The following is a 71,367-nucleotide window of genomic DNA, read 5'->3' on the forward strand; positions in this document are numbered from 1 at the left end:
ACAAATAATTTGCAAAAAGCATGAAGTGTGCTCTTTCAAAAAAATGCTTTTGTACTTAAGCATTCTCTTGATCATGGGAACACTGCTGTATCACAACAGCAAATGTGCTAAGATTTTTGAATAGAGCAGACTTCTGACATCTGTTAATTGGCAGTGCACTAATGTCATAACTACTGTCCAAAATATTTGAGAACATGATAAATAAGGCACTTTGTTTATTATTTATATGCTATGAAATAAGCATTTGAGCTGTAATCATTAACTGCTAGTCCTTGTGTCATATGCATCTTTTTAAACTGCTTGTTTGCCCAGTTATGGAGGCTCTTCATTTCTCTTCCCACCACCAGCCTGCTGTTGTACTGTACTCTTGTGGTGACCCCATTTCAGCAAGGAGGGAAAATGGAAGAACCTTGTAGATTTCAGCTAGACCATCAAGTTACCAGGTTGAACCAAAAAAAATTGAGGGGGAAAGGGGACCTGTGAATAATGGAGTAGTGGCAGCAGTAACATGTGGCTTAGTTGGGTGTTGGTGGGAGGGTTGGCTTTTTGACAAATAAATAAATCCGGCTATTGTAGAATGGCAACAGCAAATGAACTGAAATTGATGTTAAATTATTATAGTGAAATCATGGCTCAATGAATTAAGAAAAAACTTAGCTGTGTTCAGTGGATTAACAAATAAATAAGTATGTTTAGGTTGGTGATAATGGTCTGAGGGCACATGACGTACCTGGGTGACTGGGAAGCACGTGTATGATGCCTTGGGCTTCACATTGGAAGAAAGGCAGAGGGAGTAAATGCAAGAAAAAATATTTTTAATAATAATTTGAAACACTTCTAAAGCAGTTCTGAAACTGCACACTCTTCTGAAAGTAAAGGGTAAAATTTTGAAATTCAAAGTTATTGTGGCTTTTAGATTTTTGTGCTTATAGGTAAAGGTTTTTTTGTATACAAGTAGCTTCAAATGGTAAGTAAGGCTGTTCCTCAGGAAGGGAGATGATTTTGTAATTAATGCATTAAAAACCAAGATTTGGAATATTTAAGTTTACACCCTATGTTAATATGGATTCAGTGTCTTGTGTGACTGTCAGAGGCACATATAAAATAGAGGGGCTGAATCTGAAAACCTGTAGGAAGTAACTAGATGCATATTCCCATGCATTTAATGGAAGAACCTCTTTCATTCACAAAAGGGACTGAGATCCACTGGAGCCTCCAAACACCCCTTCCCACAGCCTCCCTCATACTGGTAGTTCCAGAGGATCTTGCAGCCCTCTGGAGCAGCTTTTCAGGGAGCTACAGAGGGAACCTCTACAGTAGAGGTTCTGCAGGAACCATCCATCCCTTCTTTCAGATGTCTTTTGAAAACTATTGTTTAGATAGACGTCTGCTATCTTAATTTTCTGTTTTTAAGCAGTGACATTGTTGTGGATACTTTTTGCTGATTTTATTTTTATAAGTTGTATACTACTTTGATACATTTTTATGAAAGTTTGGAAAATAAATTAAGGAGGAATGTTGCCTTTCCCCTCCTTCCTCTAGCAGAGGAGCATCTTGTGTGTAGAGTTCAATTCCCGAGCACTCTGGGTTCAACCCTTTGAGTCATGCTTGAACACATTTTTACATGAACTTTGAGTGTGGAATGTTTAGCTTTAGTGAAGGAAACTCAGGTGACTTGTTTTTTGCAATATATGGAAGGTTTTTTTTTTACATTAGTTCTTACATCATTGTCCATTTCCAACCTGGCTGGGGTATGTGTGCGCTGCTTATTGCAAGATATAAAATATTTCAAATTTTAAGGCACTTAAATCCGTTTCAGGCCCATGGTTTTAAGTAAGTTTCCTATATTAATGGACACATATTTCTGTAATGATTCCTTCACAAATGTCATTGCAAACTTCATGGAGTTCTCAGGAAGTCTGGTGGCAAATTTCCTTTCCAGGGCCAGTGCTGCTTGCTCTCATGAGAGAGTTATGCTGTGTGCCATCAACAATCTATGCCATTAGTTTTTTACAGTGTTCTTTTTCCTAAGCCATGCCACGTCCTCCCATTTTCATGCTAATTTTTTGTTATAGCAATTAAAGATGTGTTTTTTCGGGGGGGGGGACCCATCTGCATATCACTCCTCTTCACATATGAGTATCAAACTTCCAAAGAGATGAACAATCTGTTCATGCTGATAACTCATTTTACATTGGGCATTGATACAATAAAATGGGAGGGGGGTTGTTTTTAAAAAACAAAAACCTGTATTTATTAAGTGCACATATTGCCTGGTTGGCTTACAAACCATGTAAAAGGCAATCTGTAATAAATGAAATAACAAAAATAATGCAAAAGCTTTAATTGAAACAGGATAAAACAGTCCTGATTTTAAAAACAATTAAAAAGTCTCCATAAATGGGAGGCTAAGTACAAATGCTGAAAATGGAAAAAAGTGCAGTTGATACAAACATAAAAATAACTTCAGAAAACTAAAAACCAATATTAAGGACATAACAATAGCCTGCTGGATCAGGCCTATAGCCCATCTAGTCCAGCATAGATTTCTCCTTCCTCAACACTAAAGAATGTGTTTGTGTCTCATTTTGAACAAGAGGACTGTTGGGGCCAGTGGCAATGGTAATTTATGGATCACTTGTTATACTGTCACTTGGAGGGGGGAAACTTGTTTTTTTTTTTTAAAAAAAAAAGTGCAGTAAACTTCCTTTGAAGAATGGTGGAACATAAGGGTTGTATATAGATTATACCTTTTCAGAAATTTTGAAGCCATTCTGCAAAACTAGCATTGACAGAAGAAGAGTTCATCTCATTTGAGTGTTGTGGACAACTATTAGGTAGTGCAAGTAATCCTGCTGACATACTCTTGGTGCTATACTCTCATCCCATGCTTTAAGTCTATTTTAAAAGTTTGTTTTAAATGTGATATTTTGGCCTAAAAATAATTTTCTTATTTATACCCCACCCATCTGGCTGGGTTTCCCCAGCCACTCTGCCAATTGTAGAACATCAATTGTAGAACATCACCCCAGCCAATTGTAGAACATCAGACGTTAAAAATTTCCCAGGACAGAGCTGCCTTCAGATGTCTTCTAAAAGTCAGATAGTTGTTTATTGAGATCAAAGATCTGTTGATATGCGCACAAGTTTGTCCCAAATTATTCAAATTATTAAGTGACAGTAGTGTGTAATTCAGTGTATATTATACAGAAGAGTATTGGAGAACCAGAAGCAGGCCTTTCAACTGTAAACATAGCTTAAAATCTGCTGCTTGAGTGGCACAAGAGCTCCTTTTAACTGCCTTAAACTAGTTTTAACTAGTCTTGCTACTGCTGTTTTCTCCAGCTTCATATCCTGCACACTAAAGCATTTTAGAAAGTATGTAACAGCAGCAAAAGAGCCACAGACTTACACTCTAATCTGCAGCTATATACAGGTACTGCTTTAGGAAAGCATTTCATCTGAATAATTGGTGCTACATCTGTTTTTTAATTAAAAATTCAATTATTCAAATACAGCTTTAAGTGCAAGTCTAATTTATAGTACTTTGAATTCCATGGATTTACCATTTTAGCCTTAATTTCATGATAGCTAACATTCCTCCCCCTTCTCACAAATCAAAGGGAGACACACATTTTTTGCTTTCTCACCCTGCTCATCGGAGGTACTTGGAAGCAAAGATCAACTGCAAAGGCCATTGTGACTGTCATGACAAAACTCTTGCTAATGGTATGTCTCCACCACATTTTAAAGTACCGTACACTCTGTAGAGGAGAAGCTCAGTTCTAGGCCTGCATAGACAAGCCAGGACAAGCTGCCTCAGAGTGGCATAGAAGAGAACAGTTGTCAGGGCAACATGAGCACATTCTAGCATGCAGTGACTTTGGAAGAACATTGATTGGATGAGCTGCCTGAGGATCTTTTCAGAGTTCAGGGGTTAGGAAGAGAGCAAGTTTGACCTGCTTGGGAGATTGAAAGGGAGCAGGGAGAATAGACAAGGAGGATTTCCCCCATGATTCCTACACATGCAGGAACGGATTGTGGGAGGAATATAATAATGGTAGTTCAGAATTCCCTTTCCTGTAATCTGAAGCCACAGCAGGTAGCCTCAATAGTGGACTTAATCGTGACATAGATATTAAAAGAACCAGTCACCACTGGCAACCTCTTGAATGGACTGGTGATCCATTTCTGTTCAGGGAGAGCAGATTTTATCTGTCTGTTTAAAAGAAGTATTAAATTTGACCATTGGTTTTCATAAACAATACTGCTCTTCTAGCTACCTTTTAGTAGTAGCCTACATTTCCTGCCAACCTAGCAGTTCGAAAGCACGAAGTGCAAGTAGATAAATAGGTACTGCTCCGGCGGGAAGGTAAACGGCCTTTCCGTGCACTGCTCTGGTTCGCCAGAATCGGCTTAGTCATGCTAGCCACATGACCTGGAAGCTGTATGCCGGCTCCCTCGGCCAGTAAAGCGAGATGAGCACTGCAACCCTGGAGTTGTCCGCGACTGGACCTAATGGTCAGGGGTCCCTTTACCTTTACCTTTTTACATTTCTTAACTGTAATGTACAGGAACCTTCTGGAGTGCAGCAAAGTTAATTGCAGTCACATGTAATGTTAGGCCATATTTTAGTTTTATGTGAATGAACCTGAAAAGAGTGTTGGGCTCACAAGCTCCCTCTCTCATCGTTGGGAGGAGGACTATGGCAGAACTTAATGTTGCTTTAAAAGAAGCCAGCTTAGTATTGAAACCAAGAATCCAGGTTTGAAATAATCTCTGAGTAGTTAAATAAGCTATCTTCATAAACCATGGTTGAGCATTATGTGCAAGTAGATCACAGGAGCACAGAAGCTCTGGTAGAAAGGTGACATACATGTCTGTTTCACAGTGAAGGCATGGGTTTAGCATTCAACAGAGTACTGGAAGCCACTCCTAAATTGGGGTATAGGCCTTTTGGTTTTGCATATGATATTGGTAGTAAAGTAATGTTTGCAGCAGCCTTTGGTGCCAAGAGGAAAATCCTTTGTAACACATAAATTAATGTAAATTTCATTTTGTATTTGAATGGAAACCTTGGGGGCTGATACACAGAGTCTTTAAGCCAGCCTCCCCCAACCAGATGCTCTCCTGATGTTGTGGACTACAGTTTCTTTCAGTCTCAGCCACAGTGACCAGAAGTGTGGTCTGGGATGATGGGAGTTGTTGGCGCTGCCACAACCACTCCTAAAGAAGGGTATAGAGTGGGCCACAAGGTAGGGCTTATTGCTGCTCTAGCAGCTCTTTCTTTGGAGCTATGAGTCCAACTTTCTTATCCTACCACAGCACAAGCCCTCATCCAGAATAAATAACTTGGGACATTTTCATACATAATGAAGGAGAGTGGTGGTCCTCTCCTTCCCTAATTATGGCTGCTTTCCTTACTCTTGTATAAGGCTGTGGAGTGGTATCATTGATAGATCAGATTGGAAACAGCTTCACCCCTAGTCAATTTCGCCACCAGAGGAGCTTAAAAATAAGGAAACGTTCTTAAGGGTTTCCTTTAAACAGAAAGAAGGGGTTTGGCAGCGTATGCTTCTAGGGGCTTAGATTTGACTTTTCCAGAGTACAGGTTGAAGTACTGTAGTATTAAAAAACAGAAAAATTAGTTTGACCAGATGTCATTCTCCATGGATATGCAGTCATTTTTATGTTCAAAAGCATAAAATACTATGATACTATAATACTATGATACTATAATACTATGATTAAAATACACCCCATGAGCGTCTCATAACAATAGTCTGCATAACAGTTACAGACACAAATCATACTAATTGAGTTTTAATCACATACAAAAATATCTAAATATTACAGGTCCCTGGAAAAACATCAGTTTCAGTAGTCTTATTCAAGTTTCTCCAAATGAATTAAAACTTCTAATTTCTTGAAGATGGGGATGGGGGATATCTTACCAGATTTCAGTGCATGATGTGCACTAGTCTTTCTAAGATAGTTGTGTGTTGCAATTTTTCAAACTTGATCAATCTTCTGTATAGGAAAATTACTTCCTACAAGGTACACACAATTCTCTGCTCTATTATAGTCTGTATTATGTTCTATATGCTATCAAACTATCAAAGCAAAATTATACACACTTCCTGGTTTCCAGTTGTGCTTCAGTGTACAAAACAAGCTGTCTGAAATGTTATAACTCCTGACTGCCCCAAGGAAGAAATAAACTCTTCTACAGGATTCCTCTGCTGTGTGTTCAAGAATAACAGTTGCTTTGTGGAAGTAGCTAAATAACTTACTGATGCGGATTGCTTTCTATTTTAGGGATAAGGCGAATTGGCAGAAGGCCTGATCAACAGCAGCCTCAGGGAGAAGGCAAGCCTATTGAGAGGAGGCAAGAGAGACGGCCTCCTCGTGAACGCAGGTTTGACAAACCTGCTGAAGAAAAGGGTGAAGGAGGAGAATTTTCTGTTGATAAGTAAGAACTGAACATTTTAAGATTGATTGGCAGAGAAAATTGTATGCAGGATGTCCTCTGGTTATAGCAAGATGTTCTCTGATTAGTCCGTTAATGAGTTTTCATTAGGTAGTGTTTCATTAGTATATTTGTCTTAATGTGGCATGCTTTTGTATTCTAATATGAACCTGTTTTAGGATATTGTGCTCCCCCTAAAGGATCAAAGTTTTGGTATAAGCATTCTCCTGGATCATCTACTGTCTGGATCATCTACTGTCACTGGAGGCACAGACAGCCTTGGTTGCTCAGAATGCATTTTATCTATCAGCATTGTTAGAAACTCAAGATATGTAAGCTAATTGTCAAATGGCACTTTAAACCTAGGTTACGGTCGCCACAACGGGATGTCTAAGCACCAGGATTTTTTTCAAACAATGAACATTATTATTATTACTGTTATCATCATCATCATTTCTATACCACTTTATCTTTTAAAGAAAAGAAATCCAAGCAATTTGCAACAAAACATCAAATGAAACAACCCAGAATAAAACAAATTCAAGCTTCACAGAAAATATTTCAGATACTTCTCTATGCTTTCCCTGTATTTATTTGCCTTCTTAATTTTTTTAGCTGCCCCATAGCAGAAGTCCTCTAGGAAGGCAGTGTTATGTAGTGCTTAGAGTAGGCATCCCCAAATTCCGGCCCTCCAGATGCTTTGGACTACAATTCTCATCTTCCCCGACCACTGGTCCTGTTAGCTAGGGATCATGGGAGTTGTAGGCTAAAACATCTGGAGGGCCGCAGTTTGGGGGTGCCTGGCTTAGAGGGGACCTGGGAGATCAGGGTTCAAATCCCCACTCATTAAGCTCACACTGTGACCTTGGGCCAGTCACAGCCTCTGAACCTACCTCACAGGGTAGTTGTAGTGATTAACTGAGGAATGGGATGATGAACCATGTATTGCTTGGAGAAAAGGTGGGATATAAATGCAATAAGTAAGTTCTTCTGTTTAGCTGCTTAAGAAAGAGGTGTTAGTCGCCAACATAGCATCGAGAGACCTCAACGTGATATCTGTGCCTGGAGAATTTCTAACACTGTATTTCAACATATACCATATTTTTCACTCCATAAAAAGGAAGGGGAAATGTCTGTGCATCTTATGGAGCAAAGGCACTGGACGGCAGCGGGATCCCTCTGCTGCCGCTGCAGTCACAAGTGGAGGGGATGCCTCTGCCGCCAAAGCCATGGCTCCCGGCAGCGGCAATGGAACGAGCAGCCCAAAAGCAGCCCTTTCGGGCCGCTCGTCCCTCTGCTGCTCACAAGAGCTGGCATAGAAGCCGCGGTTGGGAGAGGCTCAGGGCAGCGCCTCTCCCAACTGCGCCTCCTGTGCCTGCTCCAGCGAGACATGGCGGCGGGACTAGCAGCCTGAAAGGGCTCCTTTCGGGCTGCTCGTCCCTCTGCCGCTTGCAAGATGGTTCTTAATGCTACTGTTGACTGCTGTTCACTTTACATGTTGAAATATTATGCTGGTTCTGGTTGTTTATTAAATAGTTTAGTACAACATTTAGCCACTCTTACTCATACTTGGGTAGTCTCTCATTTGGATTACAGTACTGCAATATTGTATACGTGCGGTTGCCTTTGAAAACATTATGGAAACTACAACTGGTCCAGAATAGGACTGAGATTATTGATAAGACCTGATGAATATATTCATACTGCACTTGTGCTTTGCCATCTACACTGATTTCCATTTTGTTTCTGGGGCCAATTCAGAATGTCTGTATAAAGCATAAAAGCCATAAGTGACTTGGGGCCAGGGTACCTGAGGAATTGCCTTTTCATACACCCCCCCCCCCCGCATGAAGCATATGATAAATCTTCTGGCTTTATGCAGAAGTCAAGTCTGAGAGGACTTCACTTGAAAATTAGTATACAATTTATTAAATAAATAAAACAAAATCTTCTCATGCCTTCTATGTACCCTGCAAAGTGAGATGGGGTGGGTGGCTTCTTGAGAGAGGACCTTTTTATTGTTGATACCACAGTTATATGTGATGCGTTCACCAGAGATACTTGCCTGATACCTACTTTATGATCTTTTCAGTGTCAGGTGAAAATGTTACTTTCCTAGGCTTTTTAAATCAGCTGTACTTAAAATATTCTCTGCTTCTTATTTTATTCCATTGCTTTGTACTGGTTCATGTTTTCATGCTGTATTTTATCTATGGTTTTAATTATTACTGTTAAATTGACCAGAGATCCTTTATTGTTGGGCAGTATATGAATACAGTACTGAAATGGGAAAAGATACAAATAACATTATTAGCTCTCAAGTAGTTGCAGCATAATTTTAGAACTTGATATAATAGTAAGAAAGATGATTAGCACTGCCATGGTAGAAGTATACAGTGGTGCCTCGCTAGACGAATTTAATTCGTTCCACGGGTCTTATAACGAAAAAATTCGTCTAGCGAGTCCCATAGGAATGCATTGATTTTTTTCCGAATTGTTTTTTGCCCATAGGAACGCATTAATTGAATTTCAATGCATTCCTATGGGAAACCGCGATTCGCTAGACGAAAACGCATTCGTCTAGCGAGGCAACCTCCGCTCGAAAAATCCTTTCGTTAAGCGGAAATTTCGTTAAGCAGGGCATACGTTAAGCGAGGCACCACTGTATTTTCAATGTCATTCCTAATTTCACTTTATTTTACAATAGACCCATTATTGATCGTCCTATGCGTGGCCGTGGTGGACCAGGTGGAAGAGGGGGCCGTGGTGGCAGAGGACGTGGAATGGGCAGAGGAGATGGTTTTGACTCCCGAGGCAAACGTGAATTTGATAGGCATAGTGGAAGCGACAGATCGTAAGTCTTAAACTTGTTCTTTTTTAAAGTGCATTCATATCAGAATAATACTTTGAAAATTTGCTTTTGAAAATCTGTATTGCAACACTATTATGTTAACTCAGTTTTGTTAGTTCTCTTTCACATTCACATTTCAGTGGTCTAAAGCATGAGGACAAGCGTGGTGGAAGTGGATCGCACAACTGGGGAACTGTCAAAGATGAGCTAACGTTAGTATTTTGTATTGAAATACATTTTTCAGAATAAACTAAATTATAAGAAAAGACCATGGGTATTTTAAGCTTGCAAGATCACATCATAAGTGAAAAAATTCAGGGGAGGTAGTGAAAAGTAGCAGGATTTCCCATTTCATTGTCCTGAGTAGCTCTTTACTGTTCCCCAAGAAGAACAGATTTACAAGAAACATACTTCAAACATTATTGGTGCTACCTAATAGTCATAGACTGCATAGCCCCTTTAAAATAAATGGAGTTAAGGAATGCAAGTCCATTGATTTCAGTAGGTGGTCTAGTGAGTATGATTAATGTTGCATATCCCTAACGTATGCATTACCAATTTTTCTTGGGTGTAGTTTATGGCATGGCTTAGTGCAGGATCATTCCCTTTATCAGTGTATATATATGCATCCTGCCTATGTGCTTTCCTGAAGGGGCATCATAATGCAGCAGTAGAGCAAATAGCAAGCATTTTTCTAAATTTGGAATTATAATTCCCAAATTTGCCTTTGTTATGTTGGCATAGAAAATCACCCATGCTTTTGCCAGCAGTGTAGCAGTCTTGACTTGGGGTTTGATGGTGGGGCAATGTTTATATTGGGGAGTGAATATTATTTGAAGTTCCACTGTAAGCTTTGGTATAATTTTGAGGTCATTGAATATCAGGTATCAGGTGGGTAGGCAGTGCTCCTATGAAGCTTCAGATATTTTTAAACTCTTTAATTGCAGTGATTTGGATCAATCAAATGCGACAGAGGAAACACCAGAGGGGGAGGAGCATCCACCTGCAGACTCAGAGAATAAGTAAGTATTACATTGCCAGAATCCTTGTTTGATCATTTCTGAGGTTGTTAGGTTCCTTTCATGTCAAAAGGAGGTGGTTGGGTTTTTTTGTATAAAGGTTTTCTTTTAAAAACAGGAAAATATGTTTACTTATTTAAGTTTCCTTTGTTAAATCTGTTTACTTAAGTTTCCTTTGTTACATGATTGGCAGACTCAGGTTGAGATGCTCAAGTGGAATTTTAGCTTAAAACCCTCATCTAGCTTAAAATCCTCATCTAAACTTGTGAAATGGTGAGGAGTCTAGTTGAGAAGCTCTGGTCTTGAATTGTCAGTGATAAAACTGTCAAATCCAACGTTGGTACTAGCTAAAAAGTAGCTACTTCTACAGGATTGTGTGTATAAATAAGGTTGTAGGATGGAATCCGATGGTGTCCATGAACAACAGTAAAGGACCCTCCAGAGCAGGTTTGTGGAACTGCATGATGAAAGGGTGAGGAAGCCCTGTTGTGCATGCAATCCACAAAGTGTTGGATTTCAGCCTTTCTATTTGAGCCTTTGTACTTGCACGATGGTGCTGAATAACCTACTGGGATTTTGAGCTAGCTAAAAATGTCTTTCTTGCATAGTGGCTTGGCATGCATTTGCCACTTCATTTTGACACGTCACAGAAGTGCTGTGTAAAATTGGATGAGAAACGGGAAGTGGAAGTAGTACTTAGGTGCAGGACTATCATAGACCCATGGGCATTGATGCAGATAGCTCTACTTACTGACTTGAACTTTTAGAATGGGAAAGCTCTTTCAGTGGCATAGGAAGCCTACATGCCTTGGTTAAGTGGCTGTTGTACTGTAAATAACTCCACACAATCATGCAATGCCATTATTTGGATCTCCTACATGTGAACCTGGCCCATGCATGCGCTTGGGGAGCTTTCAGGCAATACTTACTTTGGGAATCGGTCTTTTATTCTTGGTTGTTAAGTATAAACTGGGATTTCATTTAACATTCTCACTTTAATTGTGAGCCCTTACCAGAGGTCATGAATGAAACAACTTGATTCATTTTTTTAAGTCAGGATGTTCGCAGCTGATCATTGATGTAACCACCACACAGGTTTCCATTTTGTTTTGCACATAGCAAGTTGCACATTGTTGTTGCTGGTAAAGTTTTGAAGCCATTTTCCTTATTTTTTCCCTCCCAAAATAGATATGGCAATGAAATTGGTATACTGATATATCAGTTAAGTCATAATGCCTCTGGGACAATAAGCATTTGAAGCTGTTGTGCAAAATCTTGCTTTGGGGAAGTGCCTTAGGGCTGTTGTACATAAGACATACAGTCCATGCTTTAACTTGTTTTCCTCCATATGGCAAGCTCTCATGACACGATTGGAGTGGGTGGGAGGCAAACTATTGAAAACCGTTAAGGTATTGTATCTGTTGGGAGAAACAATTGCTTTGTAATTGCTGAAGAAGGACTGGTAAGGAGGAATTAAGCAGAGCTGTCCTATTTCTGTGGTCTGCTAAAATATATATAATGTGACTTTCTTTAGCTGCCAGCTATTAGTTATCAACAATGTGTTGCACACTTGGATTAAAGCAACTTGTCATGGAGCCAGAGTTTTATGTGGTCAAGTTTCAAATAGCACAGTATTTTGTCTGAATTGAAAATAACATGCATTAAAGTACAGCTTTTTGTGTGAACAATAAATTCTAGAAGTGTGGCCTTCCTGGTTGCTTCCAGCATTCTGGTATTGAGACTTCACCATTCTGAGTGTGACAAAGACTATGAAATGAGTTTCCATCATTGTAAACTTATTTCAGAGAGAATGAAGTAGAAGAAGTCAAGGAAGAAGGTCCTAAGGAAATGACTCTGGATGAATGGAAAGCTATTCAAAATAAAGATCGTGCAAAAGTTGAATTCAACATCCGTAAACCAAATGAAGGTGCTGATGGACAATGGAAAAAAGGTTTTGTTCTTCATAAGTCAAAGAGTGAGGAGGTGGGTTTTTCTGGATTATCTTGTCTTCATGGAATCATTGAATTGCAGAGTTGGAAGGAACCACAAAGGTTATCCAGTCCAACCCTCCGCAGTACAGGAATCTTGCCCAACGTAGGGCTTGAACTCACAACCCTGAGATTAAGAGTCTCATACTCTATAACTGTGCTATCTGATGTTTTCTTTTACTCACACCTTTAAGAGTAAGTAGTTTAAGGTATCCTATCAATAGTTACATTCTCCATAGCAGATGTTTTGCTTTTACCATGTGCAGAAACCAGTCCTGTTTTAATCACTTTGAAATAAACGTTTCTAGCCTTTGCTGTTGGAGAGAAAACCATGGAGACACAGCTGCTATCTGGTGAAGTCTCCGACATAGGTCAAGCTTAGTAAAGCTTTCAGTTTTGGGTGTGTGGGCCTTCATATCTAGATGAAAATACCCATTCCAGCTCTGCTGAATTCAATGGGAGGTTTACCACTGGGATATGAATTGTGTCCATAATTTATTGAATCCTGAATCCTAGGGCACACTCAAAAATGTCATATATGATGTCAGGTGTGAGGCTGCTAAAAATCCGGCTTGTAGGTACTGCATATCAGCTGATTGTCTGGTACTGTGGAGTACTTTGAAAGGTGCTTTGTTAGCTGCATCTGCTGTGCAGTTTGATTACACAAACTGGTCAGAAAAGGTCATTGACATCATTCTGGCGATTGAGTCACCTGTCTTTCAAACTTGTTCCACAGAGGAGATAACATCAGCCCCATTTGCCAGATTCATTTATTCACCCCATTGTATTCTAATGTGATACATTATTCAGCTCCACCCCACCCCCCCAGCAGCTAATGGTTTCTCAACATTTAATTGGTGTTGATGTTGCAAAAAACAAAAAAAAAACCTCATGACCCTTAGGGTAATGTGCAAGCCAGAAATTAATAACAGGCTTCTATGTGCCCCCCCAAATATACTCCGGAGGGTTGGGGGACCCCTGGAACAGATTGGCGGGGTACAGCAGGAGATGTGATGTTGGATTTTGCCCAAATTTTCTAGTTGCGTAATATAATCTGCTTACTGCTTTTGCTCCAGGGGTCCCCAGACAACGGCCCGGGGGCCGGATGCGGCCCAATTGGCCTGCCAATCCGGCCTGCGGCGACGCCCCGCCACCTCTTACGGCGCGCAGCGCGGCAGCGCTCTTCCGGGTCGGGAAAAAAGCGCCGAAAATCCTTTGTGCGCATTTCGTATGGGCTTCTCCCGACCCGGAAGAGGTCATTTTTGGTGCACTTCCGGGTCGGGGGAGGCACATACGCATGCGCACAACGGATTTTCGGTGCTTTTTCATCCCTGGAAGCGCGCCGCCGCGCTAGTAAGCGTGCGCACGGGCGCGCACTCCCCCGCCCGCACAGGCGCGCGCTCCCCCGTCCTCCGGCCTGCTGCGCGATCGGCGCAGTGGGAACCGGCCCAAACGCCGGTAAGTCTAGGGACCCCTGTTTTGCTCTGTCCACTTGTTTAGTCACTTGTATCCTACTAGGTTCACCTACCTTGAACCATAGAGCATGTTATTTTAATATGCAAATTCTCATTTACTTTTTCTCTCCTTGTGTATCAACATACAATTTGCATCAGACAAAGGGGGTGACAGAGATGCAAGGGAGTCAGATGGAATCCAATGAGGTACGAACACTTTATATGTGGTAGTGTTGATGTTGTTCTTAAAAAAGTTTGTGTGAGTGAGTGAATATATGAATATATTTCCTACATGGTGAAGAGCAGTCTGTAAATGCCAACAAATAAAATAAAAGGTAGGACAGGGAACCTGTGGACAGGTTCCTAATGTAATAGCTGTGTTATGAAAGGAGCAAGGAATGAAGAGGAAAGGGCTTTGGAGCAGCTGCTCTTTGGCTGCCTGATGGATGGGGCCAGGCCGGTCTGCCTCTTGCCATGAAGTTCTTCCTGGGAGTCAGGTGGTGCAGCCTGCCAGTGGCACTTGATGCTCTCCACAGTGGCAAGAGGCCAGCCTATGCCACACTGTGGTTCCGTAGGTCTAGGGAAGCACCTTTTTATTAGACCATCCCCAGTCATGGCCATGGGAAGCAGGTTCCATGCCTGAGACATCATGCAGCTGTTGGCTGTGTTGTAAGTGAGGAGCCAACATAAAGGAGAAAGTCTCATTGTGTTCACTGCTTTTACTGTCCAGTCAAGTAAGTTTTGTCTTTCGGTTGATCTCTGTTCTGTGATCTGTTTACTAAAGTTGATTCCTGGTAGTTTGGATGCAGTAATACACTAGCAGGTATATGCAATCTTATTTTAGGGATTAAATTAAAAGAGCCAAGCATTCTCCACCTCTGTCATAGGAGGAAAGCCTAACTGATAAGCAGAAGCTGAGAGCAGCAAGGTCAGTATAGGTCTGGTTGAGGCTAAACAGATGTTAGCAGGATATGGGGCACTCCAGGAGACAGTGACTTTAAAAAGTACATACTGCCTGTCACCTGATGGTTGGCACCCAGAAGCCTGTTCTAGCTAGTAGAAGCCTTTCCAGTTAATAAAGATGCTTTGAATAGAAAATTTTAATTAAGTGGCAGGCAATATTTTGACTTTGAGAGCAATTTTTTTCTGCATCACTTCTGAAATTCAAGGTGGTTTGCAGAGGATAAGGCAGGCTTGGGTACGATTTACCTAATATGGCGGCTTCTACTGGATTCCACCATCCCAGCTCTGCAATTTTTTTCTGCATGTTTTGGATATAGTCATATCTCTATTAGATACTGAATGCTAAAATAGAGATGAATAAGTAGCAATACCTGGAATTTGGTAAATATTTACTGTATATTGATTCAGCTAAATAAGCAACAATAAATGAAAGCACCCTGTGCTCAGGTGTACATGTGCTACATTCTGCTTTTGCTCTTGGCTGTAGTCAAAAAGGCTGGGGGAATTTGTGGCAGTTTTCATGCAAGTGATGTTTGAGTGCTGTAATTCCCCCCGCACCCAGTGTTGCATTCTGGGTTGTATCTGGTATTTAGTGAAAATACGTTTTCAGTGGTGGTCCTGAATTTCTTATTTTCATTTTAGTCTCATGCTGAAGACTCTGCAATGGATCATCACTTCCGCAAGCCAGCAAATGATATCACATCTCAGCTGGAAATCAATTTTGGAGATCTTGGTCGTCCTGGGCGTGGTGGCAGAGGTGGAAGAGGAGGACGTGGACGCGGGGGGAGAGCTAATCGTGGAAGCAGAACTGACAAGGTAACAGTTCTTTCTATTTACCGTACTTTTCGCTCCATTGGACGCACCTAGTTTTTAGAGGAGGAAAACAAGGAAAAAAAGTCCTTTGCTTTCTTGAATTCTCTTAGGCATAGCAGCCAACTCCTAGAGGTCTAGGTGCCTTTGCCCCCCATTAAATATTTGAGGAAGCTTCTTTTGCAAAGGGGGAAAGCTCCAATTTTTTTTGAGGATCAGCGCAAAGTTGTGCAGCTTTTTTGCAAATGGGAAAAGCCCCATGGGGGGGGGGGTCAGCTCACAGTTGTGCATCTTTTTTGCAAAGGGGGAAAGCTCCATTTTTGAGGATCAGCTCAAAGTTGCTGAGCTTACCTTGCAAAGGGAAAAATCCTGTTTTTATGGGGTTCAACTCACAGTTTTGCAGCTTCTCTAGGAAAGGAAAGGGACCCATTTCTACAGTTTCCAGACAGATAATCTAATCAGCCAGTCTCATGTCGCTGGGGAAACAAGCGCCTCCCTCTGCAGACAACAATTGAGGCCTGGGCAAGGGGCCTGGGTGGGGCAGGAAGGGAGCTAGCTCCCTTATCTCCCTCCCAGATCTCTTGCATTCAGCTGCTGAGCGGGTCCTTTCAACATTCTCTTTCCCTCTTGTTAGCCTTTAGCTCTTTTTTAAAAAAAGTGTGATCTGACTTTCACCCCTGGGCAATTTGGCTCCAGGGGCCACGCATTTGCTCCATAAGACGCACAGACAGCTCCTCTTACTTTTTAGGAGGGAAAAAGTGTGTCTTATGGAGCGAAAAATACGGTAAACGAAACAGGTTTTTGTATACTTATTGATGGTACTTAAAAACAACATGGGCAGGTTTTCAGTGACTAAGCTGCTGCCGGGCATGTTACCATAATATTACGCATAGATTTACCCTTCCAATCTATCCTAGTCGTTCCCTTTAGTCTAGCCTTCACACCTGTGCCCTAATTAATGGTCCTTTGTAGTGGAGCAAACAGTTAGTTTAAGAGGTGGTACTTATTTTAATATTAGTGGTGTTAATCCATGTGTGTGCACGCAGAATACATTAGTTTGCCACCATGAATTTGAAAGTTGACATAGGCTTGAATCCAAATCCCCTGTCTGAACAGTAGACACTTCTGCAAGTACTTTGGGTGTTACTTAAGCTTTCCCCCACATGTGCATGACTGAAAACTATTTCATGGGATCTTTAATCTTTGTGAAATACTAAGGGGTATTGCCAGAAGGAAGGGACTGAAATGCCCTCTTGACTGAGCTGAAACGCCCTCATACAAATTTGGATTTAAGACATTGTTTTCTTGACAAAATGTAGACATGCTCATGATGTTACCATGTATATTGCATGTGTTGTCTTTGCACACTTGGATGCAACTTAATTATGCCTATTTCTCATGCAAAACATGAAGTCCCCAAATATGCTGGGTACCACAGCTTGCAAACAGCAATTGATACTCCAATGAATTCTCAATCACAAACAGGAATATTTTTCTTTATTGGCTTTAATGTGCTTAAAAAGAGTGTGTAGTCTATTTTCACTATGAATTCAGTTGCTGGATTTCTCTTTGAAAGGCTTTTCCAGTAGAACTAATTGAGAATCCAGCATTTCTGTTTTGTGATTTTGCTCATAATGAATGTGCAGATCCACACTAATACTTGTGTCTTGACTGTGTCTCCTTCTAGTTGGTTAAGGAGTTTGATGTGATCCACACACCCAGCCAGGTTGGTGACTTGTTTATAAATCTCTCAGGATGTGTATACAATTGTAGCCTTAATCCTGGTCAGACATGGTCAGGATGAATTAAATCATGTAACGCTTATCAGAAATTCTGGTTAAAGTATTTGCAGGCATTTTGATACTCTTAATTTGTGTTTGTTGTTTGATTAAAAACGACAACCTGCTTTCACATTTTTATTTGCTTGCCCAAAGCATTTATAGATGACAGCCATTTTTTAATCCTCCTGGACTCCCCCCCCCCCCAGCTTTGACATGTCTTCATTTCTGTAATGCTTGCATGTCAGGGCTGTTTGAGGTTGTATTGGGTATAAAATAGAAACACTGTAACCATTATGTTATTAAGGTATTGTTTTTAAAGTTTAGACAGATCACAACAACCACAGTAACAGTTTCTCTCCATTCTGGAAATTGTTCTTGGTATCTAGGCTGTTGGGATTTCTTAATGTCATCTAAAATGAAGATACCCGTTTACCATCAGCATACAACATAACATAGCATTTACATATGTAGGTTGACTTAGAAGTAACATCCGGATGAAACTCTGTCCTTATGTGGAAGTAGGCAAGACTTTACCATAGTTACATGGGTTCTAAGAATCCATTTTTCAGTACACTATCTCCAGAAATTGATTTGGCTTAATAAATGGAGTGTTGCAGTGTTATAATGGACTTGTGTATGAGTGCACATAATTGTCTACAAAGTATCTGAAGTAAGTTCAGAGAAGGCACCAAGAAGATCAGGGTCTGGTAGGTTTGTATTGGGAGGGGTGTTCCAAAATATTTTGAGGTTCTGGGCCATATAAGGATTTATAGGTCAAAACCAGAACTTTGAATGGGGCCTGGAAACTTATACATAGCCAATGCAGCTGTGCCAAGTTCAGTGTTATATGATCAGTTTGTCATGAGCCTATCAGCAATCGGCTAGCCACATTCTGCACTAGCAGCCGTTTCCAAACAGTGTTCAACGGCAGCCCCATGTAAAGCGATAAAAAACTGAGGTTAACAGAGCATAGATTATTGTAGCTGGGTTATTCCAGGCCAGATAGGGTCATAGTTGGGCCACCAACCTAAACTGATGGAAGGCACTCCACGCCACCAAGGCCACCTGTGATGGCAGTGGATCCAGGAGGACCCCCAGACTGCAGACTTGCTCTTTCTGAGAGTGTGTGTCCATATCTAGAGCAGGCTGCACACCACTCAGCCAGACAAGACAACCACCCACTAGCAGTGTCCGAGCCTTGTCTAAATTAAGCTTCAGTTTGTTGACCCTCATCCAGTTCATCATTACAGCCAGGCCCTGATTTAGTGCATTAATTCAATGTGAACATTCTGTTACTTATAGAATGCCGCAAACTAAAATGGTTACATGGACTCTCCAGATAAAGTACATTCTGTTTTTCTTTCAGTCAAGTGCTTCTGCTCCTGATGTTGATGACCCAGAAGCTTTCCCAGCTCTGTCCTAAACTGGATGCCCTAAGCCAACCCTGCCCCTTGTTGGGCCCTCCTCTACAAGGCTTGCATGCTTAAGGATCCTAAAAACAACTTAAGAAATTAAAAAGGGGACTTTCATTCATACCATTCACACCTGAAGACTGAATTTTACCTGTTTTGAAAATGAACTTCTCTTGCTACACAGAAGCAACAATATGGTAGTCAGTTTTGTATTTAGAAATGTAATGGTAGCAGGGATGTTTTCATAATTTTTTTCAGAAATTATGCATTCTTCATGGATACTTTTTTGTATTGCTGCTTGAAAATATGCGTTTCCAAACTTGAAATATAGGTGTGAACAGTGTGTACCAGTTAAAGCTTTCACTTCATTTGTTTTTATTTTTTTAAGTTAGGTTTTTAGATGTTTCCCCCCGAACTACAAACAATTTAACTCTTGCACACTCTTTTAATACTGCTTAGCAGATTGTTTTCAGTCCACAGTCAGCTGGGATATGTACAAAAATAATTTGGAAAATTGTTAGTACTGTGTGGAATACTAACTTCTGAAGTATTTTAAGTTTTTAATACTTAAATTCAAACTTGGAAAAGTCAATTTTCTTCTATCTTTGGTAGTTTGTGTATTCAAAGTCTTTATACAAAATTGATATCAGATACTTGAAAAATAGTCAAAGCACATTGGTTTTTACTCAAATACCTTCTTATGAATCCAGCAGCTCTGTTTGGATAATTGGTCTAAGCCATTTAAAAAAACCTCGGTGTTACACCTCTCATATACATCTCTTTAATCTTACTCCCTTTTTTTCTTCAACAAAGCTAGTTGTTTGTTTGGTAAACTTTGTTTAAACTTGTTAATATTGTTGCTACCAAAAATACTTTGTAGACTGGAGCAACTTTTTTTTTCAAAACATGGGAGGTTGGGGAGCGGCATCTGTTTCTAATACAGTTCGTTTAAACTACATTTGGTATTTGTCTGGCAGTGCAGTATATCTACACAAAAAATGCACATATACTGGATGCATTCAGACACTTCCATTAGATGCAACCCTGGGCCTAAAGAAGAAACCAAAGGGCACTGTGTGCTACTTGGGAGGAGGATTGCTTGACTTGTGTAAGTTGGAGAACAAAGAGCATCAAAGTGGGACGGCTGTGGTCTCCGTGGGACAGAAACCAAAACCTCTCCACCTAATTGAAATGTGGATTTTTGCTCTTACTGCTTCAGCTCCTGGTCTTCTGCTAGCTGACAAGTAAATGTTTTATTTTCAGAGGGCGATTGTAAGAAGTTCTCCTTCCACTGTAGAATTTTCTTAATAGTTTAACATAATCCATGTGAACAGGAATGTTACCACTTTCAAAACACAAAAGGACTTGAACAGCAAATAATAAAAAGGACTACTTAGGCTTTTTGTCTGCAACTTTTGTTAGGAGGCTAGAGCAGGAAATAACCCATCTTTTTAAGGTTTCGACACTTTGAGGAGTGTGTAGCATTCATGGGTTTCTTAGATAGAAAGCTTAATGGTGATGCCCTTTTTTTTTAAAGCTACAGGATGGGCAACAGTATTGGGCAGCTGAATATAAACTCAACGATTGCAGTGATCAGTTGGCTTGCATTATCTGAATGATTTTTTAATGAACATTTGTTTACATAAGCAAAGGTTACTGTATTTTATTGGACTTCTGGTACACTCAAATTCAGTATTGCAGCCAGGAAGAAGAGGAAAGATCACATTTTTAACTGTATGAAATCAATTTTGCCCCTAGGAGGGTGGTGTTAAAAATGCTAAGCATTCTTTCAAAGTTTTCTAGGTGCTTAGCATGGAAATATACCATTTTGGAGGTAGTCAAATTTCTTGCGTCAACAGGTACATAGGTTTTCAGTAGTTCTTTGTTCCCTGCCCCTCCTCATCTCATTGTTCAGAATATGTTGGAAAATAGTGGATGTTGTCTGTATCCTTAAAGAGCATTTTCATATAACCACTGTGCAAGTATTATGGTCCCCAAAGACATGCTAACTGAATAGGTTTTTTTGCTGTTCTTTATATTCCCCCCTTCCCTTTTCCAGGCTAATAATGACTTCCCACCCCCAAACCATAGCCCTTTTATACCTGTTATTCCTGAAAGCCACTCATGCCAGGCCATGCCAATTTGATACTCGACACATGCTTTCTTCATCTTATAGCATATATGTAATATAGAACAGGCATAGGAAGGCTTCTTAAAGACAACCGATTTGCTGTTCTTTTAATAGCTGTATTCTTAATTTGTGTCAAGCTGTGAAATTTTTTCTCTTAATATTGGTGTGTGTTAAATACAGGTTTATTTTCATGCTCTTTTATAAAAACTTAAGGGAAGGTAGACATTCTGAATGCCTCTAATGTCAGGCATCTTACCTGATTTCTGCCCTACAAGCCCCTAAATCTTTTCCCCACAGGATGGTGCCCTTGTAGCAGGTTTGGCAAAATACCTACCTGTATGTTCTAGTATTAGCTATTAACGAATTTGACCTCATTTTCTCCTGCTTGCTTATCCTGCTGTTGCACCACTGCATTTAGGGGTGATGCCTCTCTTAAAAAATATGGGTCAGTTGAATATCAATTGATTGGCTTATTTTAATGTTTGAGCATGAAAGTTCATCTTGCTTCAACTGACAGGCAGAAAAGTTAACCAAATTAGTAAAAGGGAAAAAGAAAAAGAGCACAAGACCTAAGGTGACCCTAAGGATCAAAACTATGTCTGTTGTGAATATACATCGTCTTTCTGTTGGATGGGTGCAACATCTAATGGTTGATTACATCTTGCCCGATGAGATTCACTTGCATACCATACCTGTTGACTTAATAAAAGCAGGACTGATGCTTCTGGCTGTCTTGAGTGCTCAGAGTATAGATATGCATTCACCTTCAGCTGAATACTAGTTGGGGTGTGAACTGAAATAATAAAATAAATTGTAGTAAGGCAGCTGCCTTTTTGCAGGTTTGTGTGATCTTGGAAAATGCACAGATCACAGTATGGTGACTGTTTATTGTTGCTTTTCAGCAGACATGAGCAGGACATCTATCCTAATTCACAGAAGGTTTGCGGTGCACTGAAGAGAAATGTTGGCTACCCAGGGTCCTGCACTTCCTCTCTACGCAATCCAGTTGAAGCTTTAGAAAAGACACTAAGGGCTATGTAGATTTGGGGAGGGGGGAGCAGCTCCAAAAGGGGATGCATTGGTTGTCTTCACTCTTAGAATAAGCATTATTTCACTACTTGCCTGTGATTTCAGGTTCATTGCGTTTGCCACTGCTTCCACCAGTTTAGGCTTTTATATCGTAATTGTATCTGTAAACACTTGGCCTTGGATCAGTTTTGCAATTTGTTGTAAGCTTTGGGGGGGGGGTGTCTTGAGACTTGGCAATACATAAGGGAAGGCGTAAACAGAAACAAGTTAAAGAATACTGGATAACTTTTGAGCTCTGTTTACATCTCAAACACACAGAGTGCAGAAGGGGTCAAAGAACCGTTTAGAAATACAATCTGTCAGCTCTTGCTGCCTTCTGGAGAGCTGTTAAATATGCAAAACTTGTTTTTTGGATTAAAAAACTAAAGTTGGGAGGATGCAAATAAGAGTTAAAAGTCAAGCTTTTTTTTCCTTTTTAGCGAGCTAACTCATAATAAGTTCCTTGGTTGAAAATCAGAAGTGGAGCTAGTATAATATTGCAGCCGCCACCTGTTTGATTCTTAAGTGTGTGGGAACAGGCTCTGGTTGCTTGGCAAGCAGAAGGAAAGAGTACTTTGCAGATGCTTAGAGGTGTTTTTTCCCCTAGTTCCATATATTAGAACTCAAGTCCTGGTTAAGAAAAACAAACTTGTTTGTTTCTAAAGCCTTAAATTTTTCGAGCACTTGTGCATTAAACACTAACGAGTGACGACCTCTCTCTCTTTTTTTGTAAATTGTGCATTGCTGTATATTGTTACATTTGGTTGTATGAACTATATTTCAGCTTGTCTTTAAAATTTTCTGTACTTGGACAGTGCTTTATGTTCTAGGCTGATAGGGGTGGACGAGACTTAAATGAATAGCTGTGTGCAGAAATATTCCGCATTTTCTGGAATTTGCAGGCTGAGCCTGTGCATATCTGTTTATAAGCAATTTCCTACTGATTTGAATGGGACTTTTTGTAAGTACTTTGAATTGCATGCAGCTTTAGTTGGGTTGGTTAATTTTTGGAGTGGCATGTTTTGACTTCTCATACCTATCTTCGATCATGGTCCACATTGAGAGCAGGCCTCATTAACATTGGGTTATATCCAACACTCCACATTGGGAGTTGCACTTGCACAATGGACTTCTCCATTTGCCCCTCACTGTGTGCCTTCAAAGTCTGCCCTGGAGGGTCCTCCAACCCTCTGGAGCAGATGCTGAGCTATGCAGGAACCTGGAGAAGAGGGGAAGGTTCCATTGTGGTAGCTGAACAGTGTTGGATATGACCCATAGCTAGGATGTGGCTACTCATGTTGGAATGTGTTCTGTGATGGAGGATACAGTATTCCAGCTCTGTTCAGTGGAGGTTCGTTACAAATGTCCACCACCACTATTCTCATGAACTCAAATGACTGACTTTGGGGTTGCCAGTTTTGTCACTCATTTTTATCTTCCTCACCTGTCTTCGACCAAGTTATGCAGCTCCCCTGGTATATTTTTGATTGGAATCATTGATCCACCAGTAGCTCCAGATGTGAATTGATTCCTGTAGGTGTGGTCACACAAGTGTACACTTTGAAGGATGAAGCATACTGTCACTGGCTCTGCCCCCTGAGCCACCAGTTTGGCTCTTAATTGGCTGATCCCAGAATTCTAGTAAAAACAAACAGAAGCCTGAAGTTTGCCTGCCTCTGCTATGAAAATGCATACAGTGAAGCTTCTGAGGTTTTGAAATAATTTTCACTTGTGTGCACAGTAAGGTAGACAAGCTGTACAGTAAGCTATAGCATATTAAAATAATGGGACAATTATGAGCAAATAACTTTTTAGAAGAATATAGTCTGCAGAGCCCCATAAAGTCTTAGTGTTTGGAAATTAATGAACATGTATTTCTACAAAAAAAAGAGAGGATGTGTAGATCAAATTCTGCTGTTAGCAATTTGCATACATTGCAGTAGAGATTTTGGGTTGCTTGACTCCACATATTTTTATTCTTGTAATCATATTACAAGAATAATATGATCCATGGTCCATGGGGTCATGAAGACTCGGACACGACTAAACGACTAAACAACAACAATCATATTTCAACATTCCTTGGTATGAACATAATACTCTGGAAGTTAGGATCCCTCAACCTGCCACGATTAGCCATTAGAAAACAATCCCCATTTATTTTGTGTGGTAAATGCACAGACTACATTTCTCGTTCATCATACAGTCATTTGGGTTGCTGGTCACAATGACTTGACTTCAATGTTGTAGGTTTTGAAGCAGTGTTCAAAACGGGTAGAAAAGGTAGCAGCCATGTGGGACCTGGGTTGGCACCAAAAAAGAATGTCTAGTCACCATTTTAATTCAATTATTTCTTCACACTGGCTTTCTTTTCAAGCACATGCAGTAGATTGTTTGGTTTTCTGTATATAGAATGTCTTTTCTGAATACTTTAGGGGCTGTAGAGGCGGTCTCTTCAAGAATGGATAGGATCATAACATATTGGACTTTGTGGGTATAAAAGTGATGAGGAAAGCTGAAATACAGCTCTTGTGGGAATCCTCATAGTATGTAGCCACTTCTTTGGAAAAGCACTGTCTGAAAGTATATGGTTCCAGCTCGTCTTTCCTCTTATGTTCCATGCTACTTGAGGTGATCTTGTACCAAGTTGAGAGAATGGGTGTTTTTAAAACAAACAAACAAACAAACATCATGCTACTTGCACATCATCTGATTGTGTCATACATCACCAGGACCCACCAGGCAAATCACTTGTATACTTTAATAATAACTACTACTACTTGTACTCTGCCCATCTGACTGGGTTGGCCCAGTCACTGGGCATCTTCCAATGAGAGTATAACAAAACTGAAACAACAGATATTAAAAACATCCTGATACAGGGCTACCTTTCAGATGTCTATGGAAAGTTGCATAATCGTTTTATCTCTTCAACATCTGATGGGAAGGCATTCCACAGGCGGGGTGCCACTACAAAGAAGGCCCTCTGCCTGGTTCCCTGTAACTTCTTGCAATGAAGGAACCACCAGAAGGCCCTCAGAACTGGACCTCCATGTCCTGGCTGGATGATGAGGGTGGAGATGCTCCTTCAGGTATACTGGGCAGAGGCCATTTAGAGCTTTAAAGGTCACAGGCAATGCACTGAATTGCTCTCTGAAATGTACTGTGAGCCAGTTTTTTTAGGATCGGTGTTCTACAGTCCCAGTGGCTGCTCCCAGTCACCAGCCTGGCAGCTACATTCTGGATTAATTGTAGTTTCCAAATCATTTCAAAGGCGGCCCCATGCAGAGTTTATTGCAGTAGTCCCAAGTGGGAAGTAATGAAAGCATGCACCACTCTGGTGAGACACTATGTAGGCAGGTAGGATCTCAGATGGAGTTGGTAATCTCCCTCGACACAGAACCATCTTCTGAATTTTTAAAGAAGCTGGGATTGCTTCCTCTGAAAAAGAGAGATAATCTGAGCTATATTTAGTGAGACACAAAGGGTAATGAAAAGGGGCTGATCCATGGTGCTCTTAACAGTAGGTGCCCAGCCAGAGAGTGAATCTTCACCAGGCTTTTCATTTTTCAAAAGAGCATAAAACATCTTACAAGTCAGTGTGCCCTCTGAACATCATTTTCTCGTTGTTGGCAGCTCCAAAACCCTTCTGTAAGGGGAAATTGACCACAAAGAAGGCTAGCGTTCCCATCATACTGGTGGGATTGATGTTGCATGTCAAAAATAGGCATTTGGGGCCTCTGTTAGATCAGCGTTGAAACATTGCAAATCTAAGCTACTTTCAGACACAAGCTTCTGTCAAGTGTGGCACTATGCATGGTGGAATGCTCCCAACACATGGGAAATGGCAGTTATTAGATTGGGTCTATACAACCTTAGATCAATACAAATTTCTTTGGGAAAGTGGTGAGAGCCATCACTCTAGGATAACACAATTGCATTTTGGGTGCATTTACGCTTTGCGTAAATCGATAGCAGCAAGGGTCTGTGTGCAAATGCTCAGAAGTACTGCAGTACGTGTGCTGGAGAAGCGCTCACAAGGCTACCTAAGAAGTGTATCTAAATGAACAAGGTGTGCATGTAAAGGTGGTGAAAGAACAGTCTTCTAAGGTTACTTCTGATGCAACTGATAACTGCAAATTATGGAGGGGTTTAGACCTTGTTGATGTAAATATTTGTGTCCTGTTGCAATATATCTTTGCTGTCTTGGAATTGTGTGGTACAAAATCCAGAATGTTGGGTCCAGTCTGCCCAGTTCCATGAATGGAAGGGCTCCACTCTAGTTGTAACTCCCCAGTGGAGCAATGTGTGGTTTTTGCAGATTCCCCCTTCTGCAGGTCCCACCAATACCACCTGTTTTCACACTCGCAGGACTCCATGCCCTCTTAGGTCCTCATTGGGCTGCTTCTGGGCGGGTCCCCCTCTTAGGATTTTTCTAGTTATTTCCCCCCTATTCCTGCAAACCTCTGGGTTTCTCTCTCTCTCTCTCTCTCTCTCTCTCTCTCTCTCTCTCTCTCTCTCTCTCTCTGTGTGTGTGTGTGTGTGTGTGTGTGTGTGTTCGTGCATACGGTAGTTTTGGAGACATCTGGACAACTGGGAAAGATGTAAATTGGAAATCGAGGGAGTGATAATGGAACAAAGTGTAACAAAAAGTGTAAATCCTTCAACAAGTTCTGTGTTTTAAAGACCTGCTCTTACGATCAGTTATTGGAGAACAACCCATGATCTCACTTCAAGGAATTTAAAGGCTCAAAGAAAACCACAGTATTTGTTTTAATCTCCTACCCTAGAAAGAACAAGAGGAAAGCTAAGTGGTGATGAAACTATTGTTATCCTTAAGTAATGTTTAAAACTCTCAGCCCAAAGCAGCGTGGCCAATGGGTCAAGGATGGTGAGTTTTCATCTGAAACCTCTGGAGGGCACCATGTTGGCTACTCCTGCTCTAGAGAAATGCAATGACGAAGGTATGTCTTGGGAGTAGGCATCAGTATCACAATAAACTGACCTCTGTTGGAACAAGCTTTTCAGGTTTGGCACCTCAAGCCACCTATATAGTACTGTCTTGTTCTTTTAATAAAGAAAAATAGGCATTGCAGACAACCTGGAATGGCTGCTTTGTCAAAATGGCATTTTTAATATCAAACAAGGCAAAGTAGAAATCTCAGAATTTTGCTGCCATAACAGGTGAAACCTGCCTTAAGTTACTACTCATTACTGCTACAAGAGACCTGCCTTATCTGAGGCTGGCACCCAATAACTGGAATTTTCATTCAAGGAATTGGTAACAGTGATACTCTCTGTTAACAGGAGTCAGCTGAAGTTGTGCAAAAGTTGCCAGGTGCCTATGATTAAATAGCTGCAGAACTCATTTCATGGCTGCAAGAAAAACGAAGGTTTCTGCTCCACTGTCACAGAGACTGAGTTGTTCCATTGAGATCTTGGCCAAATGGCATTTCATACAAGCATTTAGAAATGGCAAATTAGGAATAGCAAATGTTAAAGAAGGCGGGAAATTGTGAGAGCATGCTATAAAGGTAAGATTGTTTTAGTAAACACATTTTACTGTGGAAGATTTTATAAGCTAGGCAATGATGGTGTCTATTGGAAAGGATGGGGTTGTGTTTCAGGTTTCCTACATTGAAAATGTATGGGGAATCGCTTGAAAATGCATGCATAGGATTTGAAAATTAAACCATGTTTTTAGCTCTTCTCTACTTTTTAATTAATGCAATGAACTCTGAATCTGCATTGGTTTATTTATTTTTGGCAGTGCTGATTCATTTTCCCTGTTTCTTTGTTCCTGCTGCTACTGTTGGGGAAAATATGGTTTATTACGCAGAAAACATTGTTTGGGATAGATTTTTATTATTGGGACGATGGAAACTGCAAATAATCACTACACTTTAGTGTCTAGAGCTACCTTGCCATGTATGAGATGAGGAAGAGATGATGGCAGTCTTAATAACCTGTAGAAGATGAGAGGCAAGTATTATGGTGGTATTATGTTACTACCATAATAGCAGCTGGCTATAAAGTGGCGCTTTTCTGAGGATATTCAGTGGATATCTGTTAATATTTGTATCTTTTGCCACTTTAGTATCCTATCCTGGTAGTGTGTTATTCTTACCACAACCCTTTTAGAAATTGGGGCCCTATTTTTCCTGCATCTAAACCCAATAATCTAGACCAGGGGTTGCCAAACTAAGGCGCGGGGGCCAGATGCGACCCAGTCGCCTTCTAAATCCGGCCTGTGGATGGTCCGGGAATCAGCATGTTTTTACATGAGTAGAATGTGTCCTTTTATTTAAAATGCATCTCTGGGTTATTTGTGGGGTCTGCCTGGTGTTTTTTTACATGAGTAGAATGTGTCCTTTTATTTAAAATGCATCTCTGGGTTATTTGTGGGGCATAGCAATTCGTTCATATTTTTTTCCAAAATATAGTCCGGCCCCCCACAAGGTCTGAGGGACAGTGGACCGGCCCCCTGCTGGAAAAGTTTGCTGACCCCTGATCTAGACTGTGTAGGGAAATTATTACACAATATCATGATGTTGATTTAGATCAGGCATCCCCAAACTGCGGCCCTCCAGATGTTTTGGCCTACAACTCCCATGATCCCTAGCTAACAGGGCCAGTTTTGGGGAAGACGGGAATTGTAGTCCAAAACATCTGGAGGGCCGAAGTTTGGGGATGCCTGATTTAGATACATACTCAGGCAATGAACTGTGTCTGTAAGATGGTGGACCTGAATGCCTGGACTTCAGGTTTTCCGGTTTCAAAATATTACTTCTTTAGGCTTGAGAGGCAAGGGCAATGCATCACATCCACATTGTTCATGGACTGTGGACAATGGATGCTTGCTATGCAATGGAGTAGAAGAGAAGGGGGCTTCTACTTGAGAGAGCAAACAGCCAGAAAGTCCCACTGGGCTCAAACATCTCCCTCACACTCCTCTGCATTGCAACCTGTTTGGCTTTTTAATTGGGAGCTTCATACACATTCAGGATTGTATCCAAAGAAGACATCCTGTTAGAACAATGGCTTTGACCTGCACAACAGGATTTCCTTTCCACATGTCCCCACATCTAAGGATTCCCTCAACCCTTTGGAGCAGATGGGCACACAGGGAGAAGTCTGGCTGCCTAGGCAGAATTCCTTGCCTAAATGGGCTAACTTGGCTACAACCCGCAGTTCTCTGAAACCACTTTTGAGATACATTCTCACTATTCTAGATGCGGCAACGTTTTAACTTTCATTTCTTGTGTGGCTGAGCTAGTGCAGCAATTACTACCTCATATTTATGCTGGGACCTAAATGAGGGACTTTGTCCTCATGAACTTCCTCATGCTAGGTTTCACATGAAGGGGTGAGGGGATTAAGGGAGGCCTGTTGTGCTATATCCTATCATGTCTACTCCCATTAAGTTTAAAGCATTCCTGGATAAGATGTTACACAAATGTGGCCTTACTCTGTGAAAGAATCACAGTCCATTTGTATAGCGTCTAGAGTAAGCTTTCCACCAAAGGGGAATGCCTGTGGTAGAAAAGAGGTTCTTTGGAAAATAAATAGCGGGTTTAGTTCAGATTCGCCGTTGTCTTCACCAGTGTCCATAATGGCAGGTGAAATAGTCGGCAAGTAGTCCACTGTTACATTTCCATGTGGACTGGCAAGGTACACTGAAAATTCCTGGCCTTGAATTGGTTCTTCGGGTCCAACCTTTCTGTACAAAGGCAGCAGCTGGTGCTGGCTGGCATCCTCTGTCCTGCTGGTGATCAAAGGGTCATAGTCCAAGTTTTTCACAATTGGATCCTCTCCCTGGAAACTGACAGCAGTTGGCCAGTTGTGGCTCTCTCCTTCCTCTGTGGGTTTGAAGAGGGACACATCCACAAATGGCATCTGTTGCCTCTTCATGAAGACCTCCTCTATTTGTAGAGTTTCGGGCTCTTCAGCGCTGTTCAGGTTCTTTAGGAACTGTGTAGAATAGAAGCTGCGTTCATCCTTTTTGAGGAGATAGGGGATGAATTTCAGTTCATGCACAATTGTCTACTACCTTTCCCTAAATGCAAACTGCTTTTCCATAAAAGCAAATGATTCTGCACAGGTATAGCAAATTGCAGAAACTAGCTCATCAGCAAAGAGATTTCTACAGGTGACACCAGTGACAGGCAAGCTTACCTCTACAGATGCGAACTCTCTAGCACATGAAGAGTTGGCTGGATCTGGAACAGCTTTCCCATGCCACCCACAAAGCAGAACAGAAAGCAATGAGGAAAGCCTAGAAGGAAACAGTACAAAACAATACTTTCAAATCTATTTGTGAAATACTAATCCAGATAGTTATGCAAGGAGACATGTTTCTAGCACAATATGCTGGGATTTTATACATGATGCTGTTTTCCTTATGTTAATGGGGTCTTTGCAGGGCCAAATGAAGTTGTCTGCCTTAAATGGCTTGGCCTCTATGTCTCTGTTTTATGATTATCATATATTCAAGTTAAAAATTGTAATTCTGGTTAGTATTCGGCTATGGTCCATTATCTTAGGGACTTGATGCTCCTAAACCTAAGAACCCCACACCAAAATGTCCCTATTATCTATATATGCAACATACACTACCCCTGCCACTAATTCTGCTTCCTCAACCACATTGTGGCCGCTCACTTCTATTTCTCCTTTTCTCTTACTTTCCTTCGCACTCAAGCCATTCTCTGTGCTGTTTCTTTTTGCTCCAAGAAACTGCTGTACCCATGGAGCCCCTTAGGTTGGACCTTCTACCTCCTAGTACCAGGCATCCCCAAACTGTGACCCTCCAGGTGTTTTAGCCTACAACACGGGTGTCAAACACAAGGCCCGGGGGCCTAATCCGGCCCGCCAGACCTCATCATGTGGCCCGCGTAGCTGCCGCCGACAATAACCGCTGACAGTATTTCTGGAGCCTGCGATTGGCCGAGGGTCAAAACCGGGGGCGGGGCTGAGGGAGGCGGTGGCACAGCGGCCAGACGGGGAAGTGAGATGCAGGAGGAGGAGGAGGAAGCCCGCCGAGGAGGTAGGAAAGCCCTACAGGCGCCGCCGGCAAAGTTGGTGCCGGGACGGAGCAGCACTGGATTTTTTTTTGGCGGGCTTTGCTGTTGTCTCAGAGAGCGAGTGAGGCGACACTGGGGAGCCGCCACCCGCCGCTTCCCTTCCTCTCCTCGGCTGCATCCGGGAGGTGGGCGAGTGAGCGACGCGGAGTGAGCCTGAGGGGGAAGTAGGCGAAGCGCAACAGCCGCTCTCTTGATGGAGCCGGGTTTCTCTTCCCTCTTCCGTTTTCTCCTCATAGACACTCGGGAGGGTGCCTGGCTTTTGCTCTGCCCCCCACCCCCGAGCCGCCCTTTGGCTTCTCAGTTCCGGTGGAGCTGCTCCCCGGGGGTGGCCGGGAGGGAGGCGGCGACGATGGCACGGGTTCCTGCTCTTCCCGCTCTGCCGCTGCCTCCTCTCAGTCCCTCGTGATGTAGGGCTCTAGATGGAGTCGCCTCGCGGTTTGAGTAGGTGGGAGGGGAATTTGGGGGGGGGAGGTTTTCAAGCCTCCTCTGCCTACAGTCCTGGTAGGGAGAGGCGGCGGCGAAGACGACAACAGCGCAGGTGGGGGGGAAGAGCAGCTCTGAGGTGAAGATGCACGTCCGCTGGGGCTGCCGCCACCTTCCTACTCGGGAAATCCGCTGCCCTCCCTCAGCGCGAGGGGAAGGGACTCTGGCGCTGAGGAGGGAGGATGCAAAAGCAAAGCAGGGAGTTGGCGCTGCACCGCATGTTCCTGCCCCTCTCCAAAGCATGGGGTGGGTTGCAGCGTGTGGCATCCTGCCTAGCGGGGTTTGGGTGTGCGCAGGGCGGGAGAGGGAAGCCCTCTTTCCTTCTGCAGGTTTTTAATCCCAGCAGTGGCTTTCTCCTTCCTGCCGAAGGTTTAGTTGAGCCCCCCCCCCCCCCCGGAAGCCGTCGATCCCCACCTTTTGTTCAAATTTCCCTCGTTTACATCCCCTCCCACACACACGCCACGACGCAGGAATGTAATCCGCGTGGGGGCGGGAATGAGCTTACATTATTACAAAAAACAGTAATAATTGAATGCAGTGACAATAATTTATGATAATAAAGAGTGGACACATAGTCCTACAGACGCAACCGGCCCTTTGAGGGTGACCAAACTGCTGATGCGGCCCCCGATGAATTTGAGTTTGACACCCCTGGCCTACAACTACCGTGATCCCTAGCTAACAGGACCAGTGGTCAGGGATGATGGGAATTGTAGTCCAAAACATTTGGAGGGCCGAAGTCTGGGGATGCCTGTCCTAGTACAGTACTCTTGGCTGGGGAAGGGTCGCATCATGAAACTGTGTTTCCTCTTTTAATTCTCCTGACATAAGCTGCCTATGAGCCACTATTGGCTCACAAGCTCTCCTGTAGCATAGATGTCCAGAGTATTCCTCAGCACTGAAATTGTCAAAATCGGATTTGTTGATAACTTGTGAAAGTCACAACTTTTTTTATTCTCTTTGGAGCTTTTCGTTTAAAACCTATTGAGAAGCCAACAGGAGATTTGGAGTTTGGCTTTAATGAGTGTAGGGCCTGACCGTGTAACCTGAACACCTTTTTCCTATGTATGCATTTTTTTAAATCATTACTGTTCTTCAGTATACCATTTGCATGCTGTTAAATGTTTAGAAAGAAAGCATTCACTTACACTTGCCTAATGGATGGCACAAAGCAGAGGCAGATGGAAAGACCCACAATAATGCAGATAGATAGAGCAGGACCCCAGCTGGGTGCATCTGTAAGAGCAAGATATCTGTTACTTTAGAAAGACTTATTTATCATAATTATGCCAACTTCTTCTAATGGGAAGAGAGCTTTAAAACATTCTCCAACCTATTGCTAAAAATCTGAGATGCACTCCTCTGATGCCTTCAGCAATTCTTGCAATTCTTACGCAGAACTAGTATTATTTCAGATTTATGATGCTGTTCACTGTGTTGAGGAAATGTCACAACTTTGTGGCATAACAAATTATTTGCATGCAGAAGATTCAATCTTCAGGTAAGGCTGGGAGAGACCCTTGCCTGAAGTCCTGGCGAGCCATTGTCATTACAGACAGTACTGAGTTAGAAAAATGGTTTGATTCAGTATAGGTCAGCGTTTGCATTCCTAATGATGCTTGAAAGAGCTGTTCGGCAGTGGAATTTGCTACCAAGGAGTGTGGTGGAGTCTCCTCCTTTGGAGGTCTTTAAGCAGAGGCTTGACAGGCATATGTCAAGAATGCTTTGATTGTGTTTCTTGCTTGGCAGGGGGTTGGACTGGATGGCCCTTGTGGTCTCTTCCAACTCTATGATTCTATGATAGGCAGAATTACATCTGAATCAAGCTGATAAATCCACCAACACTGGTGACCAAACTCTTCCCCAAACCTGTCTTCAATGCCAGTAGCTCATCCTGTGGTGTGCAAAGTTGGAAGTGCCTTCAGTGTATGAAGCCAAAACCTCCCCCCCCCCCAATAATGACCTTTTATGTAAACCTCTTGTTTGTTTCCTTTAGGGCTCTCTCCAGCTTTTGTGGAAGCTGTCATCCATAAAACATATGTAGCACCAGGCTCTAGACTTCTTACAGAGAACGGCTGTGTGGCTGTATTAGGTATATCTGCGGGGGGGGGGGGGGTGAAAAGGAAGAGAATGAGGGAAATATGAGTATCAGCTAGCATCAAGTCACAAGGACTTTCTCCCATCCACACCCATCTTCCACCAAGCATTTGCAATAGTCTTGCAACTTCAATAAGCCCTTCTGAGCTTCCCCATCTGCTGCCAACCATTTCAGCTTAGGGTCTCACAAGTTAATTTGTTTCTGAAGTGAAACCCAGTGTAGCTCCTGCTTGTGCAGCAGAGATTGTCCTTCCTCCCATCCCCTCTGCAGCTCCTCCTTGCATATCCCTGAAATCTGCTCCAGAGGATTGGGATCTTCTCCAGAGCGTATTTTGAGGGAGCATCAAGGGAAAAGAAACTGGAAGTCCCTTTACGCAAGCAGGCACCTCCACTGGATGTCTCCCAATATATTTTTGGCCAAAATTTGCTTTCACTGTGATTTCACAGTAAAATGCCCAGCATTAATTAACAAAATCAAAAGAATAACAACAGTGCCTCGAAGTGATTTGTGCATCTGTTGTCATGTTGTGGGATGGGAGCCAGGGCACCCCTCCCCTCTGTTGAGAAACTTTGCTCCCATTTTTTCCATAGAGGGACAGCTCCAGATGTTGCAAGGCTCCCACACCTATCACCTTTGACCGTGATGGCTGGAGCCAATGGGAGTTGGAAGTTTCAACAGCATCTGTATGGTCACAGATTTGCCACCTCTGCAAAGCCCTAATTTTTAACAGATACCTACCATAGACTTTAGGGGGCACCATGGCAAATTGCTTTTGCAAGTATAACCTGAAGTGAACGATGCAGCCCACTCGATCGTCCGGAATTTCCTGCCAGGAGACCAAAATGCTTCTTTCTTTTACTGTTGTGTTAATTTGAGGTCCTGTTAATGGGGCTGCAAAACATGAAATCTTCTTGAGAAATCTGAATTGACCATGTTGGGTCTCAAAGGTATATTTAGGTCTGGAGTGCCTTTGCCCTTACCTTTTGCTGATGCATCTTCTGTTGTGGAAGCAGCTCTTCCTGCTCTGCTCTGGTAGAGGGCAAACACACTGATTCGATAACAGGTGTTAGGCTTTAGGTTCTCTAGAAAGGACAATAATGGTATTTGGTGTAAATTTGTCTATTGTGAGACCAAGCCTAGTTTGAGAGAAAGCATGGGCTGGACAACACCTGATATTAGTCATAGATTGAACAGAGGTGTAAATCATGATTTTTAGAGCACTGCATTTACAAAGCTGCTGTTCCTGTGAGTCAAATGGAATGACCCAAATAAACAGGGAACAAAGGAAAATAATAAATAATAATGCTCTAGTGGTGGATTTGTTCTGTTTTGCCAGTTCTCTGAGGCTTCCCCAATGCTACCACATTATTGCTGTCTGGAGAGGCTACAGCACTTCACAAGCGAAAGAAAAATAAACCACAACTTTTGTGATATAAAAAGTTAGGGGTTTTTGGCTGGAAGCAATGGCTATGCACTGACTGGAAATGAAGCTTTTCCAAACCCCTAAACTTTTCCAGTTGCAAACAGTATTGAATGTGGGATCATGTATGCCCACCCTGAGAGCATCATTAGCACAAATCATCCTGAATGCGCAATTAAAAAAAAGGACATGGAGGGAACTGAAAGCTAGCATTGAGTTTGATAGTAATAAGGTGTTGAGCAGCTTGCTTTTATTAGATGAGTTCAGCTCATTGAGACTGACAACACAAATTCCTCTTTTGCCTCCAGTGACTCTGATGAGAGCTGCAGCTCAAAAGAGATCATCTCGTGCCATCTGGAAAAATTGGAAGGCAGAATGAACTATTGTGCAGTGCAAAGCTGCAGCCGTGTGTGTGTGTGTGTTTGTGTGTGTGTGTGTGTGTGTGTGTGTGTGTGAAGTGCTATCCAAAAAGCTGTAATTGACCATCCTTTGCCAGGTGCACAGAGCCAACCTTCCCCCTAATAAAGCCCACAGCGATGTCCAACGCTCTCCTCCTGTGCAACTTACCTGTTGTTGCTGTGAGATTGGAGACTGGGATTTTGAGCCAGGTTATGGGAGTTCTCAAGTGACTGCTGTGATGGAGCTCTGCCCACTGTAGAACATATCCATTGATAAAAGGGAAAGGTGCAATTGGGGCTTCCCATGCAACAGCGATTCTTCCATTCCCCAGTGATACAGTAGAAAGATGGTTTGGGGGTGGCAGATCTTTTGAAAAGTTTTTTGGGGGGCGGGAGGGAGAGAGAGAGGGACACCAGGAAAAATATTAAATCCTTAGCTGAACACAGGAGTACAACATCAGAAACCAAAATTATCCAAGAGTAAAAGTAACGAGATGGAATAAGAACTGGAACTAAGCAATATGGATTAAGTCTAGACTATAATAAATCATGCTTTAGTTCTGTTGATCATGGACAACTTGTCCCATTGATTTCAAGTGAGACTAAGTCAGAACTTGCTTCTAAGTCATCTGTGTGCCATTGATAACAAATACAGTAGCAACAATAATACATTATTTATAAAGCACCTAAAATTGCTAGGCATTATACAGGAACATAATTGTTACCATAATTAATGCCACGGTCCTTGCCAGCTAAGGGTTTTCTCTTTCCACTAGGAAATTATGGGAGGGCTACCTGTGATCGAATACTAAACACAAAACGAAACTAAGCTGTGTGTGTACCTCCCTCCTCGGGACAATGCTGATTTATTACAACTGAAGTCTGGAGTCAAAAAATCTAATAAACTTAAAATGATGGTTTGCCATGTATAAAAATAAACATTCCAGTGTAGTTTTGTAATAGACAGAATCATATTGAAATCAAATGAATTGGAGGAAAGGGTCTTACCTGTAATTCCTAGTTTAGTAGTGATATAAATGGGTTGGGATATTCCCCGTGAATTGTGAGAACAAATTGTAATGCTATAGTCTGTCTTAGGTATGATTTGTGAGAATATCGTTTGCACTGTAGAATTTTTTTTCGTAGCTCTTTGATGCATCTGGTTTAGGGCTGAAAACATCACTCTATAATCATGACTTTTCCTTCTCACTTCTAATTTGCTCGTCTATTTAAAAAAAGGGGGGGATAGCATATGTTTTTATTTGCATGTTTCACCAACGCCCACACACAAAACAAGTTTTAGCAGCAGTTTGAAGCCAGCGTTCATTCAGTTGCCATTAGAGACTCTGGTTCAAATTACCTCCCTCCCCCCCCCCCCGCCATGAAGCTCTCTGGGTGAACTTGGGCCAGCAACGTACACCCCTTCCAAGCATAACTGGCCTTCCTTGCAGGGGGATTGTGAGGATAAAATGGTAGCGGAGGGGCATCATGGAAGCCTCCTTAAGAAACTCCTAAGGTTACCATTTGTTATATTTTAAAAGGAATTTCAACTGCATTTTCTAACACACATGTCACTTAGTCTAAGAAACCTCCAAGGGAAGCCAGGCTGAGAGATGGAGATGTGTTCAAATAATCCTCGTTAGTATTTATGGGTGAGTGCAGATGTGGTACTTGGCTTCCCATATTGAAGCAAGCTGCTGTCCCTCAGTATCAGTGCAGCCTTTTAAAATGCAGGGTTCTTTCAGACTGCCCTCACAAAAGCCCTCTGATATTGTTCCAATTTGACAGATGGGGAGTTGGAGCTGAGAGAGAATGAATTTGGCTGCCGCGGCAAAAGGAAACATCTCTTCTTCCCTCAGACTCCCTTCATTGTTTATATTACTACAATTTGATGAGAAGCTTGCTTGAGGGAAGTGGCTGAGTGGGTGTAAGTACCTTCACCTCCCACAATGCATTGCATGGAAGGTGAAGTGGGCCCATGGCTGGGTCCAATTGTAGCAAGTATATTCTCCCCCCCCCAAAAAAACCCTCTCAAAGTGCTCTTGACAAAAAAAAACAGTCAAGAGTATACTTCACTAGCTTGGCACAGACTACTGGTACTTTCATTTTGAGAGCAGACTTGGGCACATGAATTACAAACTCTCCTTATTAATTCCCCTTATATTGAGACTCCATGTCCCTTCACATTTAAAGCAGTTTCAGACCACTTTAAACCATCATGGCGTCCCCTAAAGAACCCTAGAAACTGGTGTTTGTGAAGGGTACTGAGAGATGTTAGGAGACCCCAACTCCCCTCAGAGAGTGACAATTCCCAGCGTTCCATGGGAAGAGGGATTGATTGTTAAACTACTTAGAATTCCAGGATTATTTGGGGAAGCCGGGGGGGGGGGATGTGGATGCTAGTATTATGAAACAAAGCATTGCCATTATTGAACTTCTTAGAGGGAATGTGAGGGAAAGACATCATAGTCCAGGGGTCAGCAACCTTTTTCAGTCGTGGGCCGGTCCACCGTCCCTCACACCATGTGGTGGGCTGGACTATATTTGGGGGGGGGGGGATTGAATGAATTCCTATCCCCCACAAATACCCCAGAGATGCATTTTAAATAATGTAAAAACATGCTGATTCTCGGACCATCCATCCGCAGGCCGGATTGAGAAGGCAATTGGGCTGCATCCGGCCCCTGGGCCTTAGATTGCCTACCCTTGTCATAGTCTACTAGCCTACTATTGTAGGGTGTGCCTCATTAAGGATTCTTAACTCTCAGAGGCAAAGGTGACAAATGGGTGGAACCAAGAATACCACAAGCTGAAGAAAGCACAGGTGAAACTGCAGCATGGCTTTCCTCTCTTCTAAGAAGCAGCCAGTATGAATGAGAATCTGCTTTCAGTGTGAATAACAAAAAAAGGTAAGAAACTGCTTGTTTTAACAAAGCTGTACCAAGAATTGAGTAGCAGAGGGGAATGAGGGGGAGGCAGTGGTATAGTGGAACAGGAAGTGGGTATGTGGGGAGAGAAACTTTGCTCGTGGCCTTTTCCCATGGCACGAATGGTGTTATCTAGCAGAGCAACTGATACACCTTCATTGGTCTGGCATATGCATGGTTTCTAAGTTTGCTTTGTGGAGAGATTGGCATAGTGCAGGCATGGCCAAACTTGGCCCTCCAGCTGTTTTGGGACTACAACTCCCATTATCCCTAGCTAACAGTGGTCAGGGATGAAGGGAATTGTAGTCCCAAAACAGCTGGAGAGCCAAGTTTGGTCATGCCTGACATAAAGGAAGGGTGCCTGTATTTTGAGTCGGGGATTTAAGCACATTCTAGAATTTTAAGTTTGCACATTTAAAGTGGATTCAAGTGCTCCGTTACCCTAGTGCAAAACCACATACTGTACATGAAAAGACTCCTTGCTGTTTGGAAAGTGACAGGGAAATGCATTGAAAATGTGGGATAAATGAATTATCAACAAGATGATGTGTAACACTTTGTAAAGCAATCAGAATGAATGCTTCATGAAGATCAGACCTAGTCTAACCAACATGTAAACTTTGTGCAAGTAAGTAAGGATGAATGCCTAAGTACCGTAATTAAATGGTGCTCATCTGGAGGCACCTAGAGTTGGAACCTCATCAAAGGAAATCAGTCCCTAGCCCTTGATTATTTCCCTCATTCTCTTACTACATGTTAGTACTTTACAGGTAGGTAGCCGTGTTGGTCTGATGTAGTCGAAACAAAAAAAATAAAAAAATCCTTCCAGTAGCACCATAGAGACCAACTAAGTTTGTCATTGGTATGGGCTTTTGTGTGCATGCACACTTCTTCAGATACCTGAAGAAGTGTGCATGCACACAAAAGCTCACACCAATGACAAACTTAGTTGGTCTCTAAGGTGCTACTGGAAGGAATTTTGACTACATGTTAGTAGTTTAAATGGTAGCACTTCTTTGTACTTCTATGTACTTCTTTCTTCTGTGCATTTGCAATGAAAAGCCAATTGTTGCATTTCTGCTAGGAAAAGGTTTTTTTTGGAGTTGTAGGCCATGTTAGTCAAACTCAAAGTAGGCCCGTTGAAATTAATGGACATGACTAACTTAGGCCCATCAATTTTAATGGGCCTGTTGTGGGTACAACTTCCTTGAATTCAACCTGATGTGTTTTACAAGTTACACCTAGGCCACCAAAAGCACCACTGAATTCAATGGGGCAGGCTATTCATAGAATTGCAGTCATGCCATATGGCTGATCAGGGATGCAATCCAGCCAAGTTCTAACAGGCCAACTATTACACCACCCTTTGGCAGCTCACTATTCTATGGAATGTCAGCTGATCCAAAGAAATTCGGAACTATGCTATGTACTTTTGCTCTTTGAAGAGGAGTTGTTTTTCTAATGCAGTAATGGGGAACTTGTCAATTACCCAAACTCCCATCAACCCCAGCCAGCTTGGCAGTTGGAGTCCCAACAAAACCTGGGCAGCCACAGGTTTCTCACCCCTAAATTAGGGTAAGGAACTATTACACTTTTGGTTTACAGCAACACCCTCAAAATGGCGTAGGTGCGTAGATATTCTTACCTTCCAAAAAAGTGTAATATTCTGCATTTCAGAAGACACATCTTCCATTAAATACCAGACATCAATTGGCTGAAATGGTACTGGATGAAGGGAGAAAGAAGAGCTTTATAACACATTGCATAGTTGATTTGGGTGTGGTTTTTGCAAAGTATTGGACAGCACATAGAAAACAAATGGGAAGGAATAGTTGCTTTATCTAGTGGCAGGTCCTCACTGAAGAATGAGGTAGGTTGGTGTAGTTGGAGCAAGCGAGGTGTGTGTGTGTAGGTGGGGGGGGGGTAGTGGAAAGGTGATGTGCCTGAATGGCATCATCATCATCATGATGTGTTGTTGCTTCCTCCCCTTACTTAGCCATCTTTGCTCTGTTTTCTTTGGTAACTGTATTATTACTTCCTCTACAACCAAAGTAGTAGCTTGGCTAGTTCTCCACGCTGACCTATGGCATTGTTTAACACAGAAACCAACCAGATCTTTCTGGGAAGCCCCTAAACCGAGATGATGAGGGCAATAGCCCTCCCTCACTGTTCACAAATGCATGCTGTTTCTGATTCCAGAGGCAGCAATAGCTATCATGGCTAGGAGCTATTGATACCCTTATCCTCCATTTATTCCAAGCCCTTTTAAAAGGTTTGCAGGTATTACTATAAAATGTCAGTTGCCGCAAACGGGCGAGAGGGTGACGTTCACACCTCTTGCTGCATCTGTCAGTGACAGGAACTGATTATGTCACTAGTGGTCAGTGATGCAAGGGTGACAATTTATAGTAACGTCTTTCTGTGCTCGACAGAAACCCACAAAGACATCAAAGACCATAGCTACAAATTGTTGCTGAAAGTTTTCTAAGTGACAGAGGAAATGAAAGCTTTGTGGCATGGTTCTGTGCGATGGTCCAGTTTGAAGGAAAGTGGACTGTGTTTTTTATAAGTATGAAGCAGGTCTTGCATGTTAGAATTTGAATACCTTTCAACTGGCCAAAGGCTGTCATGCTCATGCATCAGACTTACTCCTGCAGTGGAACCTTCTCCTCTTTAGCTCCTTCCTGCAGCCTTCCGTATACAGTACCCTCAAAATCTGCTCTAGAGGCTTGGAGGACCCTCCAGGGCAGATATTGGAGCCTGCAGGGAGAGGACAAGGCAGGGAAGTTCTGTTGTGCAGGCCACACAACATTGGTTCCGCATCCTTGCTGTGTTAGTGGGTATTCTGCATGTATACCTTGTTGCCGATTTGTGATGACTGCTATGAGAGCTTTTCACTATAGACCCTTGATTCCTCTGAACTAGTCTTGTGTATCTGTTTCACCGAACAGAGAAAAATATTTCTTTCTTATGTCTTGTTTTGTTGCTTGGGTCTCCAGGCCGTATGAATATTATTTCTATTCCTCACCAAATTCCTATGAGATGATAGTCTGGCTGCGAGCATGAATGTGTTATCCGTAGCTGATTTCCACATAGGTACAAAAATAAGTGCTAGGCATTTCAAAATTGTATCACCTGCTTCTGTTTGAAACAACATACTCCAGTCACTCCATAAGCCTTTGTTGGGCAGGAACTTGCAAGAAACCTGGAATTTGTATGCTATATCTGGCTTCAGGTCATGTAGAGAATATCTTCTACTGTTTATATTTGCAAGCTTGAATGAAAAGGAAAATACAGTGAACATCAAAATAACATAGGAAGCTACTTTGTGCTGAGTATTGGTCTATTCTAGCTCAACTTTCTCTACTTCAGCCTAACCTGGTGCCCTCCAGAAATTTTGGGTGACACTTGGCTGGGGCTGAAGACTGGTTTTTTTCTTAATTTTTTAAAATATAAACTTTATTGAAAGTCCAATCAAAATTATACAAATAAAATACATACAAATAATATAAAATATATATAAACAAAACACAACATACTTATTATGTAACGTATATAAATTAAAAACCTACTAGTGAATAGCTAAATCATAGCCTAATTCGGATAAATCGTATATTAATATTTATCAAACAGCATAATTTATTTTATCTTCACAAAAACTCTTCCATAAATCGACTTCCACTTGTCATCGTCCCGGGCTGGTAAATTCACATACTTTTGTACTGCTTTCCTTTACTTTCCCTCTTGGGATCTCTACGGAGTATTAAAAATAAATCCAAGTCTTTATTAAGGGGCACTGCTTTTTCAAATAGTCTCCAAATTTCCCCCAATTCTGATTGAATTTCTGATTGCTGCCTCCTCTGATTGAATTTGTCAATTTGGCCAATTGTATATAGCTAATTACTTTTTCCTGCCATTCTCTGATACTGTTTTTCCCAATAACTGGCAATTAGAATTCTCGCTGCTACCACTGCATACAAAAAAAACCTTTTCGTCTTGTTTATTTATATCTTCATTTACCATTCCTAATAAGAAAGACTCCGGGTTTTTTTTTTAATGTTATATATTTTTTTTAAAAAATAAATCAATTCCTCAAATATTTCGTTCCAAAAGGGTTTTATTTTATCGCAGTGCCACCATGTATGTATAAAGGTCCCCTGACTGTTGCAGGGCACCAGGTTGCCCAAGACTGACTGGCCAGCAGCTCTACAAAGCTTCAGGTAGGAGGTCTTTCCCAGCCCTACCTGGAGATGATGAGGACTGAACTAGGATAGCTCAGTTGGTTACAGCATGGTGCTGATAATGCCAAGGTTGCAAGCTTGATCCCCGTATGGGACTCCTGTATATTCCTGCATTGCAGGTGGGTGGACTGCTGTGCCACTGAGCGCCAGCCTTCCATAGACACAGAAGGGTTCTTTGCACAGGCATAGAAAGAAACCCCAGCCATCCTGCGGATGCAATTAGTTTATGGCTCAGATATACATCGCAGGGGAGCTGCACTGTTTTCTAAACCAAATGCTAGGCTGATGTTTCCCAAACGTGGGTCTCCAGCTGTTTTTGGACTACAATTCCCATCATCCCTGACCACTGGTCCTGCTAGCTAGGGATGGTGGGAGTTGTAGTCCAAAAACAGCTGGAGACCCAAATTTGGGAAACACTGTGCTAGGGCCAAGCCAGGATCACAAGTACAGTGGTACCTCTGGTTACAGACACCTCTGTAAGACGCTTCAGGTTACAGACTCCGCTAACCCAGAAGTAGTACCTCAGGTTGAGAACTTTACCTCAGGATGAGAACAGAAATTGTGCAGCGGCTGTGCAGTGGCAGCGGGAGGCCCCATTAGCTAAAGTGGTACCTCAGGTTAAGAACGGACCTCTGGAACGAATTAAGTTCTTAACCCGAGGTACCAGTGTACTATATACTAGGTAAAGGTAAAGGGACCCCTGACCATTAGGTCCAGTCGTGACCGACTCTGGGGTTGCGCGCTCATCTCGCATTATTGGCCGAGGGAGCCGGCGTATAGCTTCCAGGTCATGTGGCCAGCATGACAAAGCCGCTTCTGGAAAACCAGAGCAGCACATGGAAACGCCGTTTACCTTCCCGCTGTAGCGGTTCCTATTTATCTACTTGCATTTTGACGTGCTTTCGAACTGCTAGGTTGGCAGGACTATATACTATACTATATACTACTAATTGCTGAATGGAATGAATGCTGCATCTCCTTTACCACAAGGCCTCATCCTGTCTCTTCAGAGGTGTGTTCAACTGAGGAGTAATTAACAGTGTTGGTGCCATTAGCACCTCATTAACCCATTAAAGTTGAATGGAACAGCAGGTTGTGAGGTCATTTCTTTCACTGTCACCTGGAGAATCACATGCTTTTTTACCTTATGCTTAGTGGTGCATTTAGGTGATTTTAGACCTTATGATCCTGGTGGAGGCATCTCTTTGCATTGGGGTGGTTGGAATGTGGCACTTCAGACATATAGCTTCTGTCGTCCCTGGCCATTGGCCATGCTAGCTCTGGCTGATGGGAGTTGGAGTCCAAACAAGGTAAGCCACCCCTGCTTTAGATGGTAATGGACTTCACTTCATTTCCTTAAGAGTGTTTTAAGGCAGCCCTTCTGTGTTTAGGGGCCCTCCTCTTCCTTCTGCTAACAGGGGCCCTGGATATCAGCCCAAAGCTCTTCTCTAAATGCACTACTGCTTTTACTATGAGGAACTCTATGAGTGCAAGATTTACATACCGTATTTTTCCATCTATAAGACGACCCCCCTATTGGGGGGGACTCAGATTTAAGAAAATTGGGGTATATGGCCCCGTGTATAAGACGACCCCTAATTTTTGACATTATTTTAAAGGGGGGAAACCTAGTCTTATACACAGAAAAATACGGTATTATCTATAGGCTTACAAAATAGCGAATAAATGAATGGAGGAGCCCAGAGCCCAGAAACTTCTAGGTTCCTTGCTTCTGTTAGTAGTAATCCATTTAGAAGTATGATCTAAGTTGGTAACTGGGTTGTGAGTCTATACAAAGTTGCCTGTTTTGAAACTAGGATGACTGCAGAATCAGAAGTGTGTGCTTTGTGTACACACCAATCATATTTTTCTATGCTGCTTCTTTTTCATCCTTGCAGTGTTCAGGCAAGTATGTATACTCAGGATCATCTATGAGCAGGTTGTCCTGGGAGATATTCCAAGTCTAGAAATTCTGAGATAAATATCCAAAACTTAATTCTGTATAACATGCTCTTAATTCCTTCAGTATGGGTTGCTTAGGTTGGGTATGGAAAGAGGAATTTACATTGCTGTAAATAATTTGTAAACAACCAAGGCGTTTTGCCACATTAGTAATATAAGAATACATTTAGAAAACATTACCATGGTCCAAGAGTTGCTGTTCATTGGTTGGTATCTTAATCTAAAGTGTTGTGCCTCTTGTTGATCTTGCCACGAAATGCTGCAGTTTCTTGCATCAAAACCATCAAATGCCACTGAGAGGTTCACGGGTGCGTGCGGCTTCACTGATTTAGGGTGACCAAAAATACATTTGAATGCGATGAAATAAATGAAAACACAGAGATTAGTACTCTTGAAATTGCCAGTAGCCATACACAGAAAGCTTATACTAGTGATCCTTATTTTTTGAGGAATGAGCTGCCCCTCTCCTGGATTGGGAACTGCTTGTGAAAACATAATGCGTCCAGCAATGTATGCTATTTTATGAGTCCATTCCTGTTGCTGTGCTAGGACCAGCCTGGTCAGCTGTTTTACATGGGGAGCCTTCACCATGTTCATTCAAAGAAGAGGACAGTCTAGCTCCTTCCCCCCGCCCAAATAATAATAATAATAATAATTAAATAACAGATGCCCCAGTCAAGTACAAATGACTGACTGGTAAAATGCTGATATGTGCTGGCATGCATTAGCCCCTGTGCATTTTCACCTCCAACTGTTCTTTATTCCCACTGCTATATATCACTATCTAGAAGATAACCTATTATTCTAACTATCTCTCTACTTGGGACAGTTAGGAGTACAGGTGGCTAACAAATCTAAAAGATAAACAGCACCTCTTTTTCTCTTTATGGGTGTCAGATTTTAATGGAAAAAGGCAGGTTTGCCACCATGTGCTTTTTCAAAAACATGCTAAGCAATATGGCCACTACGTGAAGTCCTCACTCTTCACATGACTCATTCATATGGGAACTCTGCAATCACAGCTTTAAAATAAAATAAAATAAAAGGTGATTCAGTGTTTTGTGTGTGAGTCAGGGCTGATTCATAGTACTGCCGTTCTCACAAGTTGACTACTCAACCATGGCCCGAGTTTCATACGTCATTCTCTGTATACAGCATTTACTTTCATTTCTGAACAATTGTGTCCTATACCACAGAAGCTGCACACAACCCTCCTATTTCTAATATACTGTGATAGAGTGGGAGCCTGCAAACAATTACCACCATAGGAGCCAACTCCTAAAATATTTGAGAGGAGCTCAGGTTGTGCTGTGGTCTAAACCACAGAGCCTAGGGCTTGCCGATTGGAAGGTCGGTGGTTCAAGTCCCCGCGATAGGGTGAGCTCCCATTGTTCGGTCCCAGCTCCTGCCCACCTAGCAGTTTGAAAGCACGTCAAGTGCAAGTAGATAAATGGGTGCCACTCTGGCGGGAAGGTAAACAGCGTTTCCGTGTGCTGCTCTGGTTCACCAGAAGCGGCTTAGTCATGCTGGTCACATGACCTGGAAGCTGTTTGCGGACAAACACCAGCTCCTTCACCCTATAGAGCGAGATGAGCACTGCAACCCCAGAGTCGTCCGTGACTGTACCTAATGGCCAGGGGTACCTTTACTTTTAAAATATTTGAGGGGGCCAGGCAACCCCAAAGTTGATGGGCATCGGCATTCAATAGTGTGTGTGTGCTGTGTCTTGTAATTGTGTGGGTGGGGCTTATCCCTCCCCTAAAATATTTTATTCAAGTTGGCACCTCTGCCACTGACCAAGTGAATTCTGGCACAGGCTTCTTTTGTTTCATTGGCTTTTTGGCGGGTGAAAGGAAACTGCACCCAAACAAATACTCTCTTGAAAGCCTTTGGAGTGCCAGCCAAATAATATGAATTTAATTGAGGCAAATTCCTGGCATTTACCTATGTCTATTAATGTGAATTGAACTGGTTGGGAAGAAACCTCCCCCAGTCCATTGGTGGCATTGATAACAACTGTATAAGTGGACTCAAAATTCAACTTCACTCTGAGCTCTACTGAGCCATATGAGCTATTTTGATTCCTTTCCTCTTTCCATACTATTGCTTCATTGGTAGTTCCATTTGTTAGCCTGCAATAGAAAGAGAAACCTGGATGAAAATGCCATCCCTTTTCTACCCTAAAAGAATGTTGCTTTGCTGCTGAGATTAGAATAATTTCACACCCATAAAACATTGTGTGACAGTTAATGGAATACTGCTTAGTGCTATATTATACAGTATACAGTCAATTGACACTTCTGTTTAGCAGATTACATGATCTGAACCCAGAGCTGCTTAGGCCCACGACTTGGGACCATAGCAGATGACACAATTAGCAACCCACAAAGTAGTTCAGAAAGCAGCGAGAAAATCCTAGAAGGAAACAGTACAAAACAATATGTGCAAGTCCATTTGTGAAGGACTAACCCAGATGGTTTCACAAAGAGTCATGTTTCCAGCACAAGTTCAATATGCTGCTGGTGGTGGGACTTTAGGAGGTTACGGTAGCAAGAACTCAGGCAACAGGCAGGTGCAAGTGAACAGGAATACAGTAAAAACTGAGACACAAGTGAGACTTACTGTAATGTATAGGTAGTATCAAGGTAGGTATAGTGTCCTTTATCCCAAGTGCAAATGGTACTTCCATCCTTTCCATGCTGATTGCAGAGTATATTTTTGGGCTGGGCTGGAGGAACTTAAAAGGAGACAGCTTAAGTGGCTTAATATCTGTTAATAGGAATCCTTCCTTTGGCATCTAGGATTTGTATTTATCCATTTATTCTTAATTAAATAGGCCTGTAGATTACATGTATCCAAAGAGTTCATATTTGCTTATTTCATTATTTTTACTAGGAGAAAGTGCAAAATGGGATTGTGCTGCTGACCCAAAGTTCTAAAGCATGATTCAGAGTCCATCAATGAATGAATGATATGGGGGGGGGGGTTGGATATCTAGTGATGATCAGATTTTGCCTGGTACAAAAGTGCTTGTAAAACTCTCTCCCTGCAACAAAAAATCTGCCTTGAGGAAAGTCATGCTGCAGATTATGCATGACAAAAGTAAATTTATTGCAAAAAGAAAAAGTGGGGGAGAGGAATGCCCTGGGTCTGATGCCCTTTTTATGCTAAGAGTTTGGTGCACAATATAATATTACTCAAGAAGAAAATAGCTGAAAAAATAATACCCCCCCTTTACACAGGTCTGAAAATGTGGAATGACCACCCCAAACTATGTCCCATTGATTTCATTGGGAAAGTACGTAAATCACTGGCTTAAATCTCTTTAATTTAGAATGGGATTTATAAATGCTTGACTTCTAGCTGGATTGTGCTGCTGGGCGCAATCCAGGGATGTCTCTGTGTAAAGCGCCACTGAGTTTAAAAAAAAAGTATATGGAAAGAATAATACCTCATGTTTCTATGACACAACGTTCCATTCCTCAGTAAATGAAAGCTCTTGACCGAAAGGCACCAGAGTCTCTTGATTTTGCCATCCCTGCTGCCATGTTATGTTATGTTATATACATATATTTGTTTGCACACACACACACATATTGTCTGTGAGCACCAGCAAAACACTTACAGACAAAAGCACCTCCTTACTTCCAACATCGACGTAAATTCCACATACGAGCACTCCTTTTGGTTTCTGCGGAGAACTCCATTCGCATTTGAACGCCTGCCTCCCAAATTCGCGCTGTGAACTGTGAGCACCGACCCAAGAGCCAGAGCTGCTGCTTACTGCTGAGTGGTTGCGTAAAATAGTTATTGTATGTTTGTTCTGCAAATTGCTAGATGATCCACTCTTGTTTAGCCAGCAGGACAGAATCACAGTTGATCCATTGGACACGACTGTGTCACTAGCGTTCATGCCTCCCCTATAACGCAGGAAACAAACATGTCGTGTGCTGCAATAATTTGTTGGAAACTTAATCAGCTTTGGATACCGCAATGGAAAATTGCTTCACATACTGCCTTTATATGGTAAGAGAAATGTGTTCTAAATCAGGGTGTCTGGAGCTACCATCCTGATGCTGACAGCTGTTACCCCCCAATGAAAGGATATTTTTGTCACCATATACTGCTAAACTTTAGAATTAGGGTTTAAACCTGCCAGTCCAGCATGCTGTGATTGGGAAGAAAACTCCCTCTCTCAGATGACTGATCAGGTGCAGAATGGTGGGATCGATTTCATCCCCGTCACAGGGGATCCCCATCACCCACACTTAACTTTGTTCTGCGCTTTCTAGACACAGGTCTGGGCTTTCCAGGTCCTCTTGTCTAGCCTTTTACATAACTAATTGCACACCCCCAACCCTGTGCTACAAGCATGCCTGCTACTTTTGCTTCCATCATTGTTTAGATTCAGGCAGACGATCAGAAAAACTCCACCTACAGGTGTCTGTTTCCCTTGTAATGAACTCCTGTGTCACTCGGCCAGATTCCATGGTGTTTGGAGGGCGGCTGAGCCTTGTGAAGAAGGGAGATTAAGGGGAAATGATCCCTTCTACAACTACCGTATTTTTCCGTGTATTAGACAAGGGTTTTTTTTACTCAAAAACCATGTCAAAAAACGGGGGTTGTCCAATACACGGATAGTGGCATTGGGGGGGGGGAAGCGGTGCGCCCGCCAGCCAGCCGGTTGGTGGGAGCGCAACTTCCTCCGATGTCGCTGTGCGTGGGAAACGATCTCTACGGGGTGTTTCCTGCCTGCAGCTGGGGGGGGGGGGAGAAGCTCAACAACTTTGGGCCATCTCCCCTCATTTTCTTAAAATTTAGTCCCCCAAAATAGGGTGGTTCCTTATACACGGGGGCGTCTTATAGACGGAAAAATATGGTATGTGCCTGGCAGGCCTGACATTATTTAATTATAACACAGGGAGCAAGTGAATTCTTTCAGTGTATATACAGAAATAATACATGGTGCTCATTTTAGTTTGAACAGTTATATTTTCCAGTGATTTGATCCTAATGAATTAATTTAGGGCTTGTCCATTAATTTTTCAGCTTGCCCTCTGCTTTCTAGGTAGAGGGTCTGAGCAGTTTTCTGTTTGCATTGCCCCCTCACCCAGGAAAACTTGCTCTTTAGCACTGAATCGGAGCAAATGTCAATGCACGGAAAACCCGACTGAAATTTGCTCTGATTCAGCAGTAAAGAGTGGGTTTTCCTGGGGGAAAGCTGTGTAGGGTTGCCATACATCCTCCTTTTCCAGGACAAGTCCTCTTTTTCAGCGTTAAATTTCTGTCTGGGTAGATTTTTTGAATTTGCCAAAATGTCCGAGGAGTTTCCGTTGGTACCGAATTTTCCCGCTTCACTCTGGTGACCACCAATGTCACTCCCATGCGCACCCCACCATGGCATGGCCCTGCTCCCGCATCCCCTACCCCCTGCCCCAGTCGCTGGCAAATGTGTCCTCTTTTTTTCTTCTTCAAAATATGGCAACCCTAGCTGTGGGACAAATGGAAGTTTGGATGAGCCCCTACATGCGATCAAAAGCAACAAATGAGCCGTCTTATTGTAGACTTCTCAATAAACTGTAAGGTATATATGGCCATAGGGCAGATTCCTACACTCTCACACACAACTGAAAATGGCTGGAAACAATTACGGAAAATGAAATAATCATATCCCTTAAGGCTTAAGTAGTTCCTTTGTCAATATCAATGCAGGTTCTTTAGAGATAATTCAGCCTGTCTGTTTATCTGCAATTACAATTGCTGCAGCAATAGGCCCCACAGTCAATATGCAGTTCCTAGTAGGTAAATCTATGTATCGGTGCTGAAGAGTGATATACAATTAGGAATTCTGATGAGTGGTTCTTAACAATGTTTTAGCCTAATACATAAACAGAATATTTGTTAGAGAGCGAGAGAGAGCAATGCTACTCAACTGTTTTTTGATGCAAGCATTTGAGCTCCCAAAATGTACTCCTAGATTGAAAAAAGGAAAGGAAAATGTGATGCTTTCTGATAGAACAGTTCAAATAAAAGGAAGAGTTTTCCCCAGAACATACAGTTCCCCCAAATGAGGAAGGTTTCTTAACAGATGGAAACTCACTTGGCAAAGACAGTATGGCAGGCCTAGTCCCCAAAGGGTCCTGCGACTAGGATTTAGTGGCAGCCTTATAAAAGGTTGGTTGGGGACAGTATGCATTTGAATACCAGTGTCTGGAACATAGCTGTCAAGTTCTCCCCTTTTTTAAGGGAAATTCCCTTATGCTGAATAGGCTTCCTCGCGAGAAAAGAGAAAACTTGACAGCTATGGTCTGGAAACTGCAGGAGGCGAGAAGGCTCAGGACTCGCTCGCAGGCTTTCCATAGGTGTCTAGTTGACCACTGGGAAAACAAGATGGTGGACTAACTGGGCCACTGGCCTGATCTAGCAGGCACTCCTTATGTTGTTATGCTCATCACTCCCAACTGGGGGTGGTACTATGCATCGCGGCGATAGCAGGCCATTTTATTTGCATTCATAAGGATCTAGGCTTCACCTCTGAAACCTTCAAGATAGCACGTGATGAGAGACCTCTGGCTAAAGCCGTTGGGACTTGCAGTAGATCAGAGTAGACTGTACTGAGCCAAAGGGAGCCAATTGTCTTACTTGGTAGGAGCATCTTCATGAGAAAATTCTCAGGTTTGCGCCTGCTATGCACAAAACACTTCCAGGTTTAGGAATCCTACTGACGGTGTTTGGACCAAGGACCCCCCCAACCCCAAATAGTGAAGCCACTGCATTTGCTTGGGACTATAAATACTTACCTATTCCCATGTGTACTAAAAGCCAAACCGTTAAGGGAACATGTGCCGTGAAGAACATCTTGATGCATGAGTTTTTGCTGGGGTTTGCTTGCCCTGTTTTAAAACAAACAAACAAATCTCTGTGGTGAGGGGGGTGGAATAACCCTTTAGCTACTCATCAAAGGTAATGGGGTTGAGGGATCTTTTCTACTTCTCAGAACAGGAAGGCAGAACTCCACCACCACATCCCAAGCTCCTGGGACTTTTCAATGCAATGTTGAGCATCTGGATTTTACAAGAAACAACAGACAGTTACAATAAAACATGAAGCTCATTCTAGGAGCAGGGCCTAATTTTAGGGATTCCCCAGCTCTTTGTATTTTATTTTATTTGCCTTTCATGAGCAATATTTCTCGGGTTTCTTTTCTGGTTCATGACCAAATGCTTCTTCTTCTCTGTCTCTTCTGGAAGCACAAGTGCTTAAGCAAAAACTGAGAAACAGAATCATTCCAAAGGTCATAGCAGCCTTTGGGTTGCATCAACTCAGATAAACATACTAGTGCTTATTTTTTTCAAAATGTGCTGCTCATAGCGTTAGAGTTGCCAGGTCCTCTCTGAAAAGAGGATGCCTGCGTCAGGGCAATGGGCAACCTTCCTTCTATCAAGAACCACATTGCTGGTGGTGGGCAGACCCAGAGATGAAGATGTTTTGGATTAACTAATCCAGGATATAGACTGTCCTGCTTCCATTTTCACCATGGCTACCACAGATAACCCCCTAATCCTATGTGATAAACCCCACTGGGTTTAATGGGGTTACTGTCTAATGATATTTACCGATTCTTTTTGTACACCAGCTACTGTTCTGGAAAGCAAATAAAAGTAATTACTTTCTGACTTTAGTGTGATACACACACAACTGGATCCTCCTAATTTGTTGTCAGTTAGTTGGGTGGGAAACCTTTCCCTAAGGAAGTGCCAGTGCTGCATTAGATGCAGTTGCTGTAGTTTGCTCACTTGTGGTCTATATTCAAATATGGTGGAACCATTGAAATGATTGCCATCCCTTGCCTGCCAAGGGGCAAAATTAGGGTTTTGTTTGCCTCCGTAGGCTTATGAGGTGGAAGAGCAAGAATAGTGGAGACAGGTTAGGACTGTGAAGGGTTGTTAAATAGCAGCAATCCCATTCTATTTTGTTTGCTGTGCTGAAATAACTTAGATTGCACATTACGAGAAAAGGTACAATAGACATGAATTGATCTTTGAATCTTTCAGAGGAATTGCAAGTGCAAATGAATCCAATTGGAATCATATGTATACTGTACTTAATTGGGGAGTATGGTCAGCAGAATTCTGTACAAACGGAAAAGTTCCTCCACAGTTGTTTTTGTCTGCAAAATTGTTTCTGCTTTCATATGCTTTGTGCCATAGGTAATATAATTGGCAATAAGAATGTAACAACTTAACTAGTAATGTTGAACTAGAACAGGTGTTCATTATCTATACCTTCTGGGAAAAAAATGAATACATTTTTGTTTCGAAAAGCATTTTTAGCTGGATGAAAATGTCTGTGCCTTTAGGTGTTCATTTTGTTTCTAAATCTATCTTTAGTTATTATTTCTGGTACTGTTTTTTTATGATTCGAAGCTGTTTTTATGGCACGCTTGTAAATGAGTCACATTTAAAAGGCAGTTCAAAATTTTTAATAAATAATAATGTTAATAACGGTAACAAATTGGATTTTCTTATTTATTATCATCATCATTTGCACAGATCTCTTTTTGACAGTGAAAGTGTGAATGTATAATTGACCTGAATCAACAAGAAGGAAAATTCAGTCAGCCTACATGGATCTAAAGCTAAATGTGTGCCATTAATGTTTTCAGACAATGAGCTATTGAACATAGGGGTGGGAACATTTGGCCCTCCAGAAGTTGTTGGGCTACAGCAGGCATCCCCAAACTTCAGCCCTCCAGATGTTTTGGACTACAATTCCCATCATCCCTGACCACTGGTCCTCTTAGCTAGGGATCATGGGAGTTGTAGGCCAAAACATCTGGAGGGCCGAAGTTTGGGGATGCCTGGGCTACAGTTCGCATCAGCCCCAGCCAGTATGGCCAGTGACAAAGGATGATAGTGGTAGTTCAGCAACATCTGGAGAACCAATGGTTCCCCATACTATTTTGTGTTACAATATAAAAAGTGTGAAAAGGAAAATATAAGTATAAAGTGACCATTTAGAAAAGAATATATTAAGAATTGGCTTATCAAAAAACCTTACTCTGTGACTGGAAGAAGCTTTAAATGGCACTTCTGGCTACACTGCAGTGTGTTCCTTTTTATGTACGGTAACCATACACCACCTGTTGTTTTCAGTTATGCTGGCATTCTGGGCACGATAGTTTCTCCAAGATTTTAAATTGGTATGACAAGAGAGTCAACACCGCTCACTTTGCGTGTCTGTGTGTACAATATCAGCCTCCCCCTCCCCCACATCTGCTCAAATTTAACAGATTTCTGTTAACGTTTCAGAATTACAAGGCCCAGCTAGAGAGAAAGGAAAATAGCTTGTGTGCCAAGAACAAAGGTGGTTTAATTATATCACCTTTGAATTTCTTTAAACAATTCTCTGCCTCTAAGCCATCTCATGTGGGTGACAATACAGTCACTGAGTACAGCTGGCATTGAACATTGGACTGCTGTTTTGAGGGGAAGGGAGGCAGGAGCAACCAAATAGGGCAGGGCTTTTTTCAGCCGGAACTCGCCGGAACTCAGTTCCAGCATCTCTCAAGTGGGTGCCATTGCCATTCTAAGAGAACAAGGGAGGCGTTCATGGTGAGTTCTGGCAACTCTTTTTCTAGAAAAATAGCACTGAAATGGAGGGTATTTTGCCAACAAAAGTATTCTGCAATAGCAGTACTTCAATAATGTACTATATTTTATATTTCCACATCCTCCAACATTTCCCAAATGAAGATAAGGATGGCCTTGTATTCTCCTTTGTGCCTCCACAGTCCAGCTCCACAGTCACTGTAGAAAATTGTTGTTTGTAGGAAATTTGGACCTTCTTTTTGAGCCTTTTCTTTCACCATCAGGAAGGAATATAAGTTTCTTCACTAAATCTTGTTCCCACAGTCTCTTTGGAAGATGGTGTATGGCTATCTGGCTTGTTCAGGTTGATACGTCATGTAACAAGGCAAACCAGATGAATCGCTTTTCTTTTCAGTTTCTTTTACTGTCAAGCACTCAGAAATGGATGAGTGATCAGTCCAGGCCATTTACAAGAAAGAAGTGTGATTCCTTTTTACAAGAACTGTTTTTAATGTAGGCAGTTTGTTGAGGGAGAGCAGGGTGAAGCAAATACCTCACAGGTTTAAGTCGGAAAATATCAAATGCAGTCCTCATCCTCTTTGGAATTCCTCCATTGGGGACCAATTCATGGATTTCTGTCTTTAGAATCATATGTCTCTTCACCTGAAACCATATATCCAGAAGCCTACTGGGTACCATACTGTCTCCAAGTCAACCAATGCCATGAGAACATAGGAAGCTGTCTTAAAGTGTGTCAGACCATGGCGCCATTTACTTCAGTACTGCCTACATCAGGGATGTCCAACCAGTAGATTGTGATCTACCGGTCGATCCCTGGCTGATCCTGGTAGATCGCAGGATTCTTATCATATACAAAAAGTTACGGGGGAGAAGCTAAAAACCTCTGTGCAATCCTCCCCAAAAAAGCTCAACAACCGGAAGCTGCTGTCCAGGGTTTCAGGAAAGCACTTTTCCAAGCCCTACTTGGAGACCCCAGAACCTTGAACTTTCTGCATGCAAGGCAGATGTTGCCCCACTGGGCCATGGTCCTTTCCTCATGTAAAAATTAGAGGGGAGTGGGGATGGGAAAGTGAGAAACCAGTTGTGGGGCAATATAATGCGGCAGCTTTATAAAGCTGCTCTGATCTTCAAATATATCTACGCATAGACTCTTCCCCTCTCTCTTCACACCCACTAAACAATATAGAAGCCTAAAAATAAAGAAAAAGTACTCTTCACGAATGGGATTATTATGGAAAGAAAAATTGTGGGAGCAACAACCATTATTTGCAAGTGCCAGGAATACTAATTTCATCAATAGGAGAATTAAACAAGGAAGTGGGCATACAAATGATTTTTAAAATTGTGACATTTGTGATAAATTGGGGAAGAGTTGAGAACAAAGAAGATATGCTGTGGGGTTTTCAAGTGCCTAAATCCTTCGTAAAGGGATCAGTGAAATTGAGGCATTCCTTTTCAGAGCTATATATTTCCTAAAATGGAACCTGCTTGGTAATCTTCCACATTCCCCAATCTTGGACTACGTCTTACACACAAACACACACAAGTGATATCCTGATTTGTATAGCAGCTTTAATGTTCTAGTCTTCACTTTGAAATCCCTCCATCACTTTGTCCTGCTGACCATCTCTCATCCCCTGCTTCTTGCTGCAGCCACACTTTGCACAGCAAGCTCATCTCCCTTTGGCCCCTCTCTCTTTCAGCTGTGTCCTTTGCCATGAAGCACCTGCCTAGAGCAGCTTCCCCATCATTGTCAGGGACTTTTCCACGGATTCATTATTAATTTTGCAGTGTTACCCAGCTGCAGGAAGACTAGGTGGACGCTTTTTGGATAGCGTTCATGCTATAATAATGAGCTCCTCTCTGCCCTATGCCTGCACCACTTAGGGACCCTTTAAAAAGATTTATTTAAGACAAAATTAGTGGGCTCAGCACCCCCATCTCCCCCAAAATCATTTGTGAAATGGCAAACACCAGCAAATCTCCTGTCACATCAGTGTCCTGATAGTTTACAAAACTTTTTATTTTAAAAACAATGCATTATTTGTAGGCTCTGCATTTCATCTATATTTTGGGGGGGATATATATATATATACCCTGCTTCCCCTTTTTTAATACGTAGTCATAAAGTAAGCCATGGCAGGGTTTTTAAGCATTTGAGAAATATAAGACATGCCCCGAAAATAAGCCATACTTCCGCGCTGCGGAAACCAACCCCCACAGGCACCCCCACTCACTCCACTCACCCATGCGGCTGGCATTACAGGAGCGCGGTCAGCTGTGAAGCGGCGCTCCAAAAGCTTCCGCTTAACAGCTGATCGCACTCCCGCCTTGCTGGCTGCATCCCCGTGCTCCGTCTTCTCATCCACCGCCATCCCTGCCGTTTCCGTGCTTGCCTCCACCGCTGGGCTCACTGCTTCTTCCTTGCCTGGCCCGGCCAAGGAGCTTGGAGCGCCCTGCAGCGGCGGGCGGAGCGCCTGAGCCAGCGGCCTCCACCTGGCCCGGCCAAGGACGCCTGCCACCCTGCCACCCAGAACCGGTGGCTGCTGCAGCGCCGAGCACTCAAGAGAGCCCAGCAGTGCCCTGAGCCGTACAAACCGTACCGGTAATAATAATAATAAAAAGACATCCCACCGAAAGTAAGCCATCCTGTGTTTTTTTTGAGGGGAAAAAGTTATAAGATGGTGTCTTAAAAAAGGGAAAACACGGTATACACCATTTAGAGATTATTGAAACATGAATCCACTGCAACAAGATTTAACCTGGCTTATCCATTTGGTGTGATTGGTTTATTGTACTGGCTCAAGACTTGCTTAATTAAAAAATAAAATAAAAAAGCGTTTGGAAAGCTTTTGGAAAGGGCCTCTATTCCCTCCTACAAGTTCTCCTTTAAGAGAGCTGCTTCCACACAAGGCATGAAGTGGAGCGTTTCCATGCCTTGTTCACCTGTTTGACTCTTTGGCAAGGCATTTCCTCCACTGTTATAAGGCTGCTGACCTCATCTCCACCGCTCATGTACATGCCTCTGACTCCTCCACTCCTCCACCTTTTTCTTTAGCAAAAGTTTTGATACACCAGGAGCTGTAGGATTTCTGTGGGCACTGCCCATGCCCAGCTGGGACCTTACCTGCACTATGTTCAAGAAGGGCTGTGAACCCATACCCAGTGACCTAAGAGTAAGCTCTGTGAACCAAATAGGACTTTCTATTTTAAAACCATAGATCTTACTATGGAATCAGAGGGAACAATTTGGCTTCTTTCTGCTTTAAAAAGATGAGGGGGAGCAAGCCACAATACTTTTGCCCAGCAAGGAGGCTTTTGTCCCTGATTTCTCCTCAGGTGCCAAGCAAATACGAGCTCCTTCTTCCCCTTCCTTTTCAGTTATATACCCAATGCTTTTTTCCCCTTAAGAAATGTTTAGGGGTACTCTCATTTCAACTCAAGAAAATCACCATTTTATAGTTCAAACCAGGAAAAATAAATACAGTAAATGGACAAAAGTACAAAGATTCACAAAATGTTTAGGGGTATGCTTACCACTGCGTTCCCCCCAGAAAAAAAAGCACTGTTTATATCTCTTATCTGCATCTATGCGGCAACTCACCCCAGTTCATTGCAGATGTAACTTCAAGTTCCTCTTCCCATCAGCACCTCATGAGCTGGCCACAGAGAAGCTGCTTAGAGCAAGCGTGGCTGTGTGTGTGTGCGTGTGCGTGTGTGTAAGCAACAAAGTTCCTGCCCGCCCATACTTGCTTCCTCACTCACCACCTGACAATTCTGTTTCTAGTCAGTAAGGTGCCATGTACAGCCACATTTCAAGGATTGAGCCTCACTCAGCCCCAGCTGGCTATTTCCCCCCATTCAGGTTTCTCTGTCAGACTTGGTTGACTTAGGCTACAAAACGGTGAATTTGGATAAAAATTAAAACTCTGGCTTCTTTTATCCTGTCATGGCACTTTCTCTCCCCCTCCTACCTCTTGAGTGGTCGCTGTTCTAGTATATTTTGTAAACCAACTTTAATAATGGAAGTGTTGAGTAATTCCTTTTTAGGAGAGGAGAGGAGAGGTTATAAACCAACTTGATAGTGAGGTTTTAAATCATTTGTTTAAAAGGGGGGAGCAAGTCAGTGCTGCAATTAGCATTGCACTAGTTTCTTCTCATTGGAACTGCAGATCTGTGATGTGAATTCCTGCTATTCAGGAAGTTCCTTTGTGGTGCCTCTGTCTTCCATTTGGGATGAAATCAAAGAAAGATAGAACTGCAGAGTTGGAAAGGAGCGTGCGGGTCCCCTGCAATGCAGGAATCTTTTGCCTAATGGGAGGATCGAACCTTACATTAGCAAGATCGTGATTCTTTCCTGTTTCATTGGTTAAAAACAACCAAAAACAACACACGTTCCCAAGTTTTGTTTGGGAACTAACACAACTCAGAATCCATACTCTGAAATCCATACCTTTCAGGTCACATTCTCACAATTGTTTGAACAAACATGTTAATATTTCAGAGACCATAGACCTATTTTGTGTGTGTTTGTGTGTCTAATGGCAATTTACCCTCTCCATCCTTTTCAAAGCATATGTCATTGGGTATTTTCTCAACTATAGTTCCAATTTTTTTTATATATAGTAAATTTTAGTAAATCAGGTTCAGAAAGATGGCTCTGGGCTCTTTCAGACTTGCCCTTGCCCCGGGGAAACCCGATCTTCCTTGCTGAATTGGAGCAAACATCAATCGGATTTTCTTAGGGCTGAGATTTGTTCTGATTTATCGCTAGAGTGGGTTTTCCTGAGGAAAGCAGCAGGGCAAGGGCAAAACCAGGCGTGCTTAGAAAGCCCTGGTCTGAATGGTTTCCCACTTGTCTTGTGCTTTCTAGGCACAGGTCAAATGCAAGTCTGAATTAACCCTCCATCTTTTACTAAGTGGGATTGGAAAAAGTCCACTTTTATTCCATTTGTAACTACTGAAGTTGTGTGAACAAAGGAATTTTAGAATCCGAGTACAACATAGTGACAAAGAAAATAAGAAGCATAGACAGTGGGTGGAAGAGATGGTTAGGGGACACGGAAAAACTGAAGGAGTTGGGTATGTTTAGCGTGGAGAAGATACGAGTGAGATATGAAATGACCGCTGTCTTCAAAGGCTAGAAATATTGGAGCCGATTTGCTTTTTTTCTGCTCGAGGCTAAGACCTGAACCAACAAGATCAAATGACAAGAAAGGGGATTTTGGCCAAAAAGGGATTTTGGCCAACAAGGAGAACACCACCTTGATGATACAAGCTGCTCAACAGTGGGGAAGACTGTTGCAGAAAATGGTGGGTTTTCCTTCATTGCAGGATTTTAAACCAAGGCTTAAGGATGGCCAACTGATTCAGGCATACTGTAGCATTGCCTCTTACAATGAAGTTTTAGAAAAAGGCGTTTTACAAAAGTTTTGTAAAATTTCATCATATACTTTGAAAGCATTTTCCAGAAAAACCAGGCGTTGGGCTGATTAACATTTGATGTACTTTTGATTGTATTTGTGGGAGCTGGGGTTTTGGTTTGTTCTTGTTTTCATTGTGTATTTTGTGTTCTTCCTTTGTATTTTTATGTTGTGATCTTTGGATGAAGGGTGGTATACACATTTAATAAACAGTAATAGTAAGCTTTGATGTACTACTTAGATTCACAAGGAGATACATGTTGAAAGAAAAAGCAAGAGAAAGAGAGAGAACGAAAACAAACTCCAATCTACTACTTACTTTTATAAAGAAACAGCTGTTTGTAATGTATCCAACCTTCTCTTTTCAATATATTAAAACATATAGTGGAGCATGTATGGGGCAGAGGGAATCAAGCTAGCAAAACCAGCAAAAACTGACTGAGAATCTGAGACTGCAGGAGTCACCAGTTTCTTTTCCTCTTCTTCTATGGGCCACAGATTTTATTGTTAGACTTGGGTCTTCCAGTTGGCATTGCTTTGCAGTTTCATTTACTTGAAAAGATCTGTTAGTAACCATTTAGCTAAACTAGTCACTTTCACATAAAATATGCTTTCCACAGTTATTCTTTTCCTATTTTTATAATATTGTACTGTTCCTTAGAATGTTCAAAAGAGCTTTAACACGGGGCTCTCTCTAGAATAACCATGCAGTGCCGCCTCTCAGGCCCACATCCAAACAAGATATTGCCCTATATTCACCTAGATCTTCAGTCCCCTTACTATCTAGCAGAACTCTAGACATCACAATGTTTTGTGTATTCCCTGCCCCTAAGCCCCACTAGCAGCCAGTTATGTGGGGGTGGATTCAGCTCCACATGACACAATATAAAATTCTACTGAATGTTAGGGATTACAGTAGTACCTCTGGTTAAGAACTTAATTTGTTCCGGAGGTCCATTCTTAACCTGAAACTGTTCTTAACCTGAAGCACCACTTTAGCTAATGGGGCCTCCTGCTGTCGCCACGTCACCGGAGCTCAATTTCTGTTCTCATCCTGAAGCAAAGTTCTTAACCCGAGGTACTATTTCTGGGTTAGCGGAGTCTGTAACCTGAAGTGTTTGTAACCTGAAGCGTTTGTAATCCGAGGTACCACTGTAAATGGTTAACAACACATCCACTGTTGTTAGCAGAAACCAGACATCAGGGTAATAACTAGTTTGGCTCAACTTCAGCAATGGAAGAACATGAAATGGTCCTAGACCACTTATTACAATTACCCTGGGATGTCCAACCAGCTAATCTCAGTGACTGTGTAAATCTGGCAACCAAGATAATCAGGGCAGAATGGACTGCCCATATCACACACCCTTCAACCCAATTCTGCTCCCCATGCAGCTGTGAATATGAGATACAGAGTCTTAAATTCTGTCAACATTACCTGCTATAGGAAAATTGAGCATAATATTATTAGACTATTACTTCTTTGAATTATATATACCTGGTGCTTTCAAAGTGTTATTTAGAGGACATTTCATTCACATTTACACTGAACTAGTCTTGTTGATATCAATTCATTGAGAAGTTAAATCATTGACCAACTAAGGTTAATCTAGTTTGGAAGCAGCAAGTGTCATCTCAAAATGTTTAGAAAGGAAGCAGGAGACATGGAACCTATCCTGTGAACCATTCATATATACTGCAATTGTTTGAAACATTAGGTTAGTTGCAGACTTAGTGATGTTTAGAGCTGACCAAGTGAAATCAACAGAATGCAAGTTAGTCATGACTTACTCATAGGCTTCAGTTAGTCTACTCAAAGTATGCCTAAGTCAGATTGCTTACCGTAGATATTATTTATAACTGGTTTTGAGATGAGATCTGTGAATAGCAGAGTCCATTGATCTTACTGTTCCCAACTCTCCTCTGGAAAAAAAACGTTGCAGAGAAGTAGGAAAATAACTGGTTTGCATGCAGAAGGTCTCATGTTCAATCCCTGACATTTTGAGACACTGACCTGGTGCTCCGCTGCTAGTCAATGTTGACAATGCTGAACTAGATTGACCAGTGGACTGACTCGGTAGAAGGCTGTGTACACATATTATATTCTAGAATCTATGGAGGCTGTATTTTTTTATATATATGCAGACCACACACAATCTAGATCTATTGCATATTTTCGCCCCTCAAAAGCACTTCTTGAGAAACTGGTTTCATTCACTAAAGCTCATTACAGATTGATTCTGCATTAACCTGAAGTGTGTCCATTTGGAAACATATGTAGGTGGTTTCAGCAATGGGTGATGTATCCCCAGCTGCCCAATGAGGCTGTGGGTGGGTGAATGCCTAGAGCGCAATCACCACTTCCTTCTTCATTCGCCTGGGGCATGTGCAGACAGGAAAGGGGTGGATAACCTAATAAAGGGCAGGGTTTTCACATGATCTCAAGTCACCACAACCACCCTTGTGGATGACAGGATCTAGAATCGATCTACATTGAAAGTAGCTTGTTGAGGACTAGCACAAATGATTCTGGACTGAGAAAAAAACTATATTTTTATGATACGAATGGAATAGTGTGTCAGGCAGCTTCCTGTGTTCCTATGTTCACATTAATCCATCAATATGTTTTCTAATAGAAGCTCAATTTAAATTACTAGAAGCTGCACACGAGCTCAGCTGTGTGTTGTTCAGGAAAACATCCCTTAATCTGCAGTACTATCAGCTGTGTGATCAATAATATAGTCCCAAAATAGACGCTTAGTCTCAGGGTTGTAAGTTTGAGCCCCACGTTGGGCAAAAAGATTCCTGTGTTGTGTTTAGTCTTTAGGGTAACTCAAAGCTATTTTGTGTGTGTTTGTATCATTGCATTTAGTGATGATAATGAATATATCCTATATTTGAAGAGGTGGATATGAAAGGATTATTTTCTGCTCCCTAAATTTAATTGCTATTTGCAATAGAACGTTATGGCTCTTGGCAGAACAGAAATATTACCCGATTATATAACAAGAAATGAGTGGATTTCTATTTGAACTGCATAAATTGTCCGGAGCGCAACAACCAAAGAACTTTCTATATCATATGTCTTATGTGTGTGGCTTTCCTTTACTATTTCCTTCCTGCAAGAGCAACAACTACTAATTTTAGACCAACTTGCATTCTAGAGACTTCTTTGTGTTAAGTGTCATTTTTCAGTTTCTAGGAAATCATACGCCTTCAGATGTTAAATTTTCTAAAGTCAGCTACTGGTATATCCTCTCACTAAGCGCTAAATTAAGGTTGTGTGTTTTAGACACATCTTGAAAGCTTCTTAATAGGTATGTGACTTATCTTTTAAAGGGACCATGAGTAAACTACCGGGTATGTGGGGACTGTCCCAGTCCTGGCTCATAAGTTATTTCAGCAAGATGGTTGCTACTGCAAAATTTGCTTCATCATGGCTGGCTTTTACCTCACAAAGGAAGGTAGGAAAACTGCCTTTGCCACCTCCTGCCTTGACAGAGTCCACTGGTGTTTGCAGGAGAGGGATCTATGTGATGAGGGTTCTGTTGTGAGGAACATTCATATGCTACCTTGGCAAAATGAGAATGAGTTACAAGGAACAGTTTTAAGCAATGGCTTAGCCAGCCTGCAATAGGTAGGTACTCCATGTCTGCAAAACAGGGGTAGGGAACTCACGTCATTCCTGGCCATTGTCCATAATGTGTTATAATGTGTGGGGCTGATCAAAATGGTACGTTTAGCAACACCTGGTGAGCCAAGGCCTCCCCATACCTGCTGTATTACTTATTACTATATTTAACTTCTATTCCCACCTTCCTCCCAAAGGAGCTCAAGACAGCAAATACATCCACATTTTAATAGCAAAAAAAGCATTTAAAACATTATTTAAAAAACAGTTACAATTTAAAACATTATTTCATCTATTATTTCATGGCAGTATTCTGCAGCCACCAGAGGAATGTTTTTCAGATTCCTCTGGAAAGTTAATGACAATGGAAGCAGAAACACCCCACTAGGGAGGGAATTCCACAAACGGAATCATTATTGAAAAGGCCCCGTCATGGGTCAATGCCAACTGGGCAATGGTAGAAGAACAGGCACTTGCAGCTGGAAAGGAATTGACCCTCATTAGAAACATATTTGATCAAGAGCTGGGTAAACTGGGGGGAGGGGAGCCTCATAATTTGATTCTTCCCCTTTTTGGTGGCAATGGAAACTGATACAACTACAGTGGTACCTTGGGTTAAGAACTTAATTCGTTCTGGAGGTCCGTTCTTAACCTTGAAATTGTTCTTAACCTGAAGCACCACTTTAGCTAATGGGGCCTCCTGCTGCCGCCGCACGATTTCTGTTCTCATCCTGAACTGAAGCAAAGTTCTTAACCCGAGGTACTATTTCTGGGTTAGTGGAGTCTGTAACCTGAAGCGTCTGTAACCCAAGGTACCACTGTAAGGAGACAAGGTGTCAGGTATGGTGGAATTGTAACCAAAATAAAATTTCTCCATGTCTTGATTTGGGTCACACTTATCTTGCTGTTCATCATAATTGTGAATAATTATTCCTTCAGCAAGACTATATGGATTTTGAGATATCTTTGCCGTTACCTGGCTTTGGCTCACTTGCTTGGGTTATCTGTAGTTACTTGCTGTGCAGTTGCTTGGCTGGACACCCTGCAGTTGCAGCTGATGCAGTTCATAACCGTGATAGGCTCATACGATGAAATCTTTTGCCTTTTAGAAGAGGATTCACAAGATGGCATTCTGGTCTCATCTCATCTCGAGGTAAGAACCACTTATAATGTTTGCATAAAGTGGCATGAGAAAGTAATGCTAGGGTTGCAATTGCAATTGCAGCTGTTTTGTTTTTTTAAATTGGACAACGAGAACTGAGAATGTTGAGGATACTTTTGAGTTATTCTACTTGAAAATGCAGAACAATGTTGTTTGTCATGGTTGCAGAAGTCTTATATTCAGTCCTAATAAGAAAGTCACTTTGCAACGTTTTGAGGAAAGTAAGACATTATATCGGAAGAATCTTCATTCACAGCATTCAAGCAAGAGAGAAGTTCATCTGGTATTAAGGTCTGTTCTTGAATATCTTCATCTGAAAGTAGGGGCTTCCATTGGTTTTCTGTTGGTGTGTGTGGCTCTTCATCTGCTGAGCTGACCATGTTGCACTGTCCACTTTTATTGTTGTTCAAAACAAGACTGATTTTATCAAATAAAAATGTATTTTCATTGGTACCAACAATAGGCCATGTGGTAGCCATGGGAATTGGGAAATCTTCTATTAAACTATTCACGGGCAAAGCTGGGGAGTTTGGTTTTTTATCTGGACTTTGAGAATGTATTTCATAAGTACTGCCTTGTAAGACTGCTGGGCTGGAAATCTGAGGTTTGTAGCCATTTCCCTCCGTCGTGTCCGAATTGCCAACAAACAGTATGTCTTCTGGAATGTTAACATTATCCAGAACTGCTTCTCTAGTTTCCTCTTTATGATCTATAACCTTATACTCCTTGTGTACCAGTGTCTCCTCCACTTCAGTTACTACAGTATCCTCATAATCGATGAACAACCCAGTGGAATTGTGTGTTATGCCACCATTTTCCCCCTGAGAAACAATTACAGAAAAAATTAATCAAATGTAGGCAGGGGGGAGGCAGCAAACGTCTGTTCAGTTTCAGTATCTAGTCTAGAGCAATTGCTTTAACACAGAAATAACACATTATAATAAAATTAATTGAAGCATCTGTAAAACTGATAGGAAACCTGAATAAAAAGATGATAACTACATAAATGTTAAAATAAGGTTTGCATATGTGGATACAGGCAAAATCTATGCAATGCAACTTGAACCAATCTAGCTAAAGTTAAGTTGTGATTAACTTCATAGTTCCATTCTTTCCTCTCATGTGATGGGAATCTCATGAGGGTGAATGCCTGGCTAGTTCTATAGATAAGGCCTCATCCTAGGTCAGACTTGTCCATAATCTAGCCCACTATTGTCCACTCTGACTGACAGCAGCTCTTCAGGATTACAGAGTTAAGGCGGGAATTTCTTCATTGCTTTTCTTTACTTGTTGTTTGATACTAAACTATTTCCCCTTTATGCTTTTAAGTCAGCAGTTAACAGAGTTAGTCCATTTTAATTACTGTAAGCCTTTGTTTATGTATAGAAAGAGAAGAGAGTATTCACACTTCAAAAGATTACTTTTTGTGATTTAAAGTTAAGGTTACACTTGAATGTAAGAATGAAATAGCTATGGAACTAAGTTGAACAATAGGCGATGTATGCTGCTAATAGTAGATCAAGTCATATACCTGTACTGTATTAAATTGAGCAATTCCACGTCCAAGTAAATTTGGATCTCCTAATCTGGCAGTTTTATGTTGGACTTGTAGCAAGGGGAAGGAGTGCAAAGTCCTGATCATACTATGTAGAGAGATGAACATGAGAAGCAATAGCCAAATAGGCCCACAACATATTCTGAATGTATTGGTCATAAAATAAAGCATCCATATACAGGGCTGTTGTTTTTTTAAAGTCATGCAAACATTTCTTCCTACAAATGCAAGGTGCCACCTTGCTTCACTCTAGTTTCTTTAGACACATTAAATAAATAGAATGTTGACTTGTGGAGTTACCTGAAGTGATTTGATCACACTGCTGTTCTGCACTCTAGGATAATCTTCAAAAAGCCATTTCGGTGTTATCGACCAAAATGCTGTTTTAACCCTTTAAAAAAAAAGCACACATCATCAATTGCATTTTGGAAGAACTGATCATGGTTCAAATTCACTACTGGAGGGTAAATGCTTATGAAGTTTAGATAAGGTTGAGAGCAGAATTATATGTAATTGCCTTCAAATGCAGTTACCAAGAAACACAAGTGAAATTGGGTTTGGAATGATTTTGGTGCAAGAGTGGCAAGCAACTACAGTAGGAGGAGTGCTAAACCCTTTTTCTGTTCTCCCAGAGCCCTTTCCCAGGTCACCCCCCTCACCCCCAGCACATTTCTGGTTGAGAGAAAAATAACTCTGATGAGGAAAGTGGAGAAAATCTTTTGTTGAATATGTCATAGGATCTTTCTCTTGCTCACCACTTCTGTGCATGAAGTTACCTCACATCCTGCTTTTCAACTGTTTTACACTTGAACCCACAGCTTTGCCATCAATTTCAACCTAACTGCAGTCAGATACTACATCTAAGCACCAATCTTTCATCAGCCCTAAATAACTTTACAAATCAATTACAAAACCATCACCCTTGCCCTGCTTTAATAAGGGAGAATATGCATGCAAACAGGTACTGCACACACATTTTCCAAGGCTGGAAAGTATGCTCCGAAGACTAAGGAGAAAAGTCTGGGAAAACACTTCAAGCTTGTACCTCTTAATGTTTGTAGCAATCAGACTCAAAATAATTATAAATAAGAAGAACATTCCAAAGCCAGTTCCCCACAGAACACCACCACCATCATCACCTTAAAAGAGAGAGAGAGAGAAATGATCAGCACTTTGATTTTACACCATATGTGTATTCATAATTTACTCAGTGTGCACCTCACTTGCTGAATAAAAGCAATTCATCATAACATTATGATGCTTGACCAATTGCTTGTGTAGTATAGATGTATATCATCACAGTGCTTTGTTCTTGCTTTTGCGCAACCTGCATCTTAGAAATGTGGCCTGTATAGACAGTGGTGAAGCTATATGCTCCGGTACCAGGGGGGGCGGAGAGCAGACGGGGGCGTGGCTGGCGCACGTCCTGGGGGCAGCTGCAATAGTACCCCCCTCCCCAATGGTGCCGGGGGCAGTGTGCTCCCCTCGCCCCTCCCTTCCTCCGCCAGTGTGTATAGACAACCATTTGCCTCTACTCATAGCTGTTCACATGATGCCATATCAACCACTGAATGGGTAAGCTGATGCACCAAGGAGGGCTTTTCAAATTGTCACGGTTTCTTATAATGTTTTTCAGTACAAGGTGCCACTGAAACTGGCTGGGAACCTTATGCTTATTATGAAGCTTTGGTTTGACCATGCTTGACAAATTCAATAGAACTCATGAATATGATGGCAATGCCACTTGCTACTCAAGATACACATTGTTAGCCTTTCTTATCTTTAGCAGAGTGATAAACATGCTTTACTAGAGAATTGTGTTTCCTTGGCAAACTAGATAATTAGATCCACATTTGAAAAATCAAGTCTTGAGTAAATTCTGAGAGGTATCATGCCAGTTTGATGGAATGTGAGATATGGAGCAAGATAGCAATTGGTGATGGCAGGTTATGTTTACTGAAGAGCAAACACGTCAGCTCACCCCTGTTGTTTTATGTAGACCAAATCTCCTCTGTGTGCCTTTATCCACTCGACTGACAATTTTAAAGATCAACCATTAAAAGTTCATATGAGTATTTTCATATTGTATATTCAACCCAGGATGTCTCTGGATTGAGAATAATTTGAGTTAGCTCTTTTATGTGTGAAAACACCCTGAACTTTCATTTCTCTATAATCACGTCAGTGAATTCTACACTCAGTTCCCACCTCTTTGAGATGTTATCACTGGCTGGTGTAAAAAAACAACAATAACCCAACAACCAAAAAACCCTCCCAAATCTGGTAGCACAGAAAACCTCTCTTCTGGAAACCTGACACAGAGACATTTCCTACCGTTGGTAACCGCAAATATATTTCCTGGACCATTATCAGTGTCCTGAGTATGATTTCCCCCCAGCAATGCTATTCAGAGAACGGGAGAAAGAAAAGCAAAAAAGAAGAATGACTTCCACTGTGGTACAACAGCAAGTGCAGCTAATACTTTGTTCCCTTGTATTGCGATTAGTTTACCAAAAGCTCTTTTTCCCAAGGGATGAAACCCTTCAGTGCTTTCATTTAAACTGCAATTTGTATTTACTGGCTGTTGGATGAATATTCTCAAAGCTGGAGTTGGTGTAAATTTGTAGCTCCTGTGAACAAGCAACATAGGTAACTTCCAATGACAAACTTAGTTGGTCTCTAAGGTGCTACTGGAAGGATTTTTTTTATTTTGTTCCATAAAGGGAGGAATTCATCTAGTGCAGGCACCCCCAAACTGCGGCCCTCCAGATGTTTTGGCCTACAACTCCCATGATCCCTAGCTAACAGGACCAGTGGTCAAGGATGATGGAAATTGTAGTCCAAAACATCTGGAGGGCCGAAGTTTGGGGATGCCTGATCTAGTTCATCCAACACAATATTTCCCTACACCACTGTAAGCAGCTCTGACCCCTCCACGTGCTATTGAACTACAAATCCCATGATCTCTAACCACTGGACAGGGTATTCACTGGCAGGCAGCAACTCCCCATGATTTCCCAATTCTATCTGGAGAGGCTGGGGATTGAACCTAGGACTTCTCACATGCAAAGCGTGTGTGCCATCACTGAGTTACGCTCCCCTGAGGGACTGTATCTCTCCTAAAACTCAGCCTTATGATCCAGCCAACGTATCTTTTGTAGTGTAGTGTGGGGTGGGGATTGTCTACATTTATTCAGCATCAGTTTGGAGTTTCTTTGTGCCTCACTGGCCTCCAGGTTTGAGGAGGCCCAGGGTAAAGCATCCTCTAGTGCACCCCTTCTTGGTTGCAGTGCTAGACAGCTGCATCTCGCCACCCTTTCCATTTCCCACAATGCCCCTGAGTGATGCCAGGTTGAGGTCATTCTGCGAAATTGAAAAGGTGGCTTGATGCAAATGCTTTCCATTGCTCAAAGTGCTCTGCCAGCATTGGGGGGCAGGGGCGGGGGAGGAGATGTAAGGGCACAGAGACATTAGCAACTGCCTAAGGATACCAGGTGGCGACACTGGCCCTGCCAAAAAGAGTTTTTGTTGGTAGCTATCCTTGGTAGGATCTGTAATTGAATTAATTGAAATTTCATGAAAGTATTATCTATTTTGATAAGAGTGCTTGACCATTCCAGACAATACAATTGGATTTCCCAAGGTTATTAATGTTTAAAAAAACAAAAAACAACAAAAATGTTCATGTTCTTCTTCTTCTGATAAAATGTTTTATTCATAGGCATACTTTAACCAGTTTAGCTAACTAAATCAATTGCAACTTTACTGATTGATCAACGAAGATTTCTGTAGATGGATGACACATTTAGTAAACCCACCCACACCTGCCGAAAACTCTGCCTGCAATAGCTGGCAATGGGAACTGCATGTGTATGTCTCTGGATCACTGCCATTTTATTTATTTATTTATTTATGCATGCATGCATGCATGCATGCATGCATGCAATTTGTATACTGCTCTTCATCCAAAGATCTCAGGGCAGTTCACAACAGAAAAAAACAAAATGAGAATACAAAAGACATAATAAAACAAAAGAAAAACAAGCAAACTAATAACCCCCCCTTGTACATATTAAAAAGCCATAGATTGTTACATTACATAGAACATTACATATCTTTATATGCCAGGTGAGCCCTGGACACAACATTCCACAAACAGGGAATAGATGAAGCACTGAACTAGGATACTTTGGGTTCACATCATTGCTCAACCCTAGCCAACTTAGCACATTTAGGGGTGTTAAGTTTACATTCCTTTGATTTAGGGACTTAATAGCAGCTGATTCAGCTTTACCATGAAGCAATGTGCAGTGCTCAGTTCTTCAGGAAGTGCATTCCAGAGGGTGTGCTATTTTCTTTGTAGCATTAGAAAAATAAGAGAGCTCCAGTTCAAAAAAGGGGAAGTGTCATTTTGACTTTTCCTTTTTCTAGTGAAAATATTACTTGCACCAGCAGCCTATAGTAGAATGACTAGATATTCACCATCACCAGTCTAAAAAAATGCATTAGTTCTCCACATTTCTGCCAAAATGTGCCAAAATGTCATTTGTGATTGAAATACCGAGTGGGCAGTGTGCTCCATTATGCTTAAGAAATGGAGATTTTTGTTCAAACAACAAAATTGTATGGAGGTAACAGCAGTAGCCCTAAAATAGTTACTGTACGTATTATAATTTTTCATTAAACACTGCCGCCTTGTGGTCTTTGGAGCCACAGCAAATTCTAACAAGAGAATGCGATATGATGTGTCAGTAAAAGGAAATTATTAGAGTAACTGGGATGTTGCCGCTATTAACCGCATGGTGTAATATCTAAGTTGAGTTAGAGCTTTAGAGAAGCAATCTCAGGAACATGTTTTCTGCAAGGGTTTTTAGTATGTATGAAATATTCATCATTTTTGGCTGGAGTTATGGATTTGCTAAGGAACCCATGCAATTCCTGCATCTTTGTGTTCAGAAAACTTCCAACTGCTGGTTTTCTGCCTGCTATATTGAGATTACCCCTAAGGAGAGGGTCCCTTCAGACACTCCTGGGTGTGAAGATCAGCAGAAAGTGCCCTCTTGGTAGTTCCACCACCCTCAGAAGTTTGGGTTGTGGTGGCCCAAGAGAGTGCATTTTTTGTGGCAGCCCTTCAGTTGTGGAATTCCCTCCTTGTGGAGGTGTATCTGGCTTCCTCACAATACAGCTTTCACTAAATGCTGAAAACGCATCTCTTCACCCTTTCTGTTTTCAGGGCCACCCTATACTTGTGATTGACATCTGCCTTAACTGGGTTTTTTTTTACTTTCAGGTGTTTTAAACTGTCCTGGGACCTGTTGATGAAGGGCAGATAATAAATTTAATAATATCAAACCCATCTGGCTGGGTTTCCCCAGTCACTCTGGGCGGCTTCCAGCACATATAAAAACATAATAAAATTATTATTAC

The 71,367-nt window shown here is 41.9% G+C and overlaps 3 protein-coding genes and 1 long non-coding RNA gene across 5 annotated transcripts in view; 1 reads left to right on the plus strand and 3 right to left on the minus strand.

Moving 5' to 3' along the window:
• The window catches only part of SERBP1 (SERPINE1 mRNA binding protein 1), a 24,914-nt gene extending 2,156 nt beyond the window's left edge, over nt 1–22,758 (plus strand). The window contains exons 2-10 of one of the 2 annotated variants that reach the window (XM_035121748.2): nt 6,319–6,472; nt 9,177–9,323; nt 9,437–9,532; nt 10,268–10,342; nt 12,145–12,322; nt 13,941–13,988; nt 15,387–15,560; nt 17,242–17,280; nt 18,702–22,758. In XM_035121748.2, the coding sequence (XP_034977639.2) occupies nt 6,319–6,472; nt 9,177–9,323; nt 9,437–9,532; nt 10,268–10,342; nt 12,145–12,322; nt 13,941–13,988; nt 15,387–15,560; nt 17,242–17,280; nt 18,702–18,758 (968 nt within the window). In that variant the 3' untranslated portion in view covers nt 18,759–22,758. The remainder of the gene's footprint in view (nt 1–6,318; nt 6,473–9,176; nt 9,324–9,436; nt 9,533–10,267; nt 10,343–12,144; nt 12,323–13,940; nt 13,989–15,386; nt 15,561–17,241; nt 17,281–18,701) is intronic. The other variant, XM_035121749.2, reaches the window with a different exon arrangement.
• Nucleotides 22,759–28,386: 5,628 nt separating this feature from the next.
• Nucleotides 28,387–48,471, minus strand: IL12RB2 (interleukin 12 receptor subunit beta 2). Its single transcript, XM_035123545.2, has 14 exons — nt 48,204–48,471; nt 47,181–47,295; nt 46,503–46,690; nt 44,739–44,881; nt 41,491–41,629; nt 40,001–40,080; nt 36,437–36,653; nt 35,598–35,795; nt 34,591–34,692; nt 34,349–34,501; nt 33,476–33,610; nt 32,661–32,748; nt 30,122–30,221; nt 28,387–29,944 (listed from the first exon to the last, which is right to left on the minus strand). The coding sequence occupies exons 1-14, from the start codon at nt 48,469–48,471 to the stop codon at nt 29,411–29,413; spliced, it is 2,460 nt and encodes an 819-aa protein (XP_034979436.2). The 3' UTR covers nt 28,387–29,410.
• A 1,771-nt stretch (nt 48,472–50,242) lies between these two features.
• On the minus strand, nt 50,243–57,843 carry LOC132592435 (uncharacterized). Its single transcript, XR_009557895.1, has 3 exons — nt 57,774–57,843; nt 51,359–51,451; nt 50,243–50,531 (listed from the first exon to the last, which is right to left on the minus strand). It is a non-coding gene; the product is annotated as an uncharacterized LOC132592435 (long non-coding RNA).
• Nucleotides 57,844–64,501: 6,658 nt separating this feature from the next.
• Nucleotides 64,502–71,367, minus strand: part of IL23R (interleukin 23 receptor) — a 36,502-nt gene continuing 29,636 nt past the window's right edge. The window contains exons 12-15 of the mRNA XM_060277460.1: nt 68,275–68,343; nt 66,986–67,079; nt 66,241–66,331; nt 64,502–65,206 (exon numbers count right to left, since the gene is read on the minus strand). Of these exons, the coding sequence (XP_060133443.1) occupies nt 64,583–65,206; nt 66,241–66,331; nt 66,986–67,079; nt 68,275–68,343 (878 nt within the window). The 3' untranslated portion in view covers nt 64,502–64,582. The remainder of the gene's footprint in view (nt 65,207–66,240; nt 66,332–66,985; nt 67,080–68,274; nt 68,344–71,367) is intronic.

Source organism: Zootoca vivipara, chromosome 7, assembly GCF_963506605.1.
Source record: "Zootoca vivipara chromosome 7, rZooViv1.1, whole genome shotgun sequence".
Taxonomy (NCBI): Eukaryota; Metazoa; Chordata; class Lepidosauria; order Squamata; family Lacertidae; genus Zootoca; species Zootoca vivipara.

Excerpts from the sequence above, each read along its gene's own strand:
- IL12RB2 (XM_035123545.2), bottom strand. The coding sequence starts at position 48,471 with ATGAACGCTAGTGACACAGTCGTGTCCAATGGATCAACTGTGATTCTG. Across the intron at positions 40,081-41,490 it reads GTTGTTTCAAACAGAAGCAG|TACCATTTCAGCCAATTGAT; the intron begins GTGATACAATTT and ends CCCTTCATCCAG. Across the intron at positions 34,693-35,597 it reads CAATCTCACAGCAACAACAG|AGAACCTAAAGCCTAACACC; the intron begins GTAAGTTGCACA and ends TGTCCTTTCTAG.